At 43.7% G+C, this 58,506-nt stretch overlaps 1 protein-coding gene and 1 pseudogene across 1 annotated transcript; one reads left to right on the forward strand and one right to left on the reverse strand.

The window, feature by feature from the left end:
* Positions 1-2,902: 2,902 nt before the first annotated feature.
* On the reverse strand, positions 2,903-6,359 carry LOC132434302 (gametocyte-specific factor 1-like; annotated as a pseudogene).
* Positions 6,360-11,535: 5,176 nt separating this feature from the next.
* Positions 11,536-54,022, forward strand: NCKAP1L (NCK associated protein 1 like). Its single transcript, XM_060024915.1, has 31 exons — positions 11,536-11,670; positions 12,755-12,865; positions 13,594-13,686; positions 18,018-18,074; positions 18,799-18,941; positions 19,768-19,858; positions 19,949-20,086; positions 20,899-20,947; positions 21,043-21,199; positions 25,203-25,259; positions 25,551-25,647; positions 26,066-26,175; positions 26,347-26,479; positions 26,879-26,960; positions 27,141-27,199; positions 27,416-27,561; positions 29,831-29,963; positions 30,253-30,372; positions 32,576-32,721; positions 33,050-33,181; positions 36,462-36,680; positions 38,195-38,325; positions 40,742-40,839; positions 40,972-41,065; positions 41,217-41,299; positions 41,595-41,675; positions 45,053-45,146; positions 46,054-46,170; positions 46,504-46,613; positions 48,646-48,735; positions 52,622-54,022. The coding sequence occupies exons 1-31, from the start codon at positions 11,569-11,571 to the stop codon at positions 52,751-52,753; spliced, it is 3,405 nt and encodes a 1,134-aa protein (XP_059880898.1). The 5' UTR covers positions 11,536-11,568; the 3' UTR covers positions 52,754-54,022.
* The last annotated feature ends 4,484 nt before the right edge of the window (positions 54,023-58,506 follow it).

Below are 58,506 nucleotides of genomic sequence, written 5' to 3' on the forward strand. Positions count from 1 at the left end.
GATCTCCAGACCAGCAGCATCAGCGTCACTTGGGAACATGAGAAAAATGCAGATTCTTGGGCCTTACTACTGAAGCAGAAACTCAGGGGTAAGATGCCCTACAATCTTTGTTTTAATAAGCCCTCCAAGTGATTTTGATACCCACTGAAGTTTGAGAACTGTTGCCTTATATTAACTATAGTTGTCAACATTGTTCCCTCATAATGGACGAAGCCCACTCTAGTTCTTTTTTTTTAAATAAATTTCTTTATTTTTATTTATTTTTGGCTGCATTGGGTCTTAGTTGTTGCACGCAGGCTTTCTCTAGCTGTGGCGAGCAGGGGCTTCTCATAGTGGTGGCTTCTCTTGTTGCGGAGCACAGCCTCTAGGTGCGCAGGCTTCAGTAGTTGTGGCACGTGGGCTCAGTAGTTGTGACTCGCAGGCTCAGTAGTTGTGGCACACAGGCTTAGTTGCTCTGCAGCATGTGGGATCTTCCCGGACCAGGGCTCAAACCCGTGTCCCCTGCATTGGCAGGTGGATTCTTAACCACTGTGCCACCAGAGAAGCCCCTACTATAGTTCTTAACATAGTGTCCCAAACTTAGTCGATACTTGATTATTTGACTTGAGAGCACAGGTATATTTTGTCAGGGGCTGCAGCAACTGTAAGACATCATCTGTCTTGTAAGAGAATACGTGGGAGGAAGAGACTAAACTATTTGAGGTTGTTTTCTTTCTCTTTTTTATACCACAGCTGCTTGGAAAGCCTGAACAAAAAGGCCCATAAAGTATGGACCAACAAAAGGATAAAAGATGCGGAACCAATGAGATACGTTTTGGTACGTATCTAGGACGTGAGTAATGCGCCTTAGCAATTTTTCCCCCATAGTTCATACTGTGAATGTAAGAGTAGAAACCCTAAAACCCGATTTTAGGGACGAAACTTAATAGCCAGAAAGTCTTATTACTGTTACACAAACATAATTTAAATCACCTCGATAGAACTTTTCTGTGAAGATGAGTGAACCTGGTTACCAAGGGTTTTGAAAGGTTGATTTTTTTTTCAGTATAAATATTTAGCCCAGAGTACTGAATCTCTTTTTACTACACCTTGGGTATAAAGTGTAGATTCTCCACATTCAGTAGCTTTGATTTTGTATGGGCATAGGACTAGTACATAGTAAGATCATGCCTCTCCTAAAGCGTGCTATAGTTTAATAGTAATAAATCAGAATGAAAGGAGGTTAAAAGGAGACATAAGCCACCTGTTATGGGAGCCTGGGGAAATAGTTAGGACTTTGGGGAGTCTAGGCAAGCTTCGAGGCAATTATTTTTAAACTTTGCTTTTTTTACAAAGTATTTTTCCATAAGTTAATTTGGTCTTTTTGAAGCTTTGACCAAATGTTATGTTAGAAACCAAGAAAAGTGATTCTATTGTGCTTTTATCCAAGGGACTCAAAACCTCTTAAAGCAAGATTTGAGTAAATCTGGCACCCATGTTTTGAATGATACAACTGCCTAATAAGTGATGACTTATTAGGGTAGTTGACTCGGTTTGTCTGGCTGTTATCCCAGGATAATTATTGTTCCCCCTTTCAAGCTCAAGAGTATCCTGGTTTGGAGGAAAAATTATATGGTCCCCCAGTTAAGACTGCATGCTCTTTTAGGGGAAGATTCCATATAGCTAAAATATGATAAAGGAAGACATTTTTATCTTTTAGGGCCATTTTTCCTGGGAAACAACCTTTTGTTTTTATATAGTCTGGTGTTAATATACCAAAGTATAATTTTAAAAATTCAAAATATGTGTAAGGTCTTAGTCAAGAGATAAAAGTAAATCTTGTTTATATTCTGTAAAGCTAAGTGAGAAAGTCAGTAGCCCCCTACCCCCTCCACTTTGTACCAAATATACTGGAATGTGCTAGATGCTAAAAGTGTCTAGTGTTCTCTGTTCTCCCTTCTATTTTAGCGGAAGAAAAAAAAAAGATCATTTGAAAAGGATCTAGAAAATACTTAGGTAGGGATAGGACTCTTTAAGTCTAAATATACCTGGACTAGTCAGTAAACTAGCAAAACCCCAAACTCATTATTTTAAAAGGATTAGCTAGCTGCAATAAAAATTGCAGGTTAAGAGGAACTAATTTTGGCCTGTTTTAAATTGGGTCTTGGTTCAGTTTAAGCACCAAGTGTTTGAATATCTCCTAGATGCACAGCACTAGGCTAATGAGGTAGCAAATATAAAGCAGTATGTGATTCTGCCTTCCTTCACGAAGGTTTGTGGTTTGGTTGAGGTCGGAGACAGGGAAGGTTTAAATGAGGTGACGATTAAGAATTGGACTTAAAAAAAGCTAGAACAGGGATTTGAATAGTTGAAGGGCAAGGGGTGACATTTTAAAACGAACCAAGTGAAAAAGAATAAAACATATTTAACATGGATGTAAACTGACTTCTGCAGAGTTAGGAAGGTAGATTTGGAGCCATGTTTCAAACTCAGCTTGTCATAAAAACTATATCCTTTAAGCATGGAAGATTCGTATGGAGAATTGATTGAAGAAGGTTGATATGATGGTCATACAGTAAATGACTCGGAGGTAGGAGAAAAAGGTTGGGGGATAAAGAACCTAACTAAGGAATAGCATTATAGACCACATGGTGACTGTATTTCCCCTACAAAGAGAAATAGGCAAATCAGCCCCCCAGCCCTTTAGTTGAAATATGAGGATATGACAGCAAGGAAGAATAAAAAACCAAAGGAAGCTTGTCATAGGAAAAATACTCTTCATTTAAATAAATAAAAACATGTTAAGATGCCAACAGTGACAAGAGTTGTTACCTAAAACTTGACAGTAAAGATTTCCCCAAAGTTTTAAAAAAAGACTTAATAAATCTTCCATCTGCTGGCTCTTTAATCTACAACTTCCCCATCAATTCTTCTGACCTAAGGATAGAAAGAGAACATTGAGGCAGTGCCATTTTGATAGCAAGCGTTTTTATGGAAGACCTAAGCTTGATGTGTGTTAATAGCATTTCAAATAGAGTTCTAGACAGCTCTTTCTCCAGTCTGATTTAAAGCCATCAGGACTTTCCCTGCATTCTATTGTGAGAGGAGGAGGACTTTGAATAGAAAACGTTTATTTTTATTTATGTATTTATTTATTTTTTGAAAGTGTTTATTTTTAAAGAAGAAAATCTTGTCTAAGAATCTTTAAAGATTTAGAATACAATGTTAGTGATATTAGTTAAAACTATGTTAATATAAAAAACTATGTTAATATATATTAAAACTGTGATGTTAAAAAAGTTATTCTACCTTTTCTCCAGGACTTATGGTTGTTAGGATGTTTATCATCCATAGTCTCTTTTTTTATGTCTCTTGAATCGCTGTAGAAGATGACCAAAGGAGGAAAGTTAGCTGGAAATCAGAACTAGAGAATTAGTCTAGATAACCAGTTCTAGGAGATTAAAATTACTTTAACAAAAATAGTTGATGCTACTACATGTCCGGGTAGGAATTACTGGTTTTGTGCTAGCATCTGTTTTATATAGTTCCTTTGCACCTTCCCTCCCCACTGTGTATCCAGTGGGTAGCTCCACTGAGGGCTCCTCTAGCTCTTGGCTGTGCCCTTGAAGTTTGTGTGGTTGGGGATCCTGCCCATGTATAGTATACTAGCTCTTTCCCCTTTGTAGCTTTAGGAATTGGGGGTTTTTTTCCTTGAAAATCTTACACAGAATTGAGAACCTTGTGTAATCAAGTCCTTGATGGATTAAAGTCCTAAGTGGAGCCTTAGGAAAGGAATGGAAATACTCAGAGCCCATGAATACAGCTCTTTTAAAATTTGTAATTGAAGCTTAGGCATCTGCCATGCCTGTGATCTAGTGGCCATTCTCCTAAGGTATTAAAGGTATTCCACTCTCTATTCCAATAACTTCTATAGGATGATTTATCTTACCTTTCACAAACCAGCATTTTTGGAGCAAATGTCTTAAGGACAAATGAAGGAGAATGATGTGTGTTATCTAGAAAGAAAGAAATCAGGATGAAGTAACACAAGTACTAAGCATTTTTACATTATTGCAGAGAAGGCTAGCTGGCAGGAGATTTGAGTCTCCCTTCCATAGCTGTTGCTGGGAAGTGACTGCTCTGCCTGGGCCTACATTTCTGCCTCCCTGACATAGGTATGGTCTTGTTACTAGTTTTTGCCAATGGGATGTGAGTAGAAATATTCTCTTGTGGGCTGAGGTGGTTATGAGGTAGCTGTACTTTCTCCCTTCTCTTTTTGTGGCAGCTTGGGTAGCCAGGTGTGGGAGGTGACAGTCAAAAGTCAAAGAGCCTCTGTTCTTGAATCACCACTCCTACCAAATACTTGCACTGGATTGTATACAAGGGAACTTCTGTTGTGTTAAATCATGACATTTAACACAGTTTGGACTTTATCTGTTAAAGGGGCTTGCATTGCTCTAACACATACATACATCTTTATTTAATGTTAATCTACCTTATGAGGTGGATATTATTCCTTTTATGGATGAGGAAGATGTGTTTGAGAAGTAACTTGAGGCCAGAGCAGATAGTTGAACCTAGATCTGACTGAAAAGCGAGTGAATTCTCCAATACAACATGCTGCATCTTAGAGAAAGGATATCACTTGAGATAGGATAGATCCTAATCTTTCAGATTACAAGTAAAAAATTACTTCTATGGAAAGTGACTGGGTATTGGTAAGATAAGAATCTTTTAACTGTTACAAGTGAATTTAGATTTAATTAGACTCCTTTTTACTGGGCTGCCTCTCCAGAGAGAGATGAAATTCTGAGATTTACTCTTTTGATTGCTTTGGTGAAGGATTTTGTGGGAGTAGTATTAAGACTAATTACTGCAGGGCTTCTGTACTTACTAGCTATAGAGGACTTAGGGTCCAGGCCTTCACTTAGGACTGTGTTCACTGTCTCACCCTTGCTTACCTACATTCCAGACATCAGGGTCAGGAATCTGATTGGCGGCATCAGAAAATTTTTCACTTGGTTCCAAACTTGGAGAAGTAACCTTTGGAAGATTAAATGGCTCTGAAATAAAGCAGACCAGAAGTTATAGAAGCAGAGTGGAAACTTCTTTTTGTTTTTCATTTCTCATTTGGCTAAGGTGTCCATAGCTATGAGATATGGAGGGTGGGGGGGCAATAGAACTCGACTCCACTTATCTGTCCCCCAAATGAAAAACTTGCTGTCCTCTATAGCAGTTCAGTTCTATTGACACAGTTAGCCTCATGTTCTTTGAGCCTTTTGATTGGGACCACAAGACAAGCATTATATTTGCAGTTAGCCATCTTTTTTAGTTTTCTTTGGATTTTTCTAAAAGGAAGAAGTTCTTGTTAAATGGCTATTAGGTTTTGCCTGTATTCTACCCTCCATTCCTTTCTGGAAATGCTGAAGACATACAATGTTCCAACATTAAGAACTTGCAGGTACTATGTATACTCAGAAGTTTTTTTTTTTTAATTTCTTTCTTTCTTTATTGATTTTTGGCTGCCTTGGGTCTTCGTTGCTGTGCCCGGACTTTCTCTAGTTGCGGCGAGCGGGGGCTACTCTTCATTGTGGTGCACAGGCTTCTCATTGAGGTGGCTTCTCTTGCTGTGGAGCACGGTCTCTAGGCATGCGGGCTTCAGTAGTTGTGACACGCAGGCTCAGTAGTTGTGGCTTGCGGGCTCTAGAGTGCAGGTTCAGTAGTTATAGCACATGGGCCTAGTTTCTCCGCGGCATGTGGGATCTTCCCGGACCAGGGCTCAAACCTGTGTCCCCTGCATTGGCAGGTGGATTCTTAACCACTGCGCCACCAGGGAAGTCCTGTTCTTTTATTTATTTATTTATTTATTTTTGGCTGCGCTGGGTCTTCATTGCTGCGTGCAGGCTTTCTCTGGTTGCTGCGAGCGGGGGCTACTCTTCATTGTGGTGTGCGGGCTTCTCATTGTGGTGGCTTCTCTTGTTGCGGAGCACGGGCTCTAGGCGTATGGGCTTCATTAGTTGTGGCATGTGGGCTCAGTAGTTGTGGCTCGCGGGCTCTAGAGCACAGGCTCAGTAGCTGTGGCACACGGGCTTAGTTGCTCTGTGGCATGTGGAATCTTCCCGGACCAGGGCTCAAACCTGTGTCCACTGCATTGGCAGGCGGATTCTTAACCACTGCGCCACCAGGGAAGCCCCCTGTTCTTTTTTTTTTTAAAGGGTCTTTAACCTTTTATATTCTGAGCTTAGTTTTCTCCTTCCAGTGACTTAAGAGTTATCAGGAAAACTCACCTTTCTACATGATGCCAGGTGGTACTGTAACCTGCTGACTGACATCCTGTGGTTTGGGTCATAAGGACATATTTCCAAGACTTCTAGCTCCATGAGCCCTAAATAGCAGGAGCCATGGGTTGGCAAAGAAAATACTGACATTTAGGATCAAGTAATGTTGACATAGGTCTATTTTCTGTTCTCAGAGAAAGCGTAGTGTGAAAGATGTGGGTGCCTCAAGTTTTACCTATGAAAGTTTTGGATAACTAAACAATAGTCTAGCCAGTTAGATAGTAGGATAATAGGATAAATTCACTGTTTATCTGCCTCGGAAGGCCAAAAATTAGTATTTGTACATATTATATAGCTTGTTTTAGATAGTTTTTTTTGCCCTTCATTAGTGTGTTAAATAAACAGGTAGGATTCCTTGGAAAATTCACAGTACTGGGGTAAGGTGAAGTTTAACACCATAAGCTTGAGTGCTGGAGAAAGCAAGGGCTGGGGCAGCCGATTCTTTCACTGTTCAGCACTGCCCCCTTCCATCTCTCTGCCAAACCTGTCTAAATTAAGCTCTTTTCCAGACAAGGATGCTACTTGTCAGATAGGTCAGCATAGACGCTTTTGGGGAGAGGGATTTGGAAGAATGAACATTACCATATTCAAGTTCAGGCTACTTTATAATTATCTGAGAATGCTCATCCGAAATCTCTAAAGTTGTAGGTATTAACACATGAAGACTCCTAGAAGTGAACTAAGAATACACAGTCTCAAATCTGCCTCATTTTACTACCGATAGGAGGCCTACACTCCCTTATGGCTAGCTGTCTTTAGCATCGCAGACATTCACTTCAAGGACTCCCAAGTTTCCAGGCAACAGCTACAGTTGAGATTTCTGCAAAGCAGAGACAGCACAGTCTGATAAGGGGGAAAAAGATCAAGGCAGACTGCCATAAGCAGTAGGGATAGAGAAGTGCCTAGAATAGCCCATTTCAATTCTACTTTACATCATGCCTAGGGCATAGACAAAGGGCACAGAGCTAGACTGTTAAATGTCAGATTTTCCTGAGGGCATTTAGGTGATTAAGTCTAGGGATTTAAACTCAGGTACCTTTCAGGAACACAAGCCAAGGTGTTTTTTTAAAGCTTACAATGCATATTAATGGTTATGTTAGAGCCGTGAATACTTACTCTGAAGTGAATTGGCTCCCTGAATATAAAGGCGCAGTATAATCCGACACTGCATAGCTATCTTTAGATTCTTCTTCTTTTTTTTTTTAATTATTATTGGGGTATAGTTGTTTTACAATGAAGATTCTCAAAGATAATGGAAAAAGAGCTTTAATACCTAAGTGTAGTCTTTAGATAACCTCAAACCCTCATTTTTAGCCAGCAGCCTAGAAAAATTTGAAGTTTGATTGGACTGAAAGGCTGGTCTTAATAAACAAAGAGTGCTTCAGGCATAGGCCTCAAGAATTGGTGCCCTGGGACCGTTCACCTAATTATTGCTAGCTGAATATCCCATGTAGAGAGGCCAACACTCTAATGGAGGCCGTTTGGTTTAATGCCATTTGTTAGACTTGGCAACAGTATTCCAACCTTGATGCTAGCTTGACACTTAAACCTAGTCTGAAGGCTTTTTAGACGGAACTTATTCTTGAAGCAGTGACTCTCAAGAATCCAAAAGGCAGGGTCACTTGAACAGGAGAACAATCCTTCTGTAAGGCAAAACAAGGCAAACAGCTGAAGTGTGACGGGAGGGAAAGCACAGTACCTTTCAGTCAAGTGATGTGAAGCAACTTTCTGTTCAAGTGGTGTGAAGCAACTTTCTAATCAATGCCTCTTGTCCCATCATATGTTCTGTGGTTTCTCAGAGGTCTGGAAGTATTTGATGTCATAGTTAGGTCCTGAGAAGTGGTTCTCAAGCCTGGTTGTGCATGAGAATCACTGAGTAGTTTCAAAGTGACAGAGCCTTTGGCCCCACTCCAGAACTGTTGTATTAGAATCTTCACGAATGGGGTCTGGCTAACTGTGGCTTTAAAAGAGTTCCACAGGGTATTCTGATTTGTAGACAGGGTTACTAGACCCTGCTCTGGGGTAATTGAACTCCCCTTAGAAGGGTTCCTCCCGTTTCCAGCAGGACCTGCCACATAATGTTTCCAGTGAAGTTTCCCTAGAGATTACCTGTTGGCAGATTAGTCTCATCTTTAAACTTGGCCTTTTTCTTGATGGGGTGCCAAATAGAATTCCACAGAAAGCAACATAAGCTCACTACATGCTAAAAAAAATCAAAAATTTATATTTGGCGCTCCTAATCCAGTGTACCAGGTCTTGAGCCAAATATTTACATACACCATGTCATATAATTACTTGCACAGTTGTATGAGGGATTACTGCCATTGTATAGATTAGGAGACCAGCTCAGTGGTGGTAGATAGCTTAAAGTTACAAAGCTAGTAAGTGTTGATTTCATCAGGAACGACTTTTTTTTTTTTAAATAAATTTATTTATTTATTTATTTATTTATTTTTGGCTGTGTTGGGTCTTCGCTTCCGTGCGTGGGCTTTCTCCAGTTGCGGCGAGCGGGGGCCACTCTTCATCGCGGTGCGCGGGCTCTCACTGTCACGGCCTCTTCCGTTGTGGAGCACAGGCTCCAGATGCACAGGCTCAGTAGTTGTGGCTCACAGGCATAGCCGCTTCACGGCACGTGGGATCCTCCCGGACCGGGGCACAAACCCATGTCCCCTGCACTGGCAGGTGGATTCTTAACCACTGCCACCAGGGAAGACCCAGGAACGACTTTAAGTATCGGGAATCTGTCAGGCTCATAGTAGTGGATACAGGTTTTCCAGAATTGTCATTTCTGCTTGACAGTTTGTATTTTATCAGTGGCAATAAATACTGTCAGTTGTTTTCTCTGAAAAAAAAAAAAAGCTAGCAAGTGTTTGAGTATCATTATTACTATTCTTTGATGTAATACATGTCAAGCACTTAAAGTACCTGGTACATAGTAAATAACCAGGTCATCACTTTACATGCAGTAACTTACTTAACACACACAGTACTCCCAAGAGGTAGGAACTATTAATATCATCTCAATTTTACAGACAGAGACACTGGATCAAAGCTGCTAAGTGATAGAGTTGGGATGTGAACTCAAGCTATCTGGCTCTAGAACCTGGGATCCTAGCCTCTAAGTCATAAGGCTCAGTCCACTGTACTCAACTGTTGAACCCAGAATTCTGTCTGATTCCAGAATGTAGGCTTTTCCCATATGCCAAGTACAGGCAAATAAGTGTTTCTGGGCTCTAGCAATCTTACAGTTCAGCTGAGGTGGCAGTATAATATGAACTGGGCAATTAAAGGTGAAAACTAATTTAGGTGTGAAATATGTGCTATAGATCAAGTGCTATAGGAGTTCAGTAAGGGCTGGACTTGGGATTGTTTGTGCTGGATCCAGAAGATTGACTGGGATTTGGGTCAGCAAGAGGGAAAGCATCCATAAATGAGAAAGGCAGAAATGAAAAATGAACATAGGACACTGAGAACATGGTCCCCACTAAGCTGGTGAGTACATAATAGGGGATAGCAGAGCGTAAGATTGGCTTGGCATGGAGTGTCTTTAACAAAATTTTTTGGATGAGGATAAGAAATGCAAGTGAGAAAGATCCAATAGGAACTATACTAACCCATAAGGAGGCTGCTGCTATACTGCTGGTCAGCTCCGTAGATATTGGTGTCTTACTGCCTGCCCTTTATTCTCCTCCATCAAGGTGAAAGACCAATAGAAACCTCATGGATCTCTTTAGTAGAACCTGAGTTTCGTTGGTAACAGCAGGTAATTCAAATATTTGGGGCCACTATCACCTTATGCTAGGCCCATAGCCTTCTAGGGACTCAACTGCAGTAAATAAGCTGGAAGGCAGATTCTGTTTTCCGAAAATGCAAAGTCTACCTTAGAGATATTTGAAATTTTATTCCATCTTCTTGTTTATTTGAAAAGGTGTTAGAAAGGAGGTAGATATGAAGACAATTCTGTTTGATTTAGAATTTTCTGAGGACTTTCTGCTTTTTGCTTTGAAAGAAACTTGAAAGGGAGCTGATTTTCTTGAGTTAGGGAGTTAAGGCCTAACTTGGAATGACAAAATATTATAGTGCTAAAATTTATCTAATCTTCTAAGATTTAAAGTCTGTCATTAATTTACCCTTGTTAATCTCAGTTAATTTGGTTCTTCTTTATGGGGCCTATTTCCCAGTTTAGTCTTAATAATTCAACAAATAAATCAGCATATTTATTGAGTGGCTATTGTGTCTAAGAGGTGGTGTTCTAGATCATTGTTTCTCAATATGTGTCCAACGGAACATTTGCACCAAAACCTCCTAGAGTACTTGTTAATGCACACTTCTAGACCCCACTGCAGACCTGCCAATCCTGAATCTCAGGAGACAGGGATTGATCTCAGTTTCTTAAGCACCTTTAAGAATCATTGTACTTAAGTGGTGGTTCTCAAACCTGGGAGAGCATTGAATTTAACCTGGAGGGCTTGTTAAAACAGAGTGCTGGATACTACCCCAGAGTTTTGGATTCAGTAGGTTTGGAGTGGGACCTGAGAATTTGCATGTCTGATAAGTTTCCAGGTGACGCTAATGTGACCACACTTTGAGAATCATTGTGCTAGAGGGATATAAAGAAGTGTTAGATACAATTCCTGTCATTAAGGAGCTTATGATGTAGTTGGGAAGATAAGACATATACTTAAAAATATAACAAGGAATACAGTGTTATATAATGTTTGACAATGAATGGGGTCGTTTGGAGGAGTTGGAATTTAATCTAGGCCCTAAAATGTGAATAGGCTTAAGGTTCAGGAGAGAATAACATAGGCATTCTTGATGGGGATATAAAAGAGGGAAAGTATAAAGGTGGATGGGCCTGGGGTGGTTGATACTTTTTGTCTGGTGTGGAGCTTTATATAGGGCACTAGTGGAAGGTTAAGGCCAGAAAGGTTGGTGGCAGACTGTGAAGAGCCTTGAAAGCCTGCCCCTCTCCCCCACTTACACACATTTTACAGTCTTACCAAAAATGCTGCACAGCTAGAAAGAGGAAGTCTCCCCTGCTGAGTGTGCAAGAGGAAGCACAGAAGATTTGGAGGCCTGTGAGGTGTAATGACTGCTTTCAGCCATGAGCCAATTGTAGAGGCAATGGGAAGCCCAGCGCACCAACCAGGCTGGGTGCCTCCGCCCAGAGGGTGTCACCACCCAAGCTGAAAGTGTTTGGGGAGATCAGGCATTGCTGTCTGGATGCTCCTCTCTCTCCGTGGCCATCATGTCTTTGACTTCTGCCTACGAGCATAAATTAGCAGAGAAGCTCACTATCCTGAATGACCGAGGTCAGGGGGTTCTCATCCGAATGTATAACATCAAGAAGGTAAGCATAGGCAAGTGGACTAGTACTAACTATTCCAGCAGTCGTAAGGCAGGGAACCCTGAGGCAGGTCCAGCCGTTAGGCTTGCTCCTCTTTCTCTCTAGTTTAACTGGCCTTCAGTCACTCGGATTATGTAGGACAGCCAGTGCTGGGAGGCAGAAGCGGAGGCTTTTTTTCAGGGCTTCCGCCTTTCTTGGTATGATTCTCACCCCCAACGAGGGTGTCTGCTTCCTGCTGGGGTTAGAGATGGGATGGGAAATAACTGTGTTCCGGGTCTCCTGGATAAAAGTCTGGGTCTAGAATTCTGGGTCTTATCGTTTAGTGCTGGTCCCCCACACTCTGAAGACAGCCAAAGTTGGGTCTCTGGCAAAAACTTTTTCGTGCAAGTACTTTCCCTAAAAGGAAAAAATAGATACGCTATTTGGATTAAAAAAAGAGTAGGTACCTTCTGAGGGACTTAGGCTCTGAGACAGTTGTTGCGGTGGTTTTATATATATGTGTGTTTAGGATAGGAACTTCGGAATTGGGAGAAGCTGGTGGCAAGAGGTGGACTAGGGGCTGGGCCTAGTGAAGTTAAGAGATAAAGACAGGTGGGAGTGGGGAATTTCTGGAAGAGAAAATAGGGGACTTGGGGGGAGGGGACTTTGGTGCATTTCATAATAAAACAAATCACTGGGGACATAGTTTCTCTGTCTCCATGCCCCCTATAAATGCCCTTTGGGATAAGATGCTTATATAATGGACATAATTGTGACACTGATTCTCCCACAGAGTCTAAGTCCTGAGCAGCTGCTTTTCTCACTCCTTCCGGCTTCAGCTGAGGGGTGAGGAGAGAGCTTCCTCTTTGTGCCGGGCGAGCAGATGTTAAGCTTTACCCAGCAAGACGAAATGCTGAGGTTATTTAGCTCTTCTGATAGTTGGCTTAATGTCCTGGAACTTGTTCCTGACCTACTCTTATGCTTTTATAATTAATTCCCAGATTCCCTTTCCCTAAGAGAGATTGTGTGAGAATGCATGATGCAGGAAGAGGTATGTTTCCAAGGAGCGGGAGAAAGGGTTGAAATATACTGTTATTTATTTGTGCAGACTTGTTCAGACCCCAAATCCAAGCCCCCTTTCTTACTGGAAAAGTCCATGGAATCATCTCTGAAGTACATCAACAAGAAATTTCCCAACATAGATGTCCGAAACAGCACGGTGAGAATGCTGTCCCTCTTCTCTCCTTTCTCTGAAATAACTCTGTGCTTGGATGGTTCAAACTCTCTTTTGACTGCCTCTCTTTGAACTTGGCAGGGGATGGAGTAGCCTTCTTTTAGTTTTCCTAAGCTCAACCACAGGGCTTCAGGTTGTTGTAGTCTTAAGAATTCTGAGATAAGATGGGATTCTCCTAGGGTAAACTGGAGCAAAGCATTGCCCCTTTCTCCATTGTAAGATTCACAAGAACACTTTGTTCTTTCCAAGAAAGATGGCTCTATCGATGAAGCAGTTGCATATATTTTATTGTTGTTCCTATTTCCCCCTCAGTGTTTTCTCGGTTATTGTCTTAGAGTTATGCATCTAGTGTCATATCCCTTACTTCTCCCTTATTAAATGTTAGCCCTAGATTTCTTACCATCTTATCTATAGCATCTTCTCATTCAGCTTCTTTTGACTTTGATATGAATAATAAACCTCTTTAGCTGAAAGAGACCTTGAAATTTCCTCTCATTTCACAATCTATATCCAGTCAGGATTGCATGCAACCATCCTGCCTAGATAGAGAGTATTCTCTGTTTAAAAACCTTCCGAGTTCGAAGACTTTCCAGCTTCCTCTGTCAGTGTATTTTAACCCTCTTTAAGAATGTTTTAGGTACAACCCCTGTTCTTCTTGGGTTACTTTGATCAATTGTCTTCTTAATTTGTGTTTTTTATTTTGTTTCTCTCAGCAACATTTAGGACCAGTACATCGGGAAAAATCTGAGATAATTAGATTCCTCACCAACTACTACCAGTCATTTGTGGACGTTATGGAATTTCGGGTGAGCTCTCTCTAGCCCAGGTCCCCAATGTTTGGACGTTCTTTTATGTTCCTTATTCCCGTTTCTTGAAAAAATAAGATGTATTGATATATGGAGGGATATCTAAGTTGTATTGTTAAATGAAAGTGAGTTGCAGAATAGTCTATGATACAATTTTATTTTTGTTTTAAAAGATACATAAACTTATATACACAGTGTTAGTGTATATATATATATATATATATGAAAGATGTGGAATATTTCACATTAAACTGTTAAAAATACCTGCCTTTGGGGGTGGATTATTATGATTGGCTTTAACTTATTACACTATACATTTTTGTATTATTTGAGTTAAAATTTTAAGTATTCTTAACCAATAGTTTATTACAAATCTACTGAAAAATTTCAAGAATGGTACAATGAACATTGTTCTACTCTCCCCCTGGATCTCCTGATTTTTAGTATTTTGCCATGTTTGTTTACCTTTTTTTTTTTCTTGAACCATTTGAGTTAGTTGCAGGCATCGTGACATTTCCCTCCCTGAACACTTTAGCATACATCTGCTAAGAGCAAGAATATTTTCTTACCTAACCTTAATACAATTATCATACTCAGGAAATGTAAAATTGCTACAATGTTGTAGTTAATATATAGCCCATATTCATATTCCTCTAGTTGTCTCAAGGATCATACATTGAATTTATGATGTCATGTCTCTTAGTTGTCATGTCTCTTTAGTCTTTAATCTAGAATAGTTCTCAGCCTTATTTTGTCTTTCATGACACTGACCTTTTTGAAGTGTCCAGACTAGTTATTTTTCAGAATTTCCCTCAGTTTGGATTTGTCTAATCGTTAACAGTGTTTGGTAGCATAATACATGGATGATAAATTGAGTTTTAAACAATGAGCATGTACTATTTTTGTAAACATAAACTGTGAAAAATTATTTAGTACAATGTTTTTGAAGGGCAGATCGATATGGTGTTTCAAAAGTCTTAAAAATATATACTTTTAAATGTAACAATTCTAATTCTAGAAATTTGTCTTAAGGAAACAATCAGAAGTGCAAAGGTATATGTACAAGAATGTACTCTGTTGCATTACTTATGATAGTGACAACTTGATAATCATATATTCAAGAAATAGAGGTTTAGTTAAAAGTTCAGAGTATATGTCTATAAATGAATATTATACAGCTGTTAAGGATAACACATATTTATATTAATCGGCATGGAAAAATGCTCTTCACATGTTCTTCAGTATAAAAGCAAATTACAATGTAGCTTACGACAGGAGATGTCCCTAAAATGTATATTTACATAGGTAAATATGCATATAAATAAGGCTGGAACTTCTTTACATAGTGAGATTATGAGTGGCTTTAAAAATAAATTGAAATTATGTTTGTATTTTCTAATTATTCTGCAATGAACACCTATTATTTATGTATTCAAGAAATAACACGAATTTTAGTCATCTGAGCCATTTAAGTTTGTGATGGTATTATAGTATTTTTTCAGGTGGTACAAGCGTATGGGACCCTGCTTTGGGTGTCCTGTATTTTCTCTAGGGAGCTAATCCAGGCTGTTCATTAGATCATGCAGTGAAGAGGGAGGGTCAGGTCAGAGGTTAATTCATTTGGAATTGAGAGTAGTGATTAGGAAGAAGGTAGGCACTGGTGGAGGTAGTAGAAGAATGCTGGAAGCATATAAAAAGTCTATTATTAGAAAATTTGTCCAAAGGAGATTTTAGGATACCTCTGGTTGCTGCAGTGGTAAAGTTCTGAGCCCAAGGAATCTAGTATGCCTCATTCAGGGCAGGAAGGGAAATAGAGACACGGAGGTATTGTGCATTGTAAAGTAGGTAGGCTCTGAATCAGACAGACCTGGTTTTAAATCTCAGCCTTATCACTTACAAACTGTATGGCTTTAGACAAGAAACTCTTTGACTCCCAGTTTCTTTATCTATAAAAGGGGAAATGAGATTTACTACATGGGGTATTTGTGAGAATTAAATGAGATAACACATTGAAAACATCTAGTACAGTGTTTAGCATATAATAAAGTAATAGGCCAAACAGATGTTAAATCCATTCCCTTCTGATTCTGTCTTTACAGTGTAGTGACACTGGTTGTATGAGAGGCTGAAAGCAAACTTCAGTTATATCTTATATCTCTTGGGAACTGGGTTGCAGGAAGGAGTTGTAGACAGGCCCTCCCAGCAAAGGAGGCAGCATTGACCTAGACAGAGGTCTTGAGATTATGTAGTATAGACAGAAGATCATGGCCTCCGGGTTCTAATTCTGATACTTTGCCTTACTAGTTTTGTGATCTTTGGGGAGTTTCTTAACTGCTCTTAGCCTCAGTTTCCCCATATGTTACTTTAGATACAGCCTTTTGGGGAAGGTAACTTGGAAACATTTTTCCCCATACATTTAATAAGTTTGCAAATGTATACACCTGTGTAACAACCGCCACAAAGTACAGAAAATTACCATCAACCCAAAGCTTCCCTGCACCTTTTTTTCCTCAGTCCATCCCTACCTCCCTGACTCCTGGCCCCAGGCAACCACTGGTCTGCTTTCCAGATTAGGTTTTTCTTTTTCAGGGGTTCATATATATAATTAGAATCTATATAGCATGTTTTCTTTTGTGTCTGGCTTCCTTCACTCAGCATGTTTTTAAGATTTGTTTATGTTTCATGATTCATTTCCTATTTTTGCTGAGCACTATTTCATTGTATGGATACAATCTGTTTATCCACTTACCTGTTGATGGACTTTTGGGTTGTGTCCAGTTTCTGGCCATTATGCACAAGTTGCCATAAACATTTGAGTACAAATCATTTTTCATTTCACCTGGGTAAATAATCTAGAAGTTGAATTGCTAAATCATATGGTATGTATATGTTTAATTTTATAAGAAACAGCCAAACATTTTTTCCAAAGTCGTGGTTCCATTTTCCCTTCCCATCAGCAATATATTAGTGTTCCAGTTGCTCCACATTCTCATCAACACTTGCTTTTAGTCATTCTTTTTTTTTTGTTTTTTGGCCGTGCCAAACAGTTTTCGGGATCTTAGTTCCCTGAACAGGGATTGAACCTGGGCCACTGAAGTGAAAGTGCCAAGTCCTAACCTCTGGACCACCAGGGAACTCCCGAATTTTAGTCATTCTGTTGGGTGTGTGTAGTGATATCTTCTTGTGATTTTAATTTGCATTTCCCTGATGACTAATATTATTGGGCGTCTTTTCATGTGCTTGTTCGTCATTTTTATATTTTTAATTGTAAAGAGCCTGTTCAAATCTTTTGGCAACATATTTTAAAAATAAAAATATATATACCCTTTGATCTAGCAGTTCCACTTTTGTAGAAATGAAAGTACCAATGTGCAGTGGATAGGGCCAGGAATTGGAACAAAGCAAACACTCATCAGTGGGAAAAAGGCTGAATGAACTGGCCGTACCATGGGCTATTATGCAGCCATTAATAAGAAGTACATTAGTGCTCTACCAGATGACTTGAGGACTTTTAGCAGGTAAGGTTGAATAAGAAAAGTAAAATAAGAACAGTGTAATATTATCTCAAATTTTTAACACAAATTATTTTCAAAAAGACCCCTCTCTCTCTTTTTCTCCCTATCTAATAGGATTATATAAATAGGATGAAAATTAAGAAAGGACATACCGGGTTGTTAAACTTGTTTACCTGAGGGTTGGGCAGGATGGAGGGTGGGTGCTGATGTTGCGGGGAGGGAAGTGTCCACAGTAAAACTGCATATTTATTTAGGTAAAATTATGTATGAAAAGAAAAAGAATCCCTCTCACACTGAAATGAGGTTAAATGAAGTATATGCAACTTACCTAGTAAGTACTTAGTACATAGTAGGTGATCAGTAAACAGAAACATGTAGAAAGTTGGGTAGTTTTCCCATTTGTTAATGATTAACTTCTGAGAATAAGAGACAGAATCAAAGAACAGACTGATTTTGGGATTCATCAATAAAAATGGGTCTGATTTTTGGTAGTTTAGAAACAGCCTATCAGATGGTCTGCATCTTGTAACCTTTTTTGGTGGAGGAAGGGGGCACTGGGATGATAAGATCAGGGAAAGTGTGCATAATGTAGTAGTGACTTGTGCCTGTGGAGACATGGGCATCCAGTAGGGTAGACTGATAGGGGCCCACGGACAGCTTACGGAGGAGGAACTCCCTCTACTCAGCAACCCGCCCTTATGTTATTCAGTGGCTCTCTAGGACCTCCAAGGGAGAGAACCTTCCCGTCAAATTCTGGTAGTACCTGTCATCTTCTTTTTATTCTTTATTCATTCTCATCTCCGATTCTGCCCCCAGGATCATGTATATGAACTTCTCAACACGATTGATGCCTGCCAGTGCCATTTTGATATTGTAAGATTCTTGGCAATTCTCTTCTATCCTAGAGCCACGGAAATTGTCTCTGTTGGGACAGTGTGGGGTGAGATGGGACTGGAGGAATGGCTATTCCCCCAGGACTATAATATAATATATATAATATAATATATACTGTATAATGAATGAATGGCTATTAATTCCAGGACTATAATTCTTTTGTAAAAATGTTGAAGTTAAAGTGTATTTACGGGCTTCCCTGGTGGCGCAGTGGTTGAGAGTCCGCCTGCCGATGCAGGGGACACGGGTTTGTGCCCCGGTCCGGGAAGATCCCACATGCCGCGGAGCGGCTAGGCCTGTGAGCCATGGCCACTGAGCCTGCACGTCCGGAGCCTGTGCTCCGCGACGGGAGAGGCCACAACAGTGAGAGGCCCGCGTACCGCAAAAAAAAAAAAAAAAAGTGTATTTACATGTTAAGCAGATCAGCAATGTGATTTATTTAATCCAGAATTCACATAAAAATCTTCTTATTCTACCTCCTCCAACCTCTAAATGCCACCTTATTTCCTGGCCTCCTTATATCTTGAGCTCACTTTTAGCTCCTGAATTTTGTTCAAATTTTCTCCTTCTGAATTTGCAGTCTTGTCAGTTTCTCCTTCTAAATAGATCTTTCCAGAGTCTGTTTAGCACTGTCTGGAATGGTTGGGGAAATAGTGGTTAATAGGCCTTGCTGTTCTTGGGTTCCTATGTATTTTCCTTGTAGAATCTCAACTTTGACTTCACTCGGAGTTACCTGGACTTGATAGTGACCTATACCTCAGTTATTTTACTTCTGTCACGGATTGAGGATCGACGGGTGCTCATTGGCGTGTACAACTGTGCCCATGAGATGCTGCATGGACATGGGTGAGTTGAGATATACAAGATGAAGAATCTCATACGTGGTGCTATGAGGTAAAGGTGGATACAAGAGAAATAGATGGCATGCTTTCTCATGTGAGAATCTATAGTCTATATGATAACCCAGGCAAAGTAAAACAATTGCCCTGTCTCTAATGAGTTTTTAATCCTGGGCTGGCTGCCACTCTGCTTTTGAGGTTATTGCAAAAGGCAAAGAAAATTCTTTTTAATATCGGTAGGAATAATATTAGTAAAGTTAAAGCCATTAGAGGTAAGTAATGTTTGAAAATACATTTGGAGCCAAATATAAATGGATTTTGGATTATCTGCAATTCTTTGCCTTTCCATTAGTGCAAATAAAAGTATTTAAGGGCTGAAAAAAATAAAGACCAGAGGGATCAGAGGGGCCCGTGGAACATTGTTCTATGTGTGATGTGTATTCCCATGTGCCTACATGAATACCTAGGCACATGACCTATCATTCGCTTTGAATGTATATATATTCTTTTGGGTTGTATACAGATTTGGGTCCAGCCATACTACTTGATTTGTGACTAATCAATATGAATTTATAGAATACCTATCATGTGTCCAACCTTATTTCAGGTGCTTATAATGAAGAAACTTTCATGGACCAGCCCCAAATCATGTGATTCTATCTTAGTTATACCTGGGCCTGGAGTGGGTTATCTGTATATGTAATTCACAGTTTAGTATCTTTGGAGGTGGTGGAGAATACCAGACTATGTACACATCGTTATCCTATATGCAAACATGAGAGTTTACATCATGTTTAAGGGAGGGCTGTAACTCCTTTTTCCTATGCTTCCAGTGACCCCAGTTTTGCCCGTCTTGGTCAGATGGTCTTGGAGTATGACCACCCTCTGAAGAAGCTGACAGAGGAGTTTGGGCCTCACACAAAGGCAAGTTTCTTGAGAGAGTGGAGAATTCCTCAGGCAGAAGTATGTTGTCCCCATCATTGACATTGGAGATTCATTTGTTTTTCTCCACAGGCTGTGAGTGGAGCCCTGCTTTCTTTGCACTTTCTGTTTGTCCGAAGGAACCAGGGGGCTGAGCAGTGGCGTAGTGCCCAGCTTCTAAGTCTCATCAGCACCCCTGCAGCCATGATTAACCCTGCTAATTCAGACACAGTGAGTTCCCTTTTCCTCTTGTCAGTGGAAGTATTCTCTTTCCAAGGCCATCTCTTTAGAGGGTGCTTCTTTTCAGGAAACATCAGCCCTAAGAGTGCTTTAGCCCTCTTCTAGGATATGCCTCTGAGTTGATCACCTCTTGTGGCTAAAACAATCATAGTTGGGTTGGAGATTTTCTTTGGACCAGGATTAGTGTGTGCCTGCCCACAGAAGGAATTTAATAAATGTTCATAGAATGAATGAATGGATGAAACTGGGTCATTAGGCACCTATTCAGCCCAGCAGGAACTTGAGCATAGATGTCAATTAATCAACAAATGTTTTTATTCAACTACTATCGGCCCAAGGTCCTTGCTTCAAAGAATTTATAATCTAGTAGGAAGATATGCCGTGTATTCATAAAAATAGAACTGACGGTACAAGAGTATGAGAAGCACCAAACAAGTGACGTATACTTTACATGGTAAAAGAATCCAAGGGAGACGGAAATCATGAGATTTTGAGTATTACTCTCCTGAATTGTTGAAGAGAAGTTATGTCAAACCATTTGTTTGTCCTCACTTCCAGTCCAAGTTCCTTTTTCTTTTCTCAACTATATTCTTTTCTCCTCACTCCACTTCTAGTGCCTCACCTCCATTACTGGCAGCTTTCCCAGATATTGGCTTATCAATGTGCCCTTATCCAGTCTGGTAAAATAAAAGTTGGTTTTAATACTCAAACTCTAGCTTGACTGCCCTTGTCTCGACTGCCTTAGTCTTTAGCGTAGACCAAGTTAAATAACTGCTAGACCATCTCCGCCTCTCTTCTCATAGATGGCCTGTGAGTACCTGTCTGTGGAAGTGATGGAGCGCTGGATTGTCAGTAAGTTTTGTGGGATGAGGTGGGAACAGACATAGCATGTTATATGGAGATCGAATTCTAAAAGTCTTCCTCTGCACTGTTTTACCCACCCACAGTTGGGTTTCTTCTTTGTCACGGGTGCCTCAACTCCAATAGCCAGTGCCAGAAGCTGTGGAAGCTGTGTCTGCAGGGTTCCCTGTACATCACCCTCATACGGGAGGATGTGCTACAAGTGCACAAGGTCACCGAGGATCTGTTTAGCGGTTTGAAAGGGTGAGATATGAGGTCCCAGCTAATCTTTTAGCCCCTCCTGACATCGTTTTTTTTAGGGATTTTTAGCCCCTCCTGATATCCTTTTCTAGTCTCCATAAGTGTCCCAAGTACAGGTGTTAAGGAATAATTCTAATTATTGAACAAATATTTATTGAATACATTCTATTTACTAGGTACTTCACTTGATACATTAGTTAGTAAGATAGCATAGAGGTTAAGATAACGGATTCTGAAACCAGATTACCTGTGTTTGAATTCCAGCTCTACCACTTACTGGCTATGTGATCTTGGGCAAGTTACTTAGCTTCTCTATGCCATGCCTCAATTTGTCTATAAATAATAATAATACTTCCCTATGACCTACCTCATAGGGTTGTTACGAGGAATGAAAGAGTAACTATTTATAAAGCATGTAGAAAAGTGCCTGGTACTTTGTAAGTGCAATATATGTGCTTATTAAATAAAAAAAGACAGAATCCCTGCTCTCAAAGAGCTTGCAAATTAGTGAAAAATAAACTGTTGTGATATAATAAGGGATTATGATGTATAAACCTAAAGTGCTTTAGAAGGGTACTTAAACTGGCCCTGGAGGATCCAGGAAAACCTGGAGACAGATAGACCTGAAGAATTAAAAAGGGGAAGCGTGTGTGTGTGTGTGTGTGTGTGTGTGTGTGTGTGTGTGTGCTGGAGTGGTGGGGGTAGGGATGGAAAGGCAGGGAAATTGCTTAAGGCAGAGAAAGATACTTTAGGCAGAGAAACTATCAAGATTTCGAGGCAAAAAGGAGCATGGCAAGTTCTAAGAAATTCATATAGCCCAGGTTACAAAAATGAAGATGTTGTCAAGAGACAGATTTGGAGAGGTAAGCTGGGGCCTTGGATGTCCTGTCATGGGGTTTGAGCCTGTTCTAAAAAGGCTAGGGAGGGACTTCCCTGGTGGCACAGCGGTTAAGAATCTGCCTGTCAGTGCAGGGGACACGGGTTTGATCCCCAGTCTGGGAAGATCCCACATGCTGTGGAGCAACTACTGAACCTGTGCTCTAGAGCCCGTGCGCCACAACTACTGAGCCTGCGCGCCTAGAGCCCGTGCTCCGCAACAAGAGAAGCCACCGCAGTGAGAAGCCCACGCACCACAACGAAGAGTAGCTCCCGCTCGCCGCAACTAGAGAAAGCTCGTGCGCGGCAACGAAGACCCAACACAGCCAAAAAAAATTTATTTTTTTTAAAAAAGGGATAGGGAGCCATTGAGTGATTTTTCTTTTTTTTTTTATAATTTTTTTATAATCTAGTAGATTATAATGAACATGTAAAGGTGTGCATATATTTTCAACCTTATATAAGCAATTGATAAAAAGCAATGGATCCACATTCTACATTATATTCTTTTTTTTTTTTTTTTTTTTTGGCTGCGTTGGGCCTTTGTTGCTGCGCACGGGCTTTCTCTAGTTGCAGCGAGTGGGGAATACTCCTTGTTGTGGTGCACGTGCTTCTCATTGCGGTGGCTTCTCATTGCAGAGCACAGGCTCTAGGCGCGTGGGCTCAGTAGTCGTGGCTCACAGGCTCTAGAATGCAGGCTCAGTAGTTGTGGCACACGGGCTTAGTTGCTCCACAGCATGTGGGATCTTCCTGGACCAGGGCCCAAACCCGTGTCCCCTGCATTGGTAGGCAGATTCCTAACCACTGTGCTACCAGGGAAGCCCCTCTACATTATATCCTGAAGTTGTTTTTTTTTTTTTTACTTTATTTTGGATATCTTTGCGTGTCAGTCTACAGAGACTTATTCTTTTTAACATTCAAACAGTATTTTATTATGTGGTTGTAACATAATTTATTTATCCAATCCACTATTGATGGACATTTGAAGTGTTCCCTCACTCCCTCCTGTTTTTTTTTTAAAAAAAAAAAAACCTTTACAAACAATGTTGAAATGAACATCCTTAGACATATATCTTTGTGAACATTTCTATAGGGTAAATTCTTACAGGTGGAATTGCTGGGGTAAAGGATATGCATATTTCAAATTTTAATAGCTCTTCCCAAATTGTCCTCCAAACAGATGTATTATCTACCATCTATGAGAATACTTATTCATCATACTCTCAACAACTGAGTATTATTAAAAATTCATTGCCAGACTTAAGAGAGAGTAAATCTAAGATTAATAATTAGAAGTTACAGGAGGTAAATAGATACAGATATATAGAAACACTTTCTAATGATTACCGCTTCTGGGGAATGGAAGGGATGTCTGAAGCGTGTGTTGTTCCCCATCATTAAGAACAACACTAACATGTAAGATTTATAGTTTAGGGAGTTCTTTGCCATAAATGATCTAATTTGATCTTCATGTTACTTATACTCAGGTATATGTTTAATATATTCTTTTTTTCTTTTTTTTTTTGGCTGTACCACGCGGCATGTGGGATCTTAGTTCCCTGACCAGGGATCAAACCCGTGCCCCCTGCAGTGGAAGTGCTGAGTCCTAACCACTGGACTGCCAGGGAAGTCCCAATATCTTCTTTTATAAATGAGAAAATAGAGGCTCAGTCTCAGTGTCACTCAATTAATAAGAGATGAAATTAGGAAATCATTCCAGATTTTTTGACTCTTAATCCTCTCACTTTCCATCATACCACGTAGAGGATGAAATAATTACCCACCAGGAATGCTGTGGAGTTGAATCCTGATTTGATTAAGATACTTTCCAACTCTAAATTTCTTTGATTCTGTGCTAAGCTCAATAAGGGGTGGTTTGGAGAAGAGAAACGAAAGGTTATAAATTCGACTAATGTGGTGGCAACAGATGCAATTCAAGAGAAGACAGATATAAGGGACATAGAGAGCACAGAGCCTAAAGTAGCGTGGGACTTTTGAGCATGGGTCAGTAGTTGAAAAAAAGAAGTATGGTCAGGAGAGTCAAATGTTACGGAGAAACAAAGAACAATGAAAAGGCCATCTAATTTGGTGGTTCAAAAGTTGACGGTGACCTAAGAGAGAGCAGTTTGTTTAGTGTCTAAGATCATATGGACTTCAAGGGTCAGTGAAAGGTGAGGTGAAAAAGAGTAAAGGTGTCTCTCTGGAGGAGTTTGGTGGTGTGGGAGAATGAGCAAAGTTCAGTAGATTGTCAGGGTCAAGCGAGGGTCCTTTTAGAATAAGGGAGGCTTATTGGGAGAAGAGAATAAACCAGTAGAGAGAGAGAGAGATTGAAGTGACAAAAGGGTAACTGATAAGGTTAAATTCTAAGTGGAGGTGGGTGGGAATGGGACCCAGGGGAGAGCTGGAGTAACTACTTTTTTTTTTTTAAATAAATTTATTTATTTATTTATTTTTGGCTGTGTTGGGTCTTCGTCTCTGTGCGAGGGCTTTCTTTAGTTGTGGCAAGCAGGGGCCACTCTTCATCGCGGCACGCGGGCCTCTCACTGTCGCGGCCTCTCTTGTTGAGGAGCACAGGCTCCAGATGCGCAGGCTCAGTAGTTGTGGCTCACAGGCCTAGTTGCTCCGCGGCATGTGGGATCCTCCCAGACCAGGGCTTGAACCCGTGTCCCCTGCATTAGCAGGCAGATTCTCAACCACTGCGCCACCAGGGAAGCCCTGGAGTAACTACTTTTACTTGAGAGCAGTGTCATATTTATGCACTGCTTCTTTGTATTTCCCTCAAACCTGGAAGAGTACTTCAGCTTGAAGGTGTCAAGGCAGGAGCACAGGACAAGAAATCTAGTTCCAGCTTTGCCATTAAAACCCTATGTGACCTTGGGCAAGTCAGTTTTCTTCTGCAGGTATTATTTTCTTTATCTGCAAAATAATGATGAGAACTAGATAATCTCTAAACTCTATGAATCTCTTGTTAATAGGTCAGGGTAAAAAGTAAGGTTTGGAAAGATCCTGATGGTGAAGGCTGCCCATGCCCCTGCAGGCTGTAGTTTGGAATCTCTGAGGACTGGGAAGGTGGGAAAAGGCCTTTAGCTGGTGGTATGGCCAACCCTTCTGTGTGTATGTCAATCCTCAGGTACGGCAAGCGAGTGGCAGACGTAAAGGAAAGCAAGGAACATGCAATTGCAAACAGGTAAAGGCGGGCAATGAGCTCTTCCAGAGGGGATGGAATAGGAATCTCTCCTGAGATTGTTCTCTCCTCTCCTTGTTCTCACCCAAGTTTCTGTACAGCCTTATTGTCTCAACCCAAGAACTTGCTGCTGCCCCACAGATTCTTGTGTTTCCTTACCAGGTCTAACTGTGGCATTGAACCTTCCTCCTAGCTGACACCCCTTCCTAAATGCAGCTGTCTTCTGCACTGCCTTTGGAAGATTTTTAAGGGTGGGTGAGGCAATATTCTCTAGTTTCCACTTTCTTTCCTCAGTGGCCAGTTTCACTCTCAAAGGCGTCAATTTCTGCGGATGGCTGTGAAGGAGCTGGAGACTGTGTTAACCGATGAACCAGGACTACTGGGTCCCAAGGCAAGAGAAAGAAACGTTGGGAGGGGGACGATGTTCAATGATAAAAGACTCCTATGTGGGGGATGACTTGGCATTCATGAGTTTTTGCATTTCTGAGTTTTTTGTTCTGTTTGTGTATGTATATGCTGATTCCCTTGAATCTTCTTAGAGTACCCTAAAACTTCTTGTATCTCTTTTTTGGGCACTATCATAGTATATCATATATTATAGCTATTTGTGTACTTGCCTTATCCTCTATTTGACTGTGAACTAATTGAAGACAGATAGTTTTTTGTGAGTCTCTGTGTTTAATATTGGATACCACTGTTGGTATGGTTACACCGTTGTTTCCATATGCATATTTTCATGATAGTCTTCTCTGTGCTTTGAAATCCATTTATAAAGTTGAAAATTCTCATAGTCCCTGTCCCCTCCTTAGGCCCTTTTTGCTTTCATGGCCCTGTCCTTCATTCGTGATGAGGTCACTTGGCTGGTTCGCCACACAGAAAATGTCACCAAGACAAAGACACCTGAGGACTACGCTGACTCGTTAGTACTTGGCATGGTTAAGAATCTTGACCTTAGATGGACTGGGAAAAGGGACGGGGGGACATCAAGTGACCTCGGGAGGTCTCAGTTTCTGCCCTGTTGTCGCTGTCTTTGTTTCGGGTCACGTTTTCAGTCTCATACAGCTCTCTGTTCTCATCCTCGACTTTGTAGGAGCATTGCAGAACTGCTTTTCTTGTTGGAGGAGATTAGGGCTCTGGTCCGAAGACACGTCAAGGTGATAGAGCAATACCACCTTCAGTACCTGGCCAGATTTGATGCTCTTGTGCTCAGTGACATCATTCAAGTATGTTTAATTGATGATACTTTGGAAATTTGGGGGTGATCCCTGGTCATTTTCCCCTGGGGGCCACCCTGGCTGAATCTCATGCTCTGTAGATTGTGTGTCAAAAAGCCTGATTTTCCCCTCTACGTTTGTTAAAATTTAAAAAAAGGACTAATAACCATAGCAATTTTTTTCCCCAAGTGAGGCTGCACAGAAATAGGAGAGAAGAGTAAAAGGCAGTTGGGTGTTAGCATGGCAGGGAACTCAGGGAGGTTCCTCCATGTCTTGTTTGGCTCTTTCTCTCTGTTTGTGGCACTTGGCAGCTCTTCCTACCTTCATACACTGACTGAGCCTTGTGGTCTTGTTTCTCTCTTGGCGGAACTTGTACCTTCTTGACGGTAACTCCACCTTCTCTTTTAGAACCTGTCTGTGTGTCCTGAGGAGGAGTCCATCATAATGTCCTCATTCGTCAATACTCTCTCCTCTCTGAATCTCAAGCAAGGTAACTGGAGGGAATTGGAGGAGGAAGAGTGATGGCAAACATCTTTTTTTCTAGAAATATTGATCTCTTGAGCCAGGGAATAGCCAAGATGACTTTGAAGAGGACCTATTATACCATTCCATGCAGTTGGATAGAGGTGCTGTTTTATTATTTCCTTTTAAACTTCTATTTTTCTTACAGTTGATAATGGAGAAAAATTTGAATTTTCTGGATTGAGGCTGGACTGGTTCCGTCTACAGGTAGGTCTGTTTCTGTTAATGGTCCCCCATTCTCAAGGTTTTCTCTCCCTCACAATCCCTTCTCTTTCTAACTCCTAAGCTCTGCTGTATGGAATGATTCAACACTGAAAACTGCTGATTGGACAGGACAAATACCAGCCAAACTGTAGTCCCAAGACTGGGAGTCTTTTTCATTTATCTTGTTTTTCTCCACCCTTTTCCGAACTCCAACCATAGGCGTATACCAGTGTGGCTAAGGCTCCCCTGCACCTGCACGAGAACCCTGACTTAGCCAAGGTGATGAACCTCATTGTCTTTCACTCTCAAATGCTGGACTCAGTAGAGAATATGCTGGTGGAAACTTCTGATTTATCTACTTTCTGGTATGTCCTGACTCAGAGCTCTTTATCAATTGACCCGATCTCTTGCCTGGCCTCTGTGGAGGACTCTAATTCCCCCAGATACACAGGAAAGGCTTGTTTTCTTTGAGATCTCTTTAAAGACGGATGCTCAAACTCCACAGCTTCTTCTTTCCAGCTTTTATCAAGTGGTAGGAATTTGAAGTTGATTCCCTTTTGTGTTGGCTTTCTTTAGGAAAGCCATTTGGACTTTACACAGCATTCTCTTCTCTGGGATAATTCATTGATTATCTTTTCCTCACGGTTATATGTGGAACCTCCTTCTTTTTATTCTTGGGACATTGTGATTTAAAAGAGACATAGAAAACTTGGGAGTTTAGTGGAGAGGACTGAAAATAATTGGGAGGGCTGGGGAACAGGGTCTTTAGAGAATGCAAATGAGTTTGTCTTCCTTGGGTATCATTCGGCCTTTACTAAGTGACCACTGTTGTTCATAACTCTACCCTTTGAGGGATCAAACACACAGCACAATATGTTGGCTCTGCTATCTGCATTCAGCATGAGTGGGGAGGTATAATACCCACGTGTGAAAAGGACATCAACATAATAATGGCAAATGTGCATGATGTTGAGAGAATACAGGGTTGAGGAAGGATCAGCCTCATGAAATTAATCAGAGAAAGTTTTCTGGAGCCTGAGTGTCAAGTTTTGAGAGAGATGTGAATTAGTAATACTGAGGGACTTCTAAATCAGGGCCCAAATCATGCAGAGGTTCTGAGGGAGGAATAGCAAATTTTGTATAAGAAAAGGGAAGGAGGTATTATTGGGTTGGCCAAAAGGTTCCTTCGGTTTTTAACGTAAAAATGAAACACACATTTTTCATTTTCACCAAGAACTTTATTGAACAATGTATTAACCCTTTTGTTCCACTACCTTCTGCCATTTTTCAGGCAGCTTCATAATTCCATCTTCCCAAAACTTTTTATCTTTTTGCTCAAAGAACTGTTCCAGGTGCCTTTTACAGTCTTCCAGGGAATTGAAATTCTCTCCATGAAGAGAATTTTTGTAAAGACCGAAATAAATGGAAATCTGAAGGTGCAATACTGCGGGTGGATCAGAACTTCCCAGCCAAGCTATAACAGTTTTTGCCTGGTCATCGAAGAAACACGTGGTCTTGCGTTATCCTGATGGAAGATTATGTGTTTTCTGTTGACTAATTCCGGATGCTTTTCGTTGAGTGCTGCTTTCAGTTGATCTAACTGGGAGCTGTACTTGTTGGAATTAATCATTTGGTTTTCCGGAAGGAGCTCATAATAGAGGACCCTCTTCCTGTCCCACCATATGCACCTTCTTTCGATGAAGCCCGGCCTTTGGTGTGGTTGGTGGTGGTTCGCTTCGCTTGCCCCACGATCTCTTCCGTTCCACATTATTGTACAGTATCCACTTTTCATCGCTCTTCACAATTTGTTTTAAAAATGGAACTTTTTTTATGTTTAAGTAGAGAATCACATGTGGAAATATGGTCAAGGAGGTTTTTTTCTTGCTTGAGTTATGTGGAACCCAAACATCAAAGCGATTAATGTAACCAAGCTGGTGCAAATGATTTTCAGCTCTTGATTTGGATATTTTGAGTATGTCAGCTATCTCCTGCGTGGTATAACATTGATTGTTCTCAATTAATGTCTCAATTTGATCGCTGTCAACTTCAACTGGTCTACCCGACCATGGAGTGTTGTCCAGCGAGAAATCTCTGGCACGAAACTTTGCAAATCACTTTTGACAACTTTGAGCAGCCACAGCACCTTCTCAATATACTGCACAAATCTTTTTCTGCGTTTCAGTTGCGTTTTTACCTTTCTTGAAATAATAAAGCATAATATGCCCAAAATGTTGCTTTTTTTCTCTCATCTTCCATACTAAAATGGCTACACAAAAATTCACCAATTTTGATAAGTTTTTTTTTAAAGGCATGCTGATATGACAGCTGTCACAATACAATCTAACAAAAGTTGTTTCGAATGAAGTTAAAGACAACTAAGTGCTACTAGAGCCATCTTATGGGAAAAAACCAGATGAACTTTTTGGCCAACCCAATACTAACCTGTCCTGGGATCCAGTAAAAATGTCTGAAAGGGTTGAGTTTCTTGGGTTCCCGTCTACCTTAAGGGTAGGGAAATTAAGGAGGGAGGGATGAATATCAATAAATATTTGTTGAAAGAATGAATATTCTCCCTATCTCAAAGGGACCAGCTCCTAAACCCTGGTTGTAAGTGTCCTTCCCCCTTTTCCGCAGCTTTCATCTTCGTACATTTGAGAAGATGTTTGCTATGACCCTGGAGGAACCTGCCATGTTGCGTTATGCCATCGCTTTTCCCCTGATTTGTGCTCACTTTGTCCACTGCACTCATGAGATGTGCCCAGAGGAGGTGAGTACTCTGAACTCCAAACCCTGTCATCTCTTTAATCACATCTCATTCTTATTCCCCCAAAACACAATTCCAAGGGTTGATTTTGGTCCCAGGAAGGGTACAAACCTAGGTATCTGATGCAAGTCCCTAAATGTCTCAGCTTTATGTAGAATGTGTACTCTCTCTGAGTCTCATTTTCTTCTTCTGTGGGAGTGGGTGGCTCAGGCTGGGCCTCAGAACAGTATTATGAGGAAGAAGTGGTTGTCCTGGTGATGACAGCTTCTTCCTTGGGTCCTCTTTCCCAAAGTACCCCCACCTGAAGAACCATGGCCTTCATCACTGCAACTCCTTCCTGGAAGAGTTGGCCAAGCAGACCAGCAACTGTGTCCTGGAGGTCTGTGCTGAACAGCGAAACCTGAGTGAGCAGGTAGGCTCAGCCCTCTCTCTGTTTCAGTCTGCCCTCTGCAGTCCCTTGGTGCCTTCCCCTCTATCTACCTTTATCTTCTTCTCAAACATCAAGTTCTCTAACCCTTTCAGGTAGGGCTAGGGCTTTTGTGTACATGAGTTTATGGCAGGCTTCTTTTTTTAGTGTAGTCCCATCGGCAGTCTTTACTCCCTTGGGACTCAATAGAGGTGTCTAAAAATACTCTAATTTGAACAGCTGCACTGCAACAAAATCTGTGCTTTCATTTGAAGTGTTCCAAGAGATGAGTTAACTTTCTAATTTACTTCCCCTCCTCTCTCTGCCCTGTGTACACATACTTAGAACAGTGGCCCCAGATCACCTGTCTTGTCTCACCTTTCTGTCCATCTGTACCCTAATCTGTAGCTATCTGAACATTTTCAGGCACCTCCTCTGTGTTTATCCCCAGGGCTGCTTTTGTGTCTTTTTTTTTTTTTTTTGAGGAGTCATCCTTCCTGATTTTATTAGTATTTTGAATTATGTTAATAGATTTGAATATTGAATCACTAATTCAACATACTTCACCATCATAGTGTTATTCTTCCCTTTGCTTCTGGATTCTGTTTGCTGATTTTCAGCTGGAAATTTCTGCTTTGCTTTTGTGTCTTTGTCTGTTGTTTTCCCCTCCCCTCCGTTGACTGACTCATGGCACCCGGTCATGATTAGCTCAACCTAAGTTTATAGGAAATTTGAAAATGAAGAACTTGTTCCGCTGTTGCCCTGGATTCTTTCAGGTTTCCTAGGCTACCCACCCTTCCTGGGTTTGAGTCAGGCTTTGTAGCAACTTTGGTAGGAGGAGAGTCAGGTTGTGTGCGTGTGCGTGCGTACGTGTGTGTGTGTGTGTGTACATATGCACAGTTATATTATTACTTAACCTTCCCATTTTCTCATATGTAAAATGGGGATAAAAATAGTTTCTTTTTATTTTTTTTAATTTTTGGCTGTGTTGGGTCTTCGTTGCTGTGTGTGGGCTTTCTCTAGTTGTGGTGAGCGGGGGCTACTCTTCGTTGCGGTTTGTGGGCTTCTCATTGTGGTGGCTTCTCTTGTTGCAGAGCATGGGCCCTAGAGTGCGCAGGCTTCAGTAGTTGTGGCACGTGGGCTCTAAGGCATGCAGACTTCAGTAGTTGTGGCGCACGGGCTCAGTAGTTGTGGCACACGGTCTCAGTAGTTGTGGCACACAGGCTTAGTTGCTCTGTGGCATGTGGGATCCTCCTGGACCAGGGATTGAACCCGTGTCCTCTGCATTGGCAGGAGGATTCTTAACCACTGTGCCACCAGGGAAGTCCAAAAATAGTTTCTTAAAAGAAGTATCATAAAGGTGAAATGAAATAGCATATGTTAAATATTTGGTATGCGATTCTCAATCAATGTTAGCTGCTATATTATTGGGTATTTATTGGGCACTAAGCCCTGTGCTGGGTTTTGGGGATGTTAGCTGCTATATTATTGGGTATTGGGCACTAAGCCCTGTGCTGGGTTTTTGGGATAGGGTCCCAGAAGGAAAGGTACACAATTCCTGCCCTTGGGGAATGTCCCAATTTAAGGGAGAAAGGTGTACAAATACATGTTTGAAATAAATTTAAATAATTAATGCAAGGAAGATATGTAAACAAGTACAATCATGGGTATATTCATCGCTCAACTTGAATACCTACTACATACAAAGGACACAGTTAAAGATATTTGCTCAGTGCTGTATCAAGGTTGACTAAAACATTATGTATTATTTTCACACACACCAAAACTTTTGCAAATGAGTATTGACCCCTCCAAAGTTATCATTTTGAATAAATAGTGATGTTGCCTTACTAATGGAGTTGCGTTTTTGGAACTACTTTCAGAATCTACCACAGACAGCTTTGCATAGTTTCAAGGTTGACACACCTTTGCCCATCAAGGTAGACTTGATTTTTTGGAAACAGTAGAAGCTTGGATTTTAAAAAAAACAAGTGTGACTATTAAGTAAGAAAACCAGTTTTCTCATGGCTGCTATCGTGCTCTAAGAGTAATTCCAAATGAAGAGATGTATGGAAGGAAAGAGAGGGAAAGGCAGAACGAGAAAAGAACAGACAATAAGGGAGGGACCTATTTATAACTGTTAGATGGATTACTCGGCAGTTTTAGGAACGAATCTCATTTCTCCATTCACTTGTGTTTGTTTCTAAAGCTTCTACCTAAGCACTGTGCCACTACCATCAGCAAGGCCAAAAACAAGAAAACCATGAAGCAGAGGCAGACTCCGAGAAAAGGAGAGCCTGAGAGGGACAAACCAGGAGCTGAGAGTCACCGGAAGAACCGCAGCATTGTCACCAAGTGAGGACCTAGGCCTTAGGTCCAGCAGGGCCTAAGGGCACTACCAGCAGGGTACTACCTCAAAGAAGGGAGAATAGGAAAGAGGGAAGGTGATGCAGCAAAAGAGTGCGGAAGTGGTGGTGGGGAATGACAGATATGGAAAAGCGCTTAAATATGAATTTTCTACTTTGCCTTTGAAGTCACCATCAATGTGTACTCTTCTAGGCTGAGTTTTTCCAGAAGATGAAAGGGGTCTGAGGGTCATGGGCCTGACAGATCCTCCCCAAATACTAGCAGGCAGTGCCAGACCTGTAATGGAGGCTCATTTTACTTTCTCAATTTTACTCAGCATGGACAAGCTACACCTAAACTTGACAGAATTGGCACTGACAATGAATCATGTACACAGCTTCTGTGTATTTGAACACACCATCTTCCCTTCTGAGTATCTCAGCAGCCATCTAGAGGCCAGACTCAACAGGTACCACTCTTTTGTTGTCTTCTGTTTGCTTAGTATGGTCGTTCTCAAAGCTGGGTTCCATTAGATCCATCTTGGTGGTCATTCTGATGCAGTCAATCTGGCATAGGTTCCAAGCATCTCTATTAAAAATAAATAAAAGAACCCAGACTTCCCTGGTGGCGCAGTGGTTAAGAATCTGCCTGCCAATGCAGGGGACACGGGTTTGATCCCTGGTCTAGGAAGATCCCACATGCTGCAGAGCAACTAAGCCCGTGTGCCACAACTACTGAGCCTGTGCTCTAGAGCCTGCGAGCCACAACTACTGAGCCCGTGTGCACAACTACTGAAGCCCGTGCGCCTAGTGCCCATGCTCCGCAACAAGAGAAGCCACCACAATGAGAAACCCATGCACTGCAACGAAGAGTAGCCTCTGCTCGCCGCAACTAGAGAAAGCCCACGCGCAGTAACAAAGACCCAATGCAGCCAAAAACAAACAAACAAACAAATAAAAGAACCCCAAACCTTTATAGGTTTCTTTTTTTTTTTAAGATTCATTTTATTATTTATTTATTTACTTATTTTATTTATTTATTTATTTTTTACTTATTTTATTTTTGGCTGCGTCGGGTCTTAGTTGCAGCATGCTGGATCTTCGCTGAGACGTGTGGGATCTTTCGTTGCAGCACGTGAGCTTCTCTCTAGTTGTGGTGTGCGGGCTCCAGGGCACGTGGACTCCATAGATGTGGCTTACGGGTTCCAGAGCGCATGGACTCTGTAGTTTGTGGCACACAGGCTCTCTAGTTGAGGCGCTCGAGCTTAGTAGTTGTGGTGCACGGGCTTAGTTGCCCCACGACATGTGGGATCTTAGTTCCCTGACCAGGGATCGAACCCATGTCCCCTGAATTGTAAGGCGGATTCTTTACCACTGGACCACCAGGGAAGTCCCTCTATAGGTGGTTTTGTTGAACAACCAGAACTGGTCATCACTGGTTTAGTAGGGTGACTGGGGCCTTTGCAGTCAGCAGATCTGTGTCGATGCTGTTAGCTAAGACATCAGAGCAGGTTATCTAACTTGTTTGAGCCTTAATTTCCTACCCTATAGAGTAAGGATAATGATCTTTACCTTATAATGAGAATTACCTGTAACTGAGAATTGGTAGAGAATTAAAGATAATAATGAGTGACATATATAGGCCTCAACAAAATAAATTCCCTTCCTTCCACTTTGCCTCTCATTCTGTTGCTCCCTGAAGCTGCAGGAACATTCCTTATATTCAAATTGGGCACTATAGTAGGCAAATTAGGGGAGTGAGGGGAAAAATTTTTTATGAATAATCTCCTAGTCTTCTGTGTTTCATTTTGCAATATGTAGTATATTTACTCATTCACTTAACAAGTATTTATTGAACATCTATTGTGTGTCATCAGTGTTCTCAAAGCTGTTAATACAGCAGTATACAAAAGAAATAAAGACTCCTGGCCACATAAAGCTTACCTTCTAGCGGGAGAGACAAGCAAAATAAGAACGTAGGATATATGGTAGATTAGAAAATAAGTGCTAAGCAGAAAGTTTAAAGCAGGAAAAGGAGATGGGAAGTGTGTAGTGGTGGTGGTGGTGAAATTTTACATAGGGTGGCCAGGGAAGGCCTGCTTGAGAAAGTGACATTTGAGTGAACTCCTGAAGGAATTGAGGAAGCCAAGTGGGTGACTATCTGGGGAAAGGACATTCTGGGCGGAGGAAACAGCAAGTGCGAAGGCTCTGAGGTGGGAACATGCCTGGTGTGTTCAGGGAACAAGGAGACCAGTATGAGCCAGGGGGAGACTGGTAGGACGTGAGGTCAGAGAGGCTGGAGGAGTGGCAGACTGACGGTTCAGGTGGCTCTATGCCATCGTAAGGATTTTGGCTTTGATCCTGAGTGAGACGGGGAGCCTAGGCATGGTTTGAGCAGAGCAGGAACATGATTTCACTCAACATTTCAGTAGGTTCACTCTGTCTGCACTAGGGGGGCCAAGGACAGGAGTAGGGAGAACAGTTAGGAGTCTGTGCCTTGACTGTAGGAGATGCAGGCTAATTTTTCAATTAGTTTTTTGCTTGGGTGACAGTAAAATTAGTTTGTTTTCATTCCGTACACTTTAGCTATATGGAAGGAAGTGTCTCAGGTGCATGTAAAATGTCAAGAAGATGACAATTTGATGATCATCCATGTGTAAACCTTCAGAAGCTGGCAATGGTTTCTAGGCCCTGGAGCAGCATGTCACTGGCATCATTGTTCCTAAAGCCTGGAAGTTGGCCTAAAGGTTTGGCCTCAATGAAAACTCTAAAATAGATTAGGCTTGCCTCCCATCTGTCCCTTCCGTAGTATTTTTCCTCAAGTGGTACCTCTTCTCTTTTCCTTTTCATCTGGGGAGTAGGCCCTCCTGTTCCCTTCCCCTCCCCTGCCATAAAGTTTTCCAAAAACACAGAACAAACAAAAAACGCCCAAACATCTGTGGCTTTAGGGAGAACCTGATGGACTCTTTCATACTGATGTGCAGATGACTGACGAAAGCTTGTGTTGGCAAAGTCTAATGTTCCTCTTTCCCCTACTGTTTACATTTTAACAAGGAAGAAAGCCTCAGGCAGAGGACTGACTCTAACTGTGAATTCTCAGGTTCCTGGGGAAGGTATTTTGGAAGGGGCTGGGAGTCCAGTGAGGAGGGGTGTTCCTGGTGTGCCCCTAAAATAATAGTGTGAACAGTTATTCTACCTTCTCTAAGGTTGGCTATAGATGTGTGCCAACCAAGTGTACCCTCTCTCCACCTGGCATCCCGTGGCCACTTGGGATTGCACTGCACCTCTAAGGATTTCTGGGTGTGGTTTTCCATTTCTGACAGTCATTGGAACTAATTCTTTCTGAGGAGAAAAGACAAATGCTGGCCCTGAGAATGCAGGAGGTTGTAAGCAAGCACGTAGTGTTAGATGGCATTTGGGAGCCCAGGTCTTTTACCACCTGATTTAATTTCTCCAGAGGAGGCAGAAGAGCATGGTGATTGAGAATCAAATGTTATTTGATTCAGGTCCCAGCTTTGCCACTTGCTAGCTGTGTGGTCTTCACAGACCACCACAGCTGTGTGGTCTGTCTCAGTTTCTTCATCCGTAAAATGGGGATAATAATTGTACCTACCTTATTGGGTTGCTGTGAGATTTGCATGAGATAATGCGTGTAGTTAGATCATAGTACAGCACGCAGAACACAGTATAAATGTGATAACTGTTACTATGTTTGTCATTATGATTGTGATTATGGTTTTTGTCACCTAGAGCCATTGTGTGGCTGGCTGGCTACAATGCCACAACCCAGGAGATCGCCAGGCCTTCTGAGCTCTTGGTAGGAGTCAAAGCGTACATCGGTTTCATAAAGTCACTGGCCCAGTTTTTGGGTGCAGATGTGTCCAGAGTCATCCGCAACGCCCTCCTGCAGCAGACGCAGCCACTGGACTCGTGTGGGGAACAGACTATCACCACTCTGTACACAAATTGGTCAGTGTTGCTTATCCTCTCTCGCTGCCTTGCTTCTTTGTTAGCACTTTTTCCTTTATGCAGTAGGACCTCGGGACCAGGCATTTTAGCTCCTAGGGTCATAGACCCCCAAACAGAAGCCTGTTTCTGCCCGAGGACTGGAGCTGTAAGCTGGGGCAAACTCAGATCCCCTCTGTCCACCATGAGGTCTCTTTCTAAGCTTCCATGTAACATCCATTGATCTACTCTGTAACAATTTGACCCTTTTCCTCTTAATCTGCCGTTCTTAACCTTCCTTTTCTGGATTCTTACTGTTTTCATTTCAAATGATCTCTCTTCCTCTTTCTGAAGTTCTTTTTTATTTCTCTCTTTGTCCAGTTTCTCCCCCTGGAGACCATTCTGTCTCACACCATCTCTCCGGAGCACTGCCTCCTTACCTCCCGACATGACCGTGTCGCGTCTAGTAGATTGCTCTTCATAGCGAAAGGGGCCTCCTCCTCCAGACTGGAGGAGGCAGGGGTCAGCAGTATTTCCTTTGAGGGTTAAGGATGGAGAGGAGCTGGATTCCTACCTCCCTAAGCCACTGGGTGGCGTTCTTAATCCAGTATCAGCTCGGCAGGAGCCCGCCCGGCTGCAAAGAACCCCCTGAGGAGGGAGAAAGACTGAGACAAGGTTTACAATAAAATGCCAACAGGGGCCTGGCAGGTAAGGTAAATGGGTGTTGTGGGCTAGGTGGGGACTTTGAGTAGTTGGAGAGGGCATGCCCCTCTGAAAGGCGACGGCCACCACTTAGCCCCATCTGATCATTGCCCCACTAAATCCATATTTTAATGTAAAATCTCTCAGTTTCAAAAACTTGACAACTGATTCAACTTAAAAGAGAAAAACCTCACGTTTGAGTGCTGGTTTTGACCTACCCGTGGTTAGCTTGTGACTTTTGTAAGACCTAGGCCCGGAGCTCGTGCCTGGGTGAGTGGCAGGCATTGCCACGCCCTCTCCTGACACTGGCTGGAGGCCTTCTCAGCTTGCCCGGAGGTCAGGAGGGCATATTTGGAGACTGGATGACAAGTGTTCACGGGGCCTCTCTCTGTCCAGGAGGTTTGACTTGAGACCTGCTTCCAGGGTCCTAGGCCCTTAGTCCAACACTCTCATTGGAGAGGCTGAGGCTAAGTATATTTCAGAGGAGCCCAATTAGTAGGGATTTTTGTCTTGTCAGCTTAGGCTTGTCTCACCTGACAGAGGAAGGCCAAGGGTGAGGGGCATGCAGTAGCTGGTAAAGGTGGTAGGGCGTGCACACCGTTACGCCTGACAGCACAGCCAAATGCCCTGCAGATTAGAGGCAAAGCGGAACCACGCTACTGCCAGTTGTTCTTGAGCCAACAGCTTGGGGTGTTAATTAGAGTGTTGTACTGTCTTCTTTGAGTCTCTTCTCCCCACCCCAGCCTTTGGTGGAGTTTCTCTTCCTGAGCCCAGTGGTGGTGGTAGGGAGAAAGGATTGAACACTGATCTTCTGTGCTTTCTTGCCAACCTTGTAGGTACCTAGAAAGTCTGCTTAGACAGGCAAGCAGTGGGACCATTATCCTCTCACCAGCCATGCAGGCCTTCATCAGCCTCCCCAGAGACGGGGAGCAGAACTTCAGCGCAGAGGAGTTCTCTGACATCTCTGGTGAGCCCAGAGCCTGGTCTCCTGTCAGGGAGCCGAACCTTTCCCCTCAATACAATATCTTAACCTATGGATCCCATCTAAATTCTCCTACCTTCCCAGAGGCTCATTCTGTACTCTTCTAGATCTCTGCTAGATTCTACCTTAGGGACAGTAAAAAGAGATTTCAAGTGAGACCCAGAACTGAGGAGTGGCTTGGGGGTTGAAGGTGGAGAGGGAAGATGCGGGGAGTTAGGAGCTAGGCAGGGGCACTCAAGTCACTGAAAGGATTTATTCTTCGAAGGGTAGTAAATGGTTATTTTCCATTTCCACAAAGAGTAAAGAGTAGGACATATAATGAGGGGTAAAGGATAAATGTAAGGAGGACATTCTGATGTTTGGAATTATTAAACAGTGGTCTGACATCATGGCATCTTCTTCCTGAGGGATAAGTTTTAGAGCCTTAGCTAGTGCTTGGATTGCTGATGTTTAATAATGATGATGAGCTAATGGATGACATTTAGTGTGGGCTTGGCTCTAAATGTTCACATGTATTTAACTCCTTTACTCCTCACAGCAGCCTTGAGGTAGGTACTCTTATTACCCCCATTTTACAGATGAGGACACTGAGACACAGAGAGGTTAAGGAGCTTGATTAAGGTCATACATCATTCATAGATGGTAGAACTGGGATTTCAACTCAAGGCAGTCAAATTCCAGAGCCTGGGTGCTTAGTCACTATGTCACGCTTCTCCCCAGTGTATAGAAGCGCTTTTGTGTCTCAAGGCAGGCAGATGAGGAGTGTGTCGTGAATGAGTTGGGAAGTTATTCTCTTTTTAAAGAGGGCTTGAAGCCATGCAGATCCTTTTTAATAGATTTGGTTTACTGACTGACTGATTCATGAACTATCCTACTGCTTCCTCCTTCCTCTCACCTCCATGTAAATCATGGACCCCGCGTGGTATCTGAGACAGGTAGGAGATGTTTCAATGACCCTGCCCTCTCCATTCTTCCCCTTCCTTGGGGGGTGTTATGAAAGTCAGAGTATACAGTTCTGTTTTCCAGCTCTGCCTTCTTCTTACCCTCATACTGACTCCATCAGTGAGCTGACCCTACCCTTTACCTGTTGGAGGCTTCAGATGTCCCCTTCTTATCAGCTCCTCCCACAGACTGTAGGCAGCATCTAAAATCAGCTTTAGGTCTCTCTGACAACTGACGAGCCGCAGGAGGTAATGCTGATTCCCCCTTCTACCACCCCCACCCCAATTTCCCTGGGTTACCATGGTGATGGGGCAATGCTGCTGCAAAAATAGATAGATGGATAGAGAAGGATGCCCTAGGGTTACTAGCCTAGAGAGGACCAGAGTAAGGAGAGTTGGCAGATCCAAATCAGTAGATCAGTGTGTCTTTTCTCCAGAGAAGGCAGTTCAGCCCCTCTGCCTCTCTGTCAGCCATTTTAGAATTATCTAAGTTGACCAGTTTGGAAATCCTTTTCTAGTTCTCAGCTCAGTTGTTCCTATTGTAAATAGGTGACTAAAAATGTTTAGTATTTATTCCACATGAGGCTCTGTGTCAGCTGCTGTGACCAGTTCCACTTCCTTTGTCAATGGTAGAGGTGGAGATCAACTGGTCCTGCCTTTAAACACTTGAGTGTGGAGCCTTGATTTCCTTTTCCCTCTGAACTCTTGTTAACTATATTAAACTCCCCTTTCCTCTACTGGTCTCTTGTTACTTCTGGTCTTTATGGTTTTCTCTGCTGGGACCGCCCATAGCCAAAGGTCATAGCTGGAGCTCTTCCCTGTCTGAATTTGTCACTAGTGTTTCTAACATGGGATTTCCTCAGCCAGGTTTTATTTAATTCACAAAGGGCCAGAAGCAGGTTGGGTAGGGAGGGATAAGGTAATGGGGCAGACTTGAGGGAAGAAGAATTTAGGGGAAAAGACAACTGGGAGTCTGGGGATGTGTACTGATTATGCTATCATATCAACTCTGGGAGGTATTCAGAGTGGATATTAATTTCTTCATTTTACAGAGAAGTGAACTGAGGCTCAGAGAGGAGCTTAACATGTGATAAAGCTAGTGCAGCTAGTCCAGCAAGAGTAAAGTCCAGGGCCATGTAAAGGGACTGGTCCAGCAAGAGTAAAGTCCAGGGCCATGTAAAGGGACTGGGAAAGTCTAGATTCTTATGGGAATGAAAAGTAAATAGTTATCATTTGTGGTACGTCTTGGTGTGGGTACCAGTGGGGAGAGGGTAAATTGTCCCACAGGCAGGCCAGACCTCTCACCTGAATACAGGATTTCAGGCTACGTTTGCTCTCCAACTTCCCACTTCCTTTCCTTGCTGGAAAACACTTAAGGTGTTCACGTTACCCTATAGCTATTGTGCAAACGCACCGGCGTTCTCTGAGTCCCACCTGGGGCCTCTGTGACTCTATTCCAGAGTTGCGGGCTTTGGCTGAACTCCTGGGCCCCTATGGCATGAAGTTCCTGAGTGAAAACCTGATGTGGCATGTGACCTCTCAGATCGTGGAGCTGAAGGTACCGTGGAAGCAAGCCCCCGGGAAGAAGGTCCAGCCCCCGGGGGAAGAAGGGTAGGGGTAGGAGACTGGGGAGAAGATGTACCATGGGTCTCATCTTTTCGTGCTTAATGGCTCTGTGTCCTGGCCGCAGAAGCTGGTGGTGGAAAACATGGATGTGCTTGTTCAGATCAGATCCAACTTTAGCAAGGCAGACTTGATGGCTTCTCTGCTTCCCCAGCTGATGGGTGAGCACGTCTCCTAAAGGGAGAAGGAACTGTGGGAAAAGCATTGTGGATGACAGGTTTTTGGGGCTCTGGGGCCTAGGCTGGGTCTGAAGAAGGAAAACCGTTGCCATTCTCCTGAGTTCTCTTCTTGAACGCTCTTCTTTCTCCTCAGGGGCTGATAATGTACTGAAGCGTATGACCATCATTGGAGTTATCCTCAGTTTTAGGGCCATGGCCCAAGAGGGACTTCGGGAGGTGAGCTGGGGGAGAGGGGGCTGCCACAGGATAAAGCCTTGGGTAGGGCTTGTGTGAGAAGTTGTGGAAAGGGTTGGTGAGCATTGAGGAGAACGGAGCTTAATTCGGTAGAGGTCCTGGAAGTTCTTTGAGGCTAGATGAGCTGAAGAAACCTAGACGCATGAGGAGAGAAGTGTCATGGGAAGCTGGCTAGGTTCTTATCTAAGCTGAGGCCTTTTTTTTGTTTCTTTGTTTCCACCTGTTGGAAGGCATCGGCCACTGTCCCTTGGACTCATTTGTACTCTCTTTCCTCCAGGTTTTCTCCTCCCACTGCCCATTTCTTATGGGTCCCATTGAATGCCTGAAGGAGTTTGTCACCCCAGACACAGATATCAAGGTATGGGAGAGTGCAAAGTGGAATCTAATTAGGAGATTTTTGTTGTTGAAAATGGATAGAGCTAGGATCTAGTAAGGGAGAGGGGGCTCTGAAGAATACTGCAGGGAGAAGAGCCAGAATTTGAATAGAAACACGTTGGGGGAGATTTTTGTGGAGGGAGGGGCGTTGGTCAGGCGAGAGGGTGCACAGCTGGGGAGCCCTGGGGAGATCCTGCGGGGGCTAGGGAAACGTTACTGGAGGGAGAGGAGTAAGTTCTAGGATAGTTTCTACAGCTTTTCTCCTAAGATGTCCAAATTAGATACCCAACTATATGCAGACAAGTCCCCTCTTTAGTCAGGAGCCTGGGTACTTTTTGTAAATTTTTTTTCTTCCATTCCTACCCACCCTGTCTGCCCTCAGATTTTCCGTTCTTTTTCTGGCCTTTTCTTCCTCCTAGTTCTGAAACTTTCTGGTTCCTCTGTGTGTGTGTCACCTGCCTTGGGCCTCATTTCCTCTAGAGATGGGGAAAGGCGGAGGGGACTCTGTAAGCACCCAAGTTAAACATCCATTCCCCCTCCCCCACCTCACGTCAGCTTGCCTTTTGAATCACCTAGAACAAACAAGTATGTTTTGCAGGAAATACAGCTGAAGGCTGGGAACAAGGGCCTTCAAATGCACAGGGCAGGGCACTTCTCTTATAATTGATTCCGTTAACGGAGGGAGGTCTGTGAGAAGAGGAAACTGGTTAACAGGAAGTAGTCAGGAAAAAAAAAGAAAACTTAGAGAAAAAAACTTCCTTTACCTTGAGGTCAAAAGAGTTGTGAACATTTCCTCCTCTCTGCCTGAAATCAGATGATGAGGGTCAAGGGGTCACGGGCCCTGAGGGGGTGACATTTCACTGGATTGGCTGCTCCTTCAGGGCAGGTCTTTGGTGTCACGGTGAGCCTGGGGTTCAGGCAGGTGTTGGTGGTGGGGCTGAACTCTCTGGCCTGTCAGGAGTGTGTCTAGCTGGCATCTCCCAGGCAGCTCCGAGCTTTAGGCTCTGCCTGCCTGGGAGAATGAGCAGGTCGGGTGGCGTGGGGGATGACCTGTCCGTCAGAGATTCTGTTACTGCCTCAGAGGGGTGAGAAGATTAGGAGAAGAGAACAGAAGCTCCTTCAATGATCACTTTCTTCCTCCAGAAAACCACAGGTCATGGACCAGGTCCCTGATCTCCTAGGTCATGGGTGCCATGAGCAGGGTTATTTAGTTAGTAGGGAATTTAAATAAAGGGCAGAGCAGAATGTGGCTGAGGTTAACTTTCTGTGTCCAGCACCACAGGCAGTGTGTTTATTGTTATGTCTGTGGGGTTGACACTCTACTTAGTTATCTACTGTTGAAACAGTTATCCTTGTTCTCTCAGAACATTTTCAAGTCTTTTTTTTTTTTTTTTTAACCTCAAAAGGGGTCTGAGTAATTTGTGGGTGGGTGTTTGGGGCTACATCTTGGGAACCTGATTCTAAGTACACTGAGGGATTCAGGAATCAATCAATCAATATTAACTGAATGCCTTCTATGTGCTTAGCATTGTGTTAAAGCCTAGAGAGGATAAAAGAAATGCAGAGTTCCTGGCTTTGAGAGAAAGGAAGTAGAGCGAAAGGGACAACGGTTATTAGTGTCTTAGTGACTCTGTGAGTCACTAGGTTAGATACTTTACACATGTGGTCTAATTTAATCTTCACAGCAACTTTGTGAGGTAGGTATCATTATCCCACTTTTACAGATGAGAAAATGGAGGCTTGAAGAAGTTAAGTAACTTTTAGCCAAGGTCACACATTTAGTAAGTGGTGGTGCTAGGATCTGAGCCCAGATCTTCTCACTCCAAAGCCTTTTTCTCCCCTCTCTATGCCATGAGGTTAAAAAAAAAAAATTGTAATCTAGTTGATGAGATAAGCCATACGTCTCACCTCCAATCTGAAAAGAAAACTGATGATACCAGGTGCTGTGTGTGACCACTGTGAAGTAAGTGGCACCAGGTTAAGGAGGGAGAGATGAGCTTGGGCTGAGGTCAGCAGGGAGGGCGCCATAGAGAATATGAGATTGAGTTAGGCCTCAAGGGTGGGTGTCACTTAGATATAAGTAGAGGAGAGGTAAATAGGAAAAACTCTAGACTTTTTTCCTTCCTATGTAGGGAAAAACCCAGTTCTTTCCTGCGTGTTTCTCTCCTGTGAGTCTTCTTTCCTCTCACACAGAACACTTCACTTCTGACACTTCTGGTCACCAAATGTGTGGAGGTTTTTCCCCCACCAAATCTCTGTGACACCAGTTGGGTGTCCTGAGACTTAATTCTGACACTATCTACCTGGAGATAGTGTCAGATCACACAGGTTAAGGGTTCACTCGCACAAGTCTGCACCTACTCCCCGCTTCAGAAGCCAGTTGCAAACCTGAGTTGTCACCTGTGCTTCTGACCAACCGGCTGTAGGTCGGAGGTTCCAATATCCCCCTCCTTATTTTCCATTAATTTGCTAGAGTGGCTCACAGAACTCAGGGAAACACATCTACCAGTTTATTAAAGGATGTGATAAAGGATATAAGATAAACAGCCAGATGGAGAGATACGTGGGGCGAGGTCTGGGAGGATCCTGAGGGCCGGAGCTTCTGTCTCCGTGGAGTTGGGCTGCATCACCCTCCTGGTCCGTGGATGTGTCCTCAACCTGGAGGCTCTCTGAACTCCGTCCTGTTGGGGTTTTATGGAGGCTTCTTCACGTAGGCATGATCAATTATTAACCCTATATCCAGGCCCGCTCCCCTCTCTGGAGCAGTGGGGGTGTGGTGCGGCTGGAAATTCCCAACTTCTACCCAAGCGTGGTCTTTCTGGGGAGCAGCCGCCTCCGGGAGCTGTTCGGGAGCACACCCAGAGCTGCCACATAAGACCAAAAAAATGTTCCTAGTGCTTTTATCACTTAGGGAATTACAAGGGTTTTAGGAGCCCTGTGTCAGGAACCAGGGGCAGGGACCAATATATATATTTTCTATCATCTCTCAAGAAGAAAGGACACTCTAGAAGAGGGAAGCACATGAACCGAAGCATGCAAGTAAGAAAGTAAGTTGTAGCTTGGAGACAGTGAATAAATTACCCTGGCTGCATTGACTGTAGGAAGCATTTGAGGAAATAAGGTTGAAAAAATAAATTTGTATTGTGGAGAATCTGAATGCCAAGCTAAAGCACTGGATTTTTTTTTTTTTTTCCTCTTTCCCCTGTAGGTTAGGGAGATCTATGAAAGGAATACGCAGCAAAGATGATAGTACACCAAAAGTTTAGAATCTGTGATCCAGGAGTCTTGACTGCCTGTAGCTTCTGTCAAGCACTTCTCTCCAGGGGATACCCTCCAGAATGTTGTTTTCTTCTCTACCAGGTGACCCTGAGTGTCTTTGAGCTAGCATCTGCTGCAGGGGTGGGCTGTGACATTGACCCAGCTCTGGTGGCTGCCATTGCCAATCTGAAAACTGGTAAGATTGGGGAAAGGGGGCAACGGAGGGCTTGGGCCCTATTGTGGGGTGGAAAAATGTCAGTCTCAAAGAAACCTTTATTTAGGATTGTGAATTCAGAGGTTATAAACTGGGAGCTAAGGAAAGACTTAAAGCATAGTCTCTAATTCCCAGAAAATACTTCCACAGGCAATTTAGATTTCTAGTCAGGTTCTAACCAGTTGATCTGTCAATCAGCTAAAAAGTATTAAGTGAGAGTCTGGTACTCAGCAAGTGCTCAAAGGAACTTACAATCTGGTTGGGGAAATAAGAGTAATGCAGATGAAACGATGAGCGAACAATACACAGTAGACGTGAATTCGTACTAGGTTGTGTGGTATAGCATCCAAGTTGCCCAGAATGATCTTGTGCTCCCCCTCCCCTATAATCACCTTGACACCATGCACTTCCTCCCCTGGACTCACACTTGTCTCTTATATTTCCATTACACATTTCCTCGGATTAGCACATTCATACTTGTACACACTCAGAATAGGATGGAATCAGGGGGCTGGTAGTAAGCCCTTTTAAAATTGCCAGACTGGCTCTCCCTCTTCTCTCTCGGTTTTGGTGAGACTCTTTCCTCTCCTTCCTGCCTCTGCACCCCATCAGGTAGCTGACAGAGTGCCCTCAAACTGCGTGTCAGCAGAGCCCTTTGCCAAGAGCTGTGCTCAGTCACCAGGGGAAGCCTCCAGGACTCAGGCCTCTCACTATCAGTGGAGGCTAGTACTGTCCCCTGCAGCAGTAATGACTTGCCTATAGTGCTCTACAAATTATTTTCACAGATATTTCTCATGTGATCCTCCTAGTAATTTGGCGAAGTAGGACCCCCTGGAAGAAAACTCCTGTTTGCTGACCTTACTCTCTTTTCCTTTTTCCTTCTTTCCAGATACGTCATCCCCTGAGGAAGAATATAAGGTGGCCTGCCTGCTCTTGATCTTTCTTGCCGTTTCCCTCCCCCTTCTTGCCATGGACCCAGCTTCCTTCTATAGCATTGAGAAGGATGGTAAGTAAGGAGTAGGTTTGAGGAACCAGTGCAGTTTAGGTTAGTGTCCTGGGGTCGGGATATGAGACGGAGACATTTATCTGGAAAACAGAGACTTCTGACTCAGATATAAAGTTCTGTTTCAAAAAGCACTTGAGAATGAACTATTCCTAAAATTCAATTCCAGTGAAATTTCATAGGAATATCCTTCTCCTAATCCTCAAATGCCTTCCAGTCCTTTCGGTGTCAAATAGGGATGGCCCAGCCTGAAAAAATGAGAAGTTACTAGCTGGGGTCGCCTGGGGTGGCTCACTTCCCTTTCCTTTCTCTCCCTCTCTGTCAATAATTACCTAGGTTACAGCAACAATATTCACTGCTTGACCAAAGCCATCATCCAGGTGTCTGCTGCCCTCTTCACCCTCTACAACAAGAACATTGAAACTCACCTCAAGGAATTTCTGGTGGTGAGTGGGTATAGGTTATAAGGAATGGATGATTGCAAAGTCTGGTGGGAATTGGTTTGACTTAAATCCATAGACAGTTATTGTTGAGCAGGTCTTGGAGCCTAACCTCCCATCCTATTCATTAAGTAGTGAGAGGCCACTTTGTGAAAGGCAGGGGTTTCTTCTAGATTCTGTAACAGCTGGTATTTCAGCCTCTGCCCAAATACTTGGAAGGAGCATTGGCCTAAGAGTTAGCAAATCTGAGCTCTAGTTTTGGATCTGCCACTAAGCAGTTGTGTGATCTCTGAAGACCCAAACTTTTGGGTCCTCAGTTTTCCCATTTATTAACTAGAAAGATTAAACTGAATCCATGATTCACTACCTTGGTGTGCATTACATTATCCTGAGGAATTTGTTAAAATACAGATTTCTGATCCTTACACCAGACCTACTGAATTAGAATATTCTAGGGTGAGTCCAGGCCTCTGTTTTTAACAAGGTCTCCAGGAGACCAGATGTACAGTGAAGTTGGAGAGACACTGAGTTTTATCATCTATAAGGCCCTTTCCAACTCTAATACTGATAAAAAGTCAAGCTTTTTTCAACTTCTCAAACTTCATTGTAAGTCAGAATCTCCTGGAGAATTTCTGATTCCGTGGATTAGAGGTGGGGCTGGAAAATTTGCATTTTCAACAAGTTCCGGGAAATGTTGGTGCTGCCCATCCTGTGATCTCACTTTGAGAATCACTGGTCTAGATTTCTAGGGACTGGAACTTAAGTCAAGCAGCTGATTTTACTATAGGTTATGGCCAGTTTGTTTGAAAAAAATTGTTAAAATAGTTTTTAGCCGAAGTTTGACTCCCTGTAGCTATCATTATTGATCTAAGTTTTGCCTCTGGAAAATCACAGAATAAGTAATCTCTTTCCTTTGTTCAAAGAGGCCCCAGAGCTCCCCATTCTAAATACTCCATGGAGGAATCCCATCCATACACCTCTGAAACATGGTCCAGTACCCACTGCCTGCTGGAGCATTCTCAGCAATAGGGAGCTTATTCTTTTGCAAAGCACGGTCCTGATTTAAAAACTAGGTCCTTATCTGTCTCTTTTTAGGAGGAAGCAGTAGATCATATGCTCTAGGGAATCACACTCTTGTCCTGAGACTTCTCTGTCAGGGACTTCTGTCAGGGACTTGGAAGCTTAGTGAGAGGGCCTCTATTTAAACTGGGACAACAGGCCACACAAAATGGGCTCTGAGCATCTTGGATAGAAAGAGGAGTCACACCAGATCTCTAAGATGGGGTGAGAAGGGAATCACCCCCCGCCTTTCCCCTTTTACCCTCTTTGTTTGCTGAGTACAGGTAACCTGGGCCTGGGATGCAATTAGTGACGTATCTTTCTCCCTCTTTGATCTGTTGGGGGCCTGAAGGTGAACGAAGAGGACAGCCATTCGGGAGCTGACAGGAGGAGAATACCAAGAGCGCTGTGTCTGAATCAGAGGCCCAGCCCTGTCTCTGGTCGGGTGGGGAGTCAGCTGTAAACGGTCTGATGACAGTGGTGTCTGGAGGCCGCCTAGGAAAAGAGATTAATCTCCTGGCATACAGTATTACCTGCCTCTGCTGCAGGTTCTTTCTTCGCCCCTTGCAGCCTCTCCTCCAGCAACCTCCTGTTGTCTGCACTGGCTAGTTTAGAGGCAGTGTGATCTCTGAGACCTGGGGGATTTGCCGCTTGCCCACCCTGAGCCTCCAGGAGCATCCCGGCACTTCTTAACTCACCTCCTAGTCTGAGGCTGTCGTACTCTGACCATAAAAATCTGCTTCCTGGGCTTCCCTGGTGACGCAGTGGTTGAGAGTCCGCCTGCCGATGCAGGGGACGCGGGTTCATGCCCCGGTCCGGGAAGATCCCACATGCCGCGGAGCGGCTGGGCCCGTGAGCCATGGCCGCTGAGCCTCCACGTCCGGAGCCTGTGCTCTGCACCGGGAGAGGCCACAACAGTGAGAGGCCTGCGTACCGCGAAAAAAAAAAATCTGCTTCCTTACAAGTTCTTCCCTTACAGGTAGCTTCCGTCAGCCTCCTGCAGCTGGGCCAGGAGACTGACAAGCTTAAAACCAGAAATCGGGAATCCATTTCTCTGCTTATGCGCTTGGTATGTATCTGGTGTAAGTTGGTCTTAGAGAAAGGGCCAGAAGGAGGTTCCTCTTTAGGGTCCTTGGCTCCCAGCCATTATTATCACCCAAAAGCATTAACTAAGAACTTAATTCTGCCTGAGGAGGTCTAGGCCTTACGTTCTGGCTAACATTCTAGACTTGTCTTGTAATCCCAAGGTAGTAGAGACTTCGAGGACTTCTCTGCAGGACAGGGTCTTCCCAGCCCCTAGCTAACTGGGCCCCGTTCCCTGCAGTGTTCTTGAGTCTGATGTGGTGGGGCAGCTGTGTCCCTCATCCTTAACTATCTGTCCAGTACATGTTTGGTTTTACTTGACCACTTCCTACCGCTGTATTTCTTGTCCTTAAGAGTACCACGAAGAAGGTGCTGAGTAGCACACAGCTGAACTGGGGGAGGGGGATGGGGGCTCAGAGGAGGGATGGGATTTTAGCTGAAAAGCTGTAAGGCAGGGAGCCAGGTGGGCCATGAATCAGACAGCTCCTGCTGTCTCTTCTGTCTTCCCAAGCTGTGGCCTTTCCCCGCCTTTGGCAGAAAGTTCTGGGAACTCTGACCCAGTTAACTTAAAAAAAATCTTTTCCTCTTTGACCCTGTTTCCCTCTTCAACATGTTTACTCTTTTGCTCTAAAGTTTGATTCCCTCGGTTAGTGCTGCACTTAGATGTGGACAGGAGGGGCTCCTGTCCGGGGCCCTGGGTTTAAGTGGCCCCCTCTGGCCTACAGGAAGAGGACATGCCCACCTGGAGCCTGTGCCCCACCTTGAAGCCCCCACTAAAGATTTCTAGGGCCTCAGAATTCTCTGCTAAGCAGCTCCAGCCCACTTGTAGGGCTTGTGCTGAGCTTCTCCAAGTCCATCCTACTGAGGCAGACTGTGCTCTAGAGCCCACGGAATGTATGGCTGGAGTTTAGATGTGCAGACAGGAAGTTTATGTGTGTATACAGATCCCCCAGACTGGGGGTGGGAGGAGAAGGGGGCCAGGCTGGAGGCTGATTCCCTCTCTTCCCCCTATTCTGGTGCAGAACTCTGAGGGGTCTAAGAATTCTTGATTCAAACCCGTCTTCCATGAAATTGTAAAGGTACACTCAGCCCTCCATATCCACAGGTTCTCAGCCATGGATTCAACCAACCATGGATTGAAAATATTAAAAAAAAAATTCCAGGATGTTCCATAAAGCAAAACTTCAGTTTGCCCACACCAGCAACTATTTAAGCATTTACACTGTATTTACAATGGCTTATGCAGCATTTACATTGTATTAGGTATTATAAGTAATCTAGAGGTGATTTAAGTATATGGGAAGATATTGTAGGTTATATGCAAATACTATGCCATTTTATATAAGTAACTTGGGCATCTACAGATTCTGGTGTCTGAATCCCCTGAATTAGTTCCAGGGCTGGTTCTAGAACAAATCCCCTGCCGGTACCCCATGAATACTGAGAGACGACTACATATTGCAAAGGTCACAAGGAAGAATAGTTTGTCTGATTTATTTAGTCATCTGGTATATGGGCTTCCATTTGTACTCTTGGCCAGGCCGACAAATATTAGGGGCAGGCAAGCCTGGGACTCCCTCTGGGTCTCCTTCTTTAAATACACAGGCATTGAGTGGTGTCTGTGTCTCCGTTTCTCCAGCTTGAAAAAGGCCTAGGCTGGGCTGATTAAGGATTATGATGGAGAAGAGAAGAGAATGGACCTGAGGGGGCGGGGGTGAGGTGAGGGGTGAGAAGGCACAGGAGGCAAAGGAGGGCAGAGGGAAGGCAAGTATAGTATGCTAGGTAGAGCACAGTCTTCAGAGCAGCGGGACCTTGGGCAAGTTAATTAACCTTTCTGAGACTGATTCTTCAGCCATGAAAGTGGTCAATTATCCTTATGATAGAGGGGCAAGGATTCATGAGACGGTATATATAAAAGTGCCTACTACATAAGAGAGGCTAAATAAATGTTAGTCCCCTCTCTCCACTGCTTAGTTTAGTTTCTGGATGATTTAGGCACGCCTGTTCATTCCCTTGGGCAGTTTTCACCTCTGTGAGGTTGGAGGTGATGCTGTATTGCCGCTCCGTGCCATCTCCTCCCTCTGCTTTGCGTCCCACCCTCCCCCCGCCCCAAAGTGTGGGAAGCTGTCTGCCCCTTAAGGCATCACAGGCCTGCAGAGTGGCTGGAACAGAGCTAGGACCAGGCACTTTTTGTAGGAGGGAAGAGACAGAGGGCCTAGCTGCTGCAAAGCAATTTAAATGCAAATGGTTCCACAGAGAATTTGAAATGACTGAGGGGAAGGGGCTGTATTTTGAGTTAAGAGGCTACTCAGGTAGCCCCAAATCCTGGGCAGGCACTTCTGTCTGTGGGGTCTTTCTGTCTTGGCTGTCAAGCCTGGGCGGTGCCCATCCCCACTACTGTCAGATTGTTCCTGGCTTGGGTGTCACGGGGGAAGGAATGACTCTCTCATAGGATCATGGAATCCTAGATGTCAGAACCAGATCAGATGCGGGCAGTTAGTCCAGTCCTCACAATTCATAGGTGAGAGGGAGGGAAAGATGACATCCAAGGTCTCCCCCAGAATACATGGGCAGATTTGGGACTAGAACCCATTTCTTGGCCTTCACTCTAGGGCTGTTTCCGCTACCATGAATTTCCTCCAGTTAGGAGCCCTGTGGTTTTCTGTGCTTAATAGAGCGGAGAATAGAAGTCTTGGGCAAGTGGGTCTTCTTGAAGCCACCACTCATTTCCCTGTACCCAAGGGTCATGTCCTGGAAAAGAGATCCTATCTGTCTCCTGGCTTAAGTTTTGAAAGTCTCGTGTGTAGCAAGAAATTCTTTCTGTCATCCAACCCAAGATCAGAGCTACAGTTTTACAGGCAGATTTCCTTTCCTTCAGCCTGTGGTGTCTGCTCTTCTGAGGCTGTTGTGTGTATTGTGTGCGCATGGTTTGAGAATTGCAGTATCTTACAAATTTTAAAACTTGAAAGGGCTTCAGGGAGAGACACATGTTAGAGTAGAGACGGTAGATTCTCTTCCCTGAGTGAATTTTCAGGACTTGAAACACCAGACATATTGGGAAGGCCCATCTGTGTGAACTGCCAGAGGATATGGGACACTTCTCTCCAGAGTGTGTTTTTAGTCCCATAACCTCTTGGGTGAGGAGAGTACCGAAGGAAAGACACCCTGTTCCTTCCTTAGGGAAGGGGGCCCTCTGGCCCAACGCTAGGCTGTGCTGCTCTTCGCTAATATCTCCCTGCCCCGCTTCCCTCTGTCTTACCCAGGTATCTCCATCTATCATTCTGCTTGGCTCTGCGGGCTGCAGGGGTTACCGCAGCACACAGGCTTCTAATTAAACTAATTAATCATGCCTGCTCCTTCATGCAGCATCCTTACTGTTCCCCAAGCACTGTACTAAGGGAGGGAGGAGACTGAGGCCCAGCCCAAGAGGACCCGTGTGGATTCCAGACCCCTCTTTCTTGGCCTGTAGTGGTAATTGTTTCTTTCTCTGCAGAGCTTTGTCTTTAGCTCTTTTATCCATCTTTACCTGCATCTGTGCTGCCCACCCACGTATGATTTAGCATCCAGAATGGGAGAGAATGGGAGTTTTTCCGTTGCTAGAGAAGTGATTCTTTCCTGCTTTCTTCTTCTGAGCCCTTTATATAACCCTGAGGAGGGGCACAGAGGCCATTATAAGGAGCTGAAGAGGCCACATTGCTTTCCTAGAGTGGAATGAAGTGTGGGAGGAACGGGGGGACAGTGCCTTGGGAACCCCATTCACTTGTAACTCTAAGCACCCCAGAGGGCCCAGGGAACTGAATGAAGAGGAACAGGGTGTCACTGAGGTACGCCCTACCTGGGGTCCTCATCTGTCTTGGCCCTTTCTCTTCCAGGTGGTGGAGGAATCCTCCTTCCTGACTCTGGACATGCTGGAGTCCTGTTTCCCGTATGTCCTGCTTCGAAATGCCTATCGGGAGGTATCCCGGGCCTTCCACCTGAACCGAGTGTCGGCCAGTACCCACTGAAGGGCCCCTTGGACCTGCCTCAGCCCGCGCTGCAGTGGAAACTGTGGCTATTTTCTCAAAGGGTGGGGTCGCTAGAGAGAGGATCAGCCAGAGTTGGTGAAGAGGAATATGGGGGAACAGCCCAGGGCTGAGATATCATAGACAAGTGGGGCCCACTGGGGCGGGGAGTGGAGGATTTTTTATGGAAAAAATTTAGGGGATTGGGGCCACGGGTATGAAGTTTTACAATGAAAAAAACTTGACACACAAGTATGTTTTCTATCTTCTGGGGACTAGAGCTTGAGCTCTGACTGGCATGGGTCTCTTCGACCTTCATCACTATTCTAGGACAATGCTGGCGGGCAGAGATGATCAATCATCATATTAAACCATAATGAGCCTATAATCCTCCCACTGGAGCTGCTTTTGTCTTCTGCACATTCATTAGGACGATTATCTCCTCTCTTCCTCTTCCAAATGTGTTCAGCAAGCGTTCGGCCTGCCCCTACTGCAAAGTAGTAGCAAAGGAGCCCCTTCTTCCCTCGTGGGAGCTCTTGTAGGAGCCGTGAGTCTCTTCCTCTGCTTCCAGCTCTGCGGCCTGCAGGGGCAACGAGGAAGTGCTCTTGAGAGGTTTTCACTGCCCCAAACCCCCCCTCACCTGCCCTACCACACCTTGTAGGTAACCAGTTAAGTCCTCTCATCTGTTGAACTTTAACCCTCCTGCTTTTCCTTGACATCGCCACAACCCAGAGCAGAGGGTCAGTCTAGATTAATTGTAGGTCACAGGACAACTAATTGGACCAGTGTCATGTGAGTTTCCGTCACATAGCATTTGGGGGTATTCTCCCCCCTGTTTGGAGGGACTAACTTAACCCAAATCCCCTTGTCATCCTGGGTACAGCTGTTGCTCCAGGCAGGAATTTCTCTTCTAGATCTTAAATTTCATAGACCTCATTAGGTTACAGGGCCCTGAGAGTAGGTATACTTGAGGGAGTACAAGCTGTTTCAGCTTCGCCCTTTTCTGCACTAATTAGAATTTCAAGTGTCACAAAGCCCAGGGCATTCAAGATAGCACTAAACTAGGTTTAGTTAACTCCGTGGCAGGAAACAGTGGCACCCATCCAGCACTTCTGTGCACCCAGTGCCAGGGAGGACTGGAGCAACAGATCATGTATGTCACAAGTCTAGAGTGGTTGGAATGGGCAAATATAATTAACTAATTGATTAATTAGGGTCATGTCTATACTTCCATGATAAAAGGGAAGCGATTTTTGGTTTTCAGCAAATCCATCGGAGTTCATTAAAGCTATTTGTTAGCTATTTTTAGATATTTGTGTGTTCGATCTTTATTTCTCGAGACCCAGGCTTAGTCAATACTCATTAAACTTGGCAGCCATAATCAATACACAAGTTTTTCTTAGCAACAATTGTCTACTCTTTAGGATAGAAGCATCAGAGGGTCCTGCTTCGTGCGTCAGCAAATTGTCCTTCTGTGCTATGGAAAGGAGATTATGTTCTAAGGAGTGATTTGGGGTCAGGCCTACTGAGACTGAAGGCAAAGTTGATGAGGAAGAGAGAGCTCAGAAATATCTGAGCAACTACCCTTACCCTCTTATATCTCTGCTGGGATCTTCTCGTTGAGGAGCTGGGAGATCCTTTTTCCATATACATGTGGAATCGCTAAGAGGAGCCTCCCAGAGGACAGCAGGACAAGTTGCTGAAGGGGAATAGAGGGTAGACATAATCACTTTTTTTTTTAATTAAAATATTTATTGAGATAGTTAATCCACATGCACTTGTAAGAAATAATACAGAGTGATCCTGTGTACCTTTACCAGTTTTCCTCAAAGGTAACATCTTGCAAAATTATACTATGCCATCATAACCAGGATTTTTTTTCATGTTTACATCTTTTTTTAATCACAAGTTGCCAACAGCACTTTATCAGTCTCAATACTCGTTTCATTGTGTGTATTTAGCTCTGTACAGCTTTATCACATGTAGGTTCACACATCCGCCACCATGATCAAGACACAGGACAGTTTTATCACTGCAAGAACCCCCTCAGGGACTTCGCTTGTGGCCCAGTGGTTAAGAATCTGCCCTCCAATGCAGGGGACGTGGGTTCAATCCCTGCTCGGGGAACTAAGATCCCACATGCCACGGAGCAACTAAGCTCATGCACTCTAGAGCCCGCACACCACAACTAGAGAGCCTGTGTGCCACAACTACTGAGCCCCACGTGCCACAGCAAGAGAGAAGCCCACACACTGCAAAGAAGAGCCCACGCGCCACAACTAAGACCTGATGCAGCCAAATAAATATTTTAAAAAAGAACCCCTCATATTGTTCTTTTATGTCCCTCCTGCAACCCCCTCCCCCTTCCCTAACCCCTGGCAACACAAATCTGTCCTCCTTTTCTAAAGGAGGACAGCAAGACAAGTTGCTGCAGGGGAATAGAGGGTAGACATAATATCTGTAATAATGACATTATATATATATATATATATATATATATATATTTTTTTTTTTTTTTTTTTTTTTTTTTTCGGTACGCAGGCCTCACTGTTTTGGCCTCTCCCGTTGCGGAGCACAGGCTCCAGATGCGCTGGGTCAGCGGCCATGGCTCACGGGCCCAGCCACTCCGCGGCATGTGGGATCTTCCTGGACCAGGGCACGAACCTGCGTCCCCTGCATCGGCAGGCAGACTCTCAACCACTGCGCCACCAGAGAAGCCCGACATAATATCTTTTTATAAACATATAATCACACACATACTCCTCTACCACATAAAATTTTTCAAAGTGCTCTCACATCCTTAAGACAATTCTGCAAGGTAGCCAGGGAAAGGCTTCCCTATTTCAGGCCAGTAAGCAGATTCAGAGATGTTAAATGACTTAATGAAGGTCACATGTTTAGCAGTACATCTGGAACTGGGACCCAAATATGACATTCAGTCCTAAACCTTTTCTACCTTCCCCGACTGTCTCTTCATCAGGGAAGGCTTAGTTGTTAGAATCCAGAGACCTTAGAATGAGCAAAAACAGGAGAAGGTGAGGACATATGGCCTTTACCACCTGAAACAAAAGGTGACTGTCTAGAGGTGAAGGACAGATGAGGTAACAGGACCCATTGGCATTTTAGGCAGTTTACTTCCTTGGCCAGGAGGGTCTCTGACCTCTTACAGTCTGGGATGCAATCAACAATGAACTGCTTTCTCCTCTCAGATCCCCAGCTCGCTTTAGTTAGGTCTAAAAGGAACTGCAGAATGAATATCAAGGAGAAATTCTGACCCGATTGTTTTGTCTCACAGACAGAGAGTAGGTTCTAGCCTCAGCATTTTCATCAGTGCAGTGTTTTCATTAAAATCTCCATTAACTTGTTTGCAGCAATGAGATAGAATTATCGCTCCCACCAGACCCGGGGCGAGATGCTTGCAGAGGAGCTCCCGTTCCTTTGGGCAGTAAAAACAGTGCTTCCCCCACTATGCTGTTCAGTCCAGTGGGTGGGTGAGGGCAGCCTTCATGTGCAGGGGGGCCGGGGCCTGGCCGAGGGGATCTCACCCTCTGGCACTTTGCCTGGGAGGGAAAGAACAAATGTGGTTTGCACACGGGGACCCAGAAGGGAAGGAGGTCCCCGCTAGGGACAAGACTTCCCTAACCTTAGATCCTCTTGCCTAGATCAGTTCTCCTCCAACAAAGTTTGACTTTGAGAAGCTGGCACCTGGTGGAAATGCACTCACGTGGTTGGGGGACGAGTGTTCTTCCAGTCCTCCCAGGGCCTCCTGCTCCTCCTAAGTACCTGTCATCAAAGGAGACGAGGATGAATCCCCCCCTCAGCCCCCACACCTCGATGAGTTGTCAAGTCCTCTCCCTCCCACCTAAATAGGAAGCAGGAGCGGCAGGCCAGGGTGCAGGTTGAGGAAGTCAGAAGTTAACTTGAGCTGAGTTTGCAGCTCTGGAGAGATTGAGGAGCAGGCTTTTCTCTTGTCACTTTGGAGGGAGAGAATTGTGAGGCTGCCCCTTTAAATAGCATTCCTGTAGGAGGCAGATCACATCCAGCCGTCACCGCCACCCGCTGCCAAAGCATCGTTTTTCTTTTCTTTTTTTTTTTTTTTGGTCTTTATCAAACTCAAAGCTTGTCGGCTGGGGTTAGGGGAGTGAGGAGGCAGGGTCTGGGGCAGAGGCAGTTTGGAAGCTGAAAAAGAGAGGGATAAGGTTGGGCAGAAGGAGCCTGGGAAAGCTGGGGGTGGAGGACAAGGGGAAAAGACAGGGAGAGAAGAACGGTGGTGGTCTTTTGAGCCTATGAATGCAGCAGACATACCCTGTTCTTACCTCTCTAGAGGTAGGGTAAGGCAGAAATGGGATTGGATTGAAACAAGGTTGAGGTTAAATGCCAGGACTGGGGATAAAGAAAGAGAAAGAGAGCCACAGAACAGAAAAGCACTAGAAACAGTTTAGGAGACTTGGCCCTGGCTTTGTCACTGACTCTGTGGGACCACACAATTTTTCTGGGCTTAGTTTCTCATTTGTTAAATGGATGGGGTGAGACTATATGGACTCTGAAGTATCTTTCATGAATAATTTGTGTGTGTGTGTGTGTGTGTGTGAGTGAATTTTCCTTTTCTTAAACTGGGTTAGGACTTGGGGGCCTGAGAGGGCAGGGATGGGATATGTCATTGTGTTGACAAGAAACGTTGAGCGATCCCTCGGGAAGTACATCTCCTGCCTCTTTCCCACCTCTTCTACTTGAAATGCCTGCCTAATTTGGAGAGCTCCTTAGCTCTAATCCCAATTTCCTAATTAAAGCTCTTTAGCTGTAATCTTATTTTGCAGTTCTTTTGAATTATAGTTTCCAGGACTTCCCTGGTGGCGCAGTGGTTAAGAATCCGCCTGCCAATGCAGGGCACATGGGTTTGAGCCCAGGTCCGGGAAGATCCCACATACCATGGAGCAACTAAGCCTGTGCGCCACAGCCACTGAGCCTGCGCTCTAGAGCCCACGAGCCACAACTTTCCATGCCTAGAGCACATGCTCCACAACAAGAGAAGCCACCGCAATGAGAAGCCCGCGCACCGCAACGAAGAGTAGCCCTCGCTTGCCACAGCTAGAGAAAGCCCGCACGCAGCAACAAAGACCCCTAATGCAGCCAAAAATAAATTTTAAAAAAAAGAAAGAAAAAGAATTATGGTTTCCAGCCCATTCTTTTTCAGTTGATAAGGAAGGTGATTGCTCTCAGGTTTTGAGAGCTGGATTGTGTAGGAGTCAGACTCGGATCTCAGAGGCATCTATGTCTTGGCTGGGGCAGTTCCGCTGGCCAGGAGGGGAAACAGTGTATGCTGAAGTTAGATGGACAGAGAGGCTGAAGTCTCAGTATTCTTTCTGCTTTTTTCTGCATCTCTGACTTTGCTCTCTCCTTCTGCTTCCGTATTTCCTGGGAGCTGGTTCTGCTGATACTTCTCTGTCCTGTCAGGTCGGAAGGCCTGACCTAACCTAATTGCCTAGAAGGCAATCATTTTACGTTGGGACTCTTCACGCTGCCACTTCTGTTCTTTTCTCCTCCATTGCTTGGGAAGAGGGGAGCTTCCACCCGATATTTAGAATGGAGTACATATCTTTTCCTTATCACCCCTCCTTCCAACCTCCAGAGTTCTTGAAATTAAAACTCACATTCTGGGATCATGGATTCGTTAGAGAATACATCTCCACTTTCTGTTTATATAGGATTTTCTCCAATGCCAAAGTAGGTGGTCATTAAGGAGGAGGAGTTTAAGG

This window comes from Delphinus delphis, chromosome 11 (assembly GCF_949987515.2).
Source record: "Delphinus delphis chromosome 11, mDelDel1.2, whole genome shotgun sequence".
Lineage (NCBI taxonomy): Eukaryota > Metazoa > Chordata > Mammalia > Artiodactyla > Delphinidae > Delphinus > Delphinus delphis.

What these genes read in the sequence shown, in the direction of transcription:
- NCKAP1L (XM_060024915.1), top strand. Translation starts at nt 11,569, where the DNA reads ATGTCTTTGACTTCTGCCTACGAGCATAAATTAGCAGAGAAGCTCACT. An exon ending in CAGGACTACTGGGTCCCAAG is followed by an intron (nt 25,648 to 26,065) that starts GCAAGAGAAAGA and finishes TCCCCTCCTTAG; the next exon opens with GCCCTTTTTGCTTTCATGGC. An exon ending in ATGAGATGTGCCCAGAGGAG is followed by an intron (nt 29,964 to 30,252) that starts GTGAGTACTCTG and finishes TCTTTCCCAAAG; the next exon opens with TACCCCCACCTGAAGAACCA.